The 72,089-nt window shown below is 37.7% G+C and overlaps 1 protein-coding gene and 1 long non-coding RNA gene across 3 annotated transcripts; one reads left to right on the top strand and one right to left on the bottom strand.

The window, feature by feature from the left end:
- Nucleotides 1–25,865: 25,865 nt before the first annotated feature.
- On the bottom strand, nt 25,866–49,220 carry LOC138433810 (uncharacterized). Its single transcript, XR_011254470.1, has 2 exons — nt 48,907–49,220; nt 25,866–29,844 (listed from the first exon to the last, which is right to left on the bottom strand). It is a non-coding gene; the product is annotated as an uncharacterized lncRNA (long non-coding RNA).
- On the top strand, nt 48,730–56,844 carry LOC138433803 (nucleosome assembly protein 1-like 1). Of its 2 annotated transcripts, none has more exons than XM_069577058.1 (2): nt 48,730–49,071; nt 54,660–56,844. In XM_069577058.1, exons 1-2 carry the CDS (start codon nt 49,011–49,013, stop codon nt 54,872–54,874), a joined length of 276 nt encoding a protein of 91 aa, XP_069433159.1. In that variant the 5' UTR covers nt 48,730–49,010; the 3' UTR covers nt 54,875–56,844. The 2 variants fall into 2 exon arrangements, with proteins under 2 accessions (XP_069433159.1, XP_069433158.1); XM_069577057.1 differs by having other exon boundaries at nt 48,905–49,071; nt 53,165–56,844.
- Nucleotides 56,845–72,089: the final 15,245 nt, after the last annotated feature.

Raw genomic sequence — 72,089 nt, forward strand, 5'->3', positions numbered from 1 at the left:
AAAAGGCAAAACTGCAGAGAAAGAGAACAGATCAGATATTACCACTGATGGGGGGGCGGGGTGGGGACTGACTACAAAGGGCAATAGAAAACTTTTGGGGTCATAGAAATGTTCTGTATCTCAATTGTGGTGGTTGTTACAGTTATTTACACTTGCCAGAACTTACCAAACTGTAAAACTAAATGTGAGTTTTGTGCTATGTAAATTACATTTCAGTAGATTAGACTTTTTGAACAAAGAAACAAACAATGGTAGCTTAAACCAGGGTCATAAGAGAGAAAATGGGAAGGTGAAGAAGTGTAGGTGGAAGCCTGACCGAAATGGTGACACAGGAGACTCCTGAGCATCCCTCCTTCTCACGGACATAACAAGTGTATAGCTATACACAGAGCAGTTACCTCTGAGAAAAATCTAGACAGTAGCTGAACAACTCCTACACATCATATAAATGAAAAAAATACCTACAATGAAATGGAAAGTCTGAGACTCTTGCCGTAAAGCCCAACACACTACCATACAGTCAGTAGCAAACTCCTAACTGCCAGCTTCTCCCTGAGGACCTAAGAGTTTGGACCCCCCGCTTAGTGGTCCCAGCTATTACGATTTCCATCCTAGGGGTGGGTTCCCCAAACACCTAGCTCTGAAAGTCAGTGAGGCTTTCATCAAGAGACCCACAGGAATATAGCAAACAAATGAGCAACTGTTAACATGTCCATAAGCCCTCACTATGGCTCTTCTTCCTCTGCCAGCACAGAGGGAGCAGAGAAAATCACTCATCCCCCAGGCTTTCCCTAAAAGGAACCCATCTGCATACTCTGGAAGCTGCTACCTGGAGGTCAGGCTGCTAATTTAGCACACATCTAGGGACTTGCTGTGGTCATCACTGAAAACCAGGGGAGCCTGCAGACACTTCCCTTTTCTTCTAGCTGAAGCTGGTTCTAACTCACCAGTATTTCCCTGGAAGGAGTTTGTACACATGTCTGCATCACAGCTTTTGTGGCTGCTGCCCAATAGACAAGTCCCCAAACTTCCTGGTTCTGATGGCTAATAAGGCTACCACGTACAAGTCTCACACATGAGGGAATAAGCTGCTCAACACTGGTCTAATGATTTTGGGGATATGATGCCAAAAGAAAAAGCAACAAAAGCAAAAACAAGCGGGATATATCAAACTAAAAAGCTTTTGATCATCAAGGGAAACCATGAACCAAAAGAAAACGTAGTGTGGAGTAGGAGAAAATATTTGTAAACCACACATCTAATAAGGGGTTAATATCCAAAACAAGGAACTGATAGAACTCAAGAGCAAAAAACCAAATAGTCCCCCCAAAATGGGCCAAGGATTTGAATAGACATTTTTCCAAAGCAGACAGGCAGATGGCCGCCAGACACGTGAAAAGGTGCCCAACATTATTAATCTTCAGGAAAATGCAAATCAACTCACACCTGTTTGGATGGCTATTATCAAAAACATAACAGACAGCAAATGTTACTAAGGATGTGGTGAAAAGGGAAAGGCTACACAGTGTTGGTGGAAATCTAAGTTGGTACAGTCATTAGAGGACACAGTATTAAGGTTCTCAAGAAATTACAAACAAACCACCCTATGATCCAGTAATCTACTTCCAGGTATGTATCCAAAGGAACAAAATCATTATCACAAAGAGATATCTTTACTCTCAGACTCACTACATTATTTACAATAGCCAAGGTATGGAAATAACCTATGTACCCATCCGTAGATGAATGGACAAATAAAGTGTGGCGTATGTATACAATGGAGTATTATTCAGTCTTTAAAAAAAGGCAATTGTTCCATTTGTGACAACACAGATGAACCTGGAGAGCATCACACTAGCAATGCTGTTACACTAGTAAGTGATTACACTAAGCATTACTCTAGCAAGTGAAATAAGCTAAGAAAAATACTACATGGTATCACTTATATGTGGAATCTTATTTAAAAACTGAATGGAGAGAAAGAGTAAAAGAGTGGTTGCCAGGACCCAGGAGTTGGGGAAATAGGGGGAGGCTGGTCAAAAGACACAAACTCAACTATACAATAAATAAACTTTGAGGATCTAATGTGTAGTTCAATGTTCTCAGCAAAAGAGGAGAGTAAATATATGAGGTGATAGATGTGTTAATTAACTAAGTAGGAGGAATCTTTTTCATAACGTGCACATATATCAAATCATCATGATATATTGTTTAAATATCTTACAATTTTGTCAATTATACCCCCAATAAAACTGGGGAAAGAGGATTGGATGACATGTTTTTCACCTGCGTAACTGAAATTAAATAGTATTTGTAAAGAATGTAACACAGTACCTTACAGATTGTGAAGACTTAATGAATGTTAGCAGTCAACATTTTTAGCTTGCCTAAGTTAAAGATTGTGAGCAAACAAAGTCAAGTATGAGTAATACCACAGGACTATCTACAAATAGTGTTAGGGAAGCTTAGCTTTATCTCTAGATATTAGCAGAGTTTTTGCTTTCTTTTTAAGAAAGCTCTGTAGAAGAACATATGTCTATTATTAACTACCTCCTCCAAAAGATATTCACTAGTGCCAGACAACATGCTACATGTTGGGATAGAATCTAATGGTAAATAAGATATCATTTCGACTCTCAATAATGAACTTGTGAGACTTACAGGTAAACATGCAATAACAATAGAAGGGGCACCTACTCTAATAAACCCTCCACCAAAGACTTAAGGACAGAAGTCAAGAAAACATTTATTATAGAAAGTCTAAGTAAACCGAGGACTTGGGAGGAAATTAAGACCATAGTGGGAAGGGCAGTGTGGGAAGACGGGAGGGAAGAACATTTTGTGCAAAAGGCAGAATTTGCTTGAAAGCCCAAACATGAATGGTGCCACAGTGAGTCCCCAGCATTACTGCAGCGGAGGAAGGAAGAGGGCTGGAGCACACGGAAATGCAGGTGAGGCCAGAGAGGCAAATAGGTTCCGGGTTAGACTGGGCTTGGGAAAGCAATCTACGGATTTTAAACTTTATCCTTAAGATCATGAAAGTGAAAGTGAAGGTTGCTGTTGTGTCCGACTCTTTGTGGCCTCATGGACTATACAGTCGATGGAATTCTCCAGGCCAGAACATTGGAGTGGGTAGCCTTTCCCTTCTCCAGGGGATCTTCCCAACCCAGGGACTGAACCCAGGTCTCCTGCATTGCAGGTAGATTCTTCACCAGATGAGCCACAAGGGAAGCCTGACAGAGTGGTAATAAAGAATGATGCTCACATTTCTGACTTAGGCAATGATGCCAGTTATCAGAGATGGGAAATACTGGAGAGCAGCATGATGGAAGGGAAGATGATGAACATATATATTTAGTCATAATGTAAAAATGTTAAGTCATATGATATAGCTAGCTCTTTTTATAAACATTTGTTATATCTTGAACTGTAATTCTTATAATGTTAAAAACCTTTAAATTTTTCACTTTATGGATTATTTTCTTCCTAAGTCTATCGGCACATTTTTATTATTAGAAATAGATATAAAGAACAATGGAAAGTAAAACTGCTTTTTGCTAAATGACTAGTTAGTGACTCATTATTTTCCTTTTTGTGCTCAGGAAAGAAATCAACCACATTTCTGAGCTTTAGGAGAAATTAAGTTTTACCTTCTTGTAAATTGCCCTTTTTCTTCCTTACCCAACTTTACCCAGGACTTTGTTTCCTTTCTGCATAGCTGTGTACTTATCTGTTTATATTATCTAATACCATGTCCTTCTATCTTGAGGACAGAGACTATGCTTAGTTATTTCAAAGTACCCAAGTATCTTGGAAAATTTTGGGAATTATTTGAGTATTTAATTGATGAATTTGCTGAATGACTAGAGAGTACGAATCCATTAGTCCGAGTGACTAAAGAATCCTAACTCACTTATCTAATAATCTGACTTCAGAAGTCATTTCATTTTCTCTATACTTTTTGTTAAATCCTTTAGCACCTATTTCTATTATTAGAACAGATGATGAAGTCTTATTCTCAAAATCAATCTTTATTTAACCTGTTTGACCTTATTCCTTTTATTTTCTTTCCAATTGCTTAACCTTAGTCCTTTTAAAACTTTATGAGAAAAGATGATTTATCCTTCAAAATACTTACTCACTCAGCCGTTGGAACACTTAGGCTAGAGTTTGTCCAGAGTGCAAATAAATGGGTATATTTTTTGAGTGATGAGACCACAATATATTTTAGCAGTTGTAAAAGCACCACCAAACACATAAACCATAAAAACCAAAGCATTTGACGTTCCTCAACCGTCACATATCCGTCATAAACAGTTAATATGTTCAGATGCAGCCACAGTCTGGTGTTACCAGAACTGTGCAAGAATGTTGTAATCGGAACTTGAATTCTGTGTTGGTATTGGCAATGAATCTGACTTGTGGTGTAGTTCAAACTGGTTAATTTTAGATTCACTGCACCTGTATACTTTTCTGGTACCTAAAAGATTCTTGTTTCTTTTCTTTTTTTAAAATAAAATTTTGCTATCTGATTAAGAAAGTTGTGCTTTGTGGTTTGGGTTCTAGTAAAGGATTTATCCTCTTAATATACATGCTATCTGAGAAAAATCCATATTCTCTCTCCTTAATGAAAGATATAAAAAGCAAAAGAAGGACACTGAAACCGAGGGTTCACCTTGAGTGCCATGTGATACAGCACAGAAAAAGGCTGCAGAAGCAGCAAGAACATCAGTGGTATCTGACCAGGTCTTACCTGGCAGCATGCAGAGCTCTCTACTCATGGAGGACTTCATTATGTGTTTGGGGGAAAAAAATGAAATACATTCTTGAACGTCTTCCTATCAGTATTTGTTTTAGAAGCATAAGGTAGTCTAGGAATTAAGACCCTATGGGTAAAATTTGTTATAAAATGCCAATGAACATCTTCTTGTCTGGAAGCATCTCTTTTCAATATCATATAATTTTCTCTTATAACTTATTTGTCTCTGAATAGAAACACATCAAGCATCACTTGACACTATAATAGCAGTTATGAATATGGTCAATTGGTATATGTGCTTTCTTCTCTAAAGTATGTACATGCATAGAGAGGATCCCTGAGAAGTCTAATTCGTGCCTTGAATCTCAAATTATTAAAAATTTGGTCCTATATCAAGGCCTATAAATATTCTTTTGTAAAAACTGAATGTCCTCCAAACACTTCATATACTGGACGTTTTATACAATGAGATGTGTACACTAATAAATTTTTTCATATTTTATAAATTACATATTTTAAATACGTGATTTAAAAGAACTGGTCTCCATCTGCAGATGAATGGATAAGAAAGTTGTGGTACATATACACAATGGAATATTACTCAGCTATTAAAAAGAATGCATTTGAGTCAGTTCTAATGAGGAAGATGAAACTGGAGCTTATTATACAGAGTGAAGTAAGTCAGAAAGAAAAACACCAATGTAGTATATTAACATATATATATGGAATTTAGAAAGATGGTAACCATGACTATGTGTGAGACAGCAAAAGAGACACAGATGTAAAGAACAGACTTTCGGACTCTATGGGAGAAACCAAGGGTGAGATGATTTGAGAGAATAGCATTGAAACATGTATGTTACCATACCTTAAATAGATGACCAGTCCAAGTTCGATGCATGAAACAGGGCACTCACAGCTGCTGCACTGGGATGACCCAGAGGGATGTGATGCGGAGGCAGGTGGGGAGGAGGTTTGGGATGGGGGGACACACGTACATCCGTGGCTGATCCATGTAAATGTATGGCAAAAACCACCACAATATTATAAAGTAATTAGCCTCCAATTAAAATGAACTAATAATTTTAAAAAGCACTGGTCAACAACTGACTCAGGAATAAATTCCTTCAGATTTAACAGATGCAGGAAGCCTCTGAAGTGGGCCAAGGAGGGACAAAGATCTGGGTGGGAACTGTGTTCTCCTCAATGGCAACACTCCCAACAAGAATAAGAGGGGCATAGGAGACATGCTCCGTTGTGAAATAAATTAGGTATTTATCTACCTCTCACTTGGTTCTCTATGAAACAGAGAACCTATGTCTATTATTTTCCTGTATCATCAATTATCCTCTGGTAAAAAACTCAGGTTTCTGAAAATATGAAGTTTTGAAATGGTTCCGTGCCTGGGAAAATGAAATCTTTAGTATTAAAGTGAGCAAGGAATAGACAGAAATACTTTCCTGATGATTATATGGAATGTGGGCTAATTGACAGGGTACATTGTAGAATAAAAGAATTATTTGATTGTGATATCTAAATATGCTGGACAGGTAATGCAAAAAGAATGAACTTCTGGACTAGTTGGTGCAAGTGTAAACAAGATGAGCAAGAACAAAAACAAGGAGAAAATAAAAACCACAAATTATAGCAGTTGTGCAGTCTGAGGGACTCAGCCACTATTGCATCAATACCAAGTCAACACCTTTTTAAGGTACAAAGAATCTCCACTGTGAGTGTGATTATGTGCTGACACAGAAGTCTATCCCATAGCCTCTATATATGTAAGTGATAGCAAAGACAAAACAATTAAGACAAATGTTTCAGCACATCAAGGGTAATAAAGCACGAGGTCTCATAAAGCTCAGCTACTTATTCTCAAGAGCTCTCAAGACAGTCTACATTTAACTGTATTTTGACTTCAATTGGGCTTCCCTAGAAGCTCAGTTGTTAAAGAATCTGCCTGCAGTGCAGGAGACCCCAGTTCAATTCCTGAGTCAGGAAGATTCCCTGGAGAATGGACAGGCTACCCACTCCAGTCTTTTGGGGTTTCCCTAGTGGCTCAGCTGGTAAAGATTCCGCCTGCAATGTGGGAGATGTGGGTTCAATCCCTGGTTTGGGAAGAGCCCCTGGAGAAGGGAACAACTACCCATTCCAGTATTCTAGCCTGGAGAACTCCATGGACTATCCATGGTGTCACAGAGTCGGACATGACTGAGCTCACTTCACTTACTTTAACTGGATTCAAACATTTTATATATTTGAAATTTTGTTCAATTAAAATCATACACTGTGGGGGGCGCTTCGCAGAGAGAGGCAGTGGAACTTCCCTCAGCAGAGCCGAGGAGTCCCGAGGAGAGGTGAGCCTGCTGTCCACCAACCCAGCCCCTCGGCGAGTGAGAGACAATCAGACCTGACGGTTCCGTCGAAGCAGTTCCGCTTTATTGCCACAAACTCTTGGTTTATATAGGCAAGCAAGGGGGTTTTGCGAGGGACTTTTCATAGTTGCACCAATCACGTTAAAGTTCAAGTCGTCATGCGCTTCATTGTAACAGGAGTCTATGGTGATCACTCGCTGTCCTCATGCACGGAAATCAAGAGAGCCAATCAAAAGTTTTAACAAACAACTTAGGCCATGCCCTCATCTCGTCCACCAGGCGCCATCTTAGCTCTAAACCGCAAAGCTAGCCCTTCTTTTTTAGGGCCCCACAATACGCAAAATATAACAACTAAAACTAGTAGGGAAATGAGAGGTACAATTGGTGGCCTGAGGTTCCATCTACTAACAACCTGCCTTCCTTGGGTGCTAGGTACCCAGGAAAGTTCTGTGGAATCTCTACGGTTCTGAGGCGTCATGTGACTGAAACATTTAAAAAGGCATTTCAATCATATAGACTGGAAATATTTTCTGTGCAAATTAGACCTACTGTTTGTTGACTCCCAGATCCCTGACAAAAAGACAAGACTTGACAAATGTCAACACCTAGTTAACACGGCAGCCTCAACAAATCTGTTATCCCAACTCTACTCCTTCACACTGCTAAAGTGATGGTCAATCACCAACATCATCACTATCCAAAAAGACCAAAAAAAGAAAACTCCGCAGCATAACACTAATGTCAACACATTTTAAAGAAGAAAGTTGAAATCTGCAGGCTCCAGGAAAATGAGTTGATTTGTGCCACAAAACCCCAGAAAGGCTAGGGAACTGGAGACACCATGTTCTGAAGATAGGAGTCAAAAGAGGGGCTATAAACAAGAAGATCTGAGTTAAGCAACTATTAACTTTCAATTATCTTTTTTTTAAAATTAACTTTCACTTACCCCTCAATTATCTTTCCAGGAAATAGGTTTAATCTCTAGTAAGGCCTCAGATTCAAAGGCAAATTTTGTAAGGAAAACTAACAGAAAGTCATATTTGGGGGCTGGGAGATAAAGTGGGAGATTAGGATTGACATATGTACAGTACCAATACTAGAGGTGGGAGGGGGGTTCAGGATGGGGAACACGTGTACAGCCATGGCAGATTCATGATGATGTATGCCAAAACCAATACAATATTGTAAAGTAATTAGCCTCCAATTAAAATAACTGGTGCACTGGGATGACCCAGAGAGATGATATGGGGAGAGAGGTGGAGAGGGGTTCAGGATTGGGAACTCATGTACACCCATGGCGGATTCATGTCAATGTATGGCAAAGCCAATACAGTACTGCAAAGTAAAATTTAAAAAATTAATCAATCAATCAATTAATTAAAAAATAAATTTATATTTAAAAAATTTAAAAAATAGATAACTAATGAGAACCAACTGTACAGGACAGGGAACATTACTCAATGCTCTGCAGTGACCTAAATGAGAAGGAAATCCAAAAAAGAGGGGATATATGTATACACATAGCTGATTCACTTTGCTGGACAGTAGAAGCTAACACAACACTGTAAAGAAACTATATTCCAATGAAAGTCAGTTTAATATAAAAGAAAGCTTTCTTTTAGCCCTCTTTCTCTATTTAGTTTTCAGAACTCTGGAAATGGGTGACTCCTCAGAGGTCAGAGGCAACAGGAAATGCTAAGATGAGGGCTCAGCACCACTCCTGGAGGGTAGGCAGTCTAGAACGCAAGAGAGAGCAGAGGGCTACCGGAAAGGTTTCTCCAGGAAGCATGCTTCTCCTTGTTAGCTTTACAGTACTTAAAAGAATTGTGTATTGGTGTTAGCATGACAATAACAAATGAATAAAGAATAAATAAATAATAAAGAAAGAATACTCAGTGCTTGATTACAATTCAAATGGAGAGCAACAAACACAACTTTTGAAAAATAGATTTCTAAAAATAATTTCTTCTTGCTCTTTGAAAAAATAGTTACCTTCTCAATTGTATCTTGTTTAAATTAACAAAAAAAATCATCCTCTGTTTTTAATGATTACTTTGGGAAGAGAAAAGTGATAGGAAATCTTACAAGGAAAGTCAGGACTAGCAATAGACATTGCTGCTGTTATGGATACTTTGTGCATACATACTCGGTGGCTTACTTGTGTCCCACTCTTTGCGAATGCAGGGACTGTAGCCTGCAAGACTCCTTTGTCCATGGGATTCTGCAGGCAAGAATACTGGAGTGGATTGCCATGTCCTCCTCCAGGGGATCTTCCTGACCTAGGGACTGAACCCATGTCTCCTCCATCACAGGTGGATTCTTTACTACTCTTCCACCAGGGAAGACCCTAGAGATAATCCAGGTCATCTTCACTATTCAAATATAATTCCTTTGATCATATATGGCCCAAATTGAAATTTTAGAGTATACTGTTTTTAAAAAAGGAAAAAAAGAAAGTCAAATCATTTTTCTTCATAAACAAAATCTGCCCTCTTTAAAGTCTAGAATCATTACGAACTTTCTGGCAAAACCTTCTGTAAAAATTTCCAACTGGAAATGTATTTTGTGTGATAACAGGTTGAAGTCATGAATCACTTGGTAACTCATTAGAGTGATGAGCATCAAAGCATCCCTCAGGAATTCAGGGGAAAGGTAGTTAAGCAATTAATGAAGTTATTTAAAATCCTGATATGGTTGAGGCTGCTTTGAAGACTGCTAGGGATTAATATTTATTTAATAGATTGTCAGTTTCCATGCCAAAGAAAGAGATGTGACAGAAGTCACCCTGGTCTAAATGCAAAAAAGGTACCCCATTTGAAGCATATTTTATGGCTGTGGTTGACACCATTATTTCACCATACAAAAGTCATCATTCTCAAGCTGAAATTAGCATTGCTATTGTTTTCGATTAGAAAAATTGGCTCTAAATCCAGCAATTCTCTGCAGTGATTTATATTTTAGAAGCTGCTGTTTTGCACCAGGAGGGAACATGTCAGAGTATAACTGCTCTCTGATGAGATATAAGGTATTAAAATTGATATGAGATGACAAAATGGGAGAATACCAATGTAGGGTAAAGTTTTCACTTGAGAATGGTCTCTGTTATGGCTTCATTCGTGAGACTCTCTGCTAATCTTTATGGTCGATTCAGAACCTAGTTTTTCCCATGAAAATGTATAGGATGTGAGCCTGATGTTATGTAATTAGCTCTTATCTCTTGCATAAAGTACTGAAAATACAATTGGTGCTAGAAAGGTCTCATTTGTAAAAATATATGATGACTGAGTTTATTGACAGAATAAAAAGCTCCCAAAGACATTTTAGGATTTTCTTAATTGTATCAAGATTTATTTTCATATGTGATAACCTCACTTACTTTTATCACTAACTTGTTTTAAAGAGTAGTTACAGATTTAAGCCTGAAGTCCAGAACTATGGTTTCTAAAAAAATCATTATTTTGACCATATTATTTAATTTTTAAACTACCTTTGTCCCTGAAAACAGAGGCCTCTAAAATCTCTATTTTGGTTTTCTTTTGCTCACTCATGAAGCACTCTGAAATAGGGCTACTGTTAGGAGATAAAATTATATGAGTTTAAATTTTGGAGGGCAAGAACTGCTTGCTCTTCATTATCATACCCTTTATACAATACTAGATACCTGAATTCATGCATAAAGTTCTATAAGTAATAAAATTTAAGGTAATATTACTATTATTATTGGGGCTTTCCTAGCAGCTCACACTGCAAAGAACCTGCCTGCACTGCAGGAGACCTGAGTTCAATCCCTGGGACAGGAAGGTCCCCTGGAGAAGGGCATGGCAACCCACTCCAGTATTTTTGCCTGGAGAATCCCCATGGACAGAGGAGCCTGGTGGGCTACAGTCCATGGGGTTGCAAAGAGTTGGACATGACTGTACAACTAACACTTTATTATACACAATTATTAAAAAGCAACAATTAAAGCTCTTAGATTTGATTTCTATATCTAGGTCTTAAAATGTCTTACAGGGCTGGGATGCTCTGTATACCCTACTTACAGGATGCCTTTTTAGTCAAAGTGCTCATGCTTGCTCTCAAAGACTGGATTTCTCTTTTCCAGTCTCTGACAGAATGAAGTTGCAACCAAAGGATTTTTACCTTTGTCATCCTACCTCCGGCTTGGACATCTGTTTGTTCCAAGCAAAACAAATAAAAAATAAAAATGAAACCATCACCTTCTAACTTTGTAACAATGGCATGGTGGTAGCCATGGTACAGTAGAATGGTAAGGTTGGGAAGAATAGAATGCTTTTTTCATCAAAGACATTAGTTGAGTGATTGAGAAGGGAGTGAGACACAGAAGCAAAGCATCTAGAAACAGAAGCTAAGCATTAGTAAACCAGCTTGAACGCCTACATAAGGTCAGGATCTTGAAGTGCATGGTTAACGCCCTGGGAAATGTCATGTATAATAACTTAAGCCAGACAAATATAGCATGCGAGCAAAGGGTCTTAGTTAAAACTTAATCAAAAGAAAGCATTTCAGTCCATAGCATCAATTTATAGCTTGACATCTAGGAATAACCCAATGCTCAAATGCCAAAATAATGCCATTGGTTAATAAGTTAGCAACCTATTAGGTTTATCCCACAGCAATCACTTTTCTCACATGGAACATCAAAAACAATGAAGACATGGGTAAGCCTGTGTATACCATTCCCTTTCCCCTACTTCACAGCTCCTCCTTCCCAATCTGCTATTTAACAACAGATTAACCAAGAGCCTCATGCTATTGGCCTTGGACGGTTGTTTTGTGCTAGAGCAAAAGTAGCTATGTAAAAAAATAATAGTATTACTGTATTCAAGAGAGAGGTTCTGAGTAGGATCTTCACCGTGCAACAATTCAGAGACCCTCTTCACCTGCCTAGAAGCTTGGTACTTCTCATCAGTGACTCTACAAGAAACATTTGAACCTTTCTCCCAGATATTTGAATGTCCAGGTCTTTTGGAGGTCTATTTTCCTCTTGTTTATGGTTATTCCTCCCCTGATCATATCAGCAGTGATCTGCTATATAACTTAGTCTGCTTTGAAGACCACCTGACATGCTTTCCCCACTCTCATTAGCCATACCTAGCCTCCTCATACAAAGCCAGTGTTTCTACACAGCTTGTGTTTCAGCTTGGAATTTTATGTCTGTGACTTCTTTCCGACATTAGACATAATGACTCTGACATTAGAAATGTCGGACATTTTAAATCATGGTTTCTAAACTATTCTCAAGCTTACATGATCTCTTTCCTTCTGTGATTCTAATACTCTTCTGAAGAGCATCTTGGATTCTAGTCTTTCTTCTGCTCCCAACCATCTCTATGAACTCTCAGTACAATCTTTTCAAATTAATCTCTTGGTTACTTTACTCTTTGCACACCATAGCAGATACAATACGTGATGCTGTTTTGTCAAACCAGTCACAGGGAAGGACCACAAGTCCCCAGTCACTAGATTAGAGCTACATGGCTGTATTCCAGCACATGGGAATATGAACTGACACAACCATCACATCTGGTGAAGGTACAAGACAGCCACTATGCCTCAGTCATCTCTCTTTCCCTTCCGTGGTGATTTGGGGAGCTGTGTCATCAGACAGCAACACCATCGGATTAAGGGAGTCTGGATATCCAGCTGACTGCAGAAAAAAAGACATAATTACTTTACAGCAGGTTTTTATGAGCAAGAAATAAATGCTCTTATACTTAGTCATTGACTTTTCAGGATCTGCCTGTTGCAGAACTTGGGTTACATTCTTAATATTCTCTGAAACCTTTTAAATTTAATTTCCAGAAGTCAACTTTTTACTTAGACAATTAAGGTTCTTCTTGATCTGCTTCTAACCAAGCCAAGCGTGGATCAGTTGCCAGACCTTGAGTTTAGTCTTATACTTTACATGCAACCTCTCATTCACATTTATAACAACCTAATGAGGGAAACTGAGCTTCTGAGAGGTTAAATAATTTAAGCCAACTCACAGAACTAACCCCAAAGCCTACACTCTTTGAACTACATCTAATTTTTCTCTCTCTTTGCAAGCTTCTCTCCTGGAGATGTTTGAAACACATGTCACCCAATACACTGGAGACTGCTGCACCACCATCCATGCTGTCTTTAGCTGTGGGTCTAGTTAGGAATAAGGCCTGGGTTGCCTGGGAGTGATTGTAAGCACTGAAGAAGTTCTTCCCCATTGTAAGGGTAGCTATTTTGCCACACTAACTAAGGAACTGTACTGCACCATGGAAAGGGAGGCAGGAGAATGCACCCATGCTAGTCTGGGCAGGAGGCTTTCTGAGACAGTTCCTGGGGCTACAGCACGTCTGTAAGCAGCAAACTCTACTGCCCTGTGAAATGCCATGGAGAGTCAAAGCATGTGAAGGATCCTTGACAAGTTAGGTAGCCCTATGGCTTCCCAGGTGTCTCAGCAGTAAAGAATCTACCTGCAGCATGAGAGCCAGAGGAGATGTGGGTTCAACCCCTGAGTCAGGAAATCCTCTGCTGCTGCTGCTGCTGCTGCTGCTGCTGCTGCTGCTGCTGCTGCTGCTGCTGCTGCTGCTGCTGCTGATGCTAAATCACTTCAGTCGTGTCTGACTCTGTGCGACCCCATAGACGGCAGCCCACCAGGCTCGCCCGTCCCTAGGGTACTCCAGGCAAGAACACTGGAGTGGGTTGCCATTTCCTTCTCCAATGCATGAAGGTGAAAAGTGAAAGGGAAGTCGCTCAGTCATATCCAACTCTGTGCGACCCCACGGACTGCAGCCCACCAGGCTCTTCCGTCCATGGGATTTTCCAGGCAAGAGTACTGGAGTGGGGTGCCATCACCTTCTCCGAGGAAATCCCCTACTAGGAGGAAATGGTAACCCACTCCAGTACTCTTGCCTGGGAAATTCAATGGATAGAGGAGCCTGGTGGGATACAGTCCATGGGATCACAGAGAGTCAGAGACAATTCAGCACGCATGCAAACATGCGATCAAGCTGTATGCTTACTTTCTCCCCAAGTCTGGGAGTGACATCAACTGGCCACTGAGGCAACAAGCATTAGGAGGCTTCCATCATGACTTTCAAACTCATCTCATAGTATTCTATTAATAGCTGGCAGAGCTTGGCTGAGAGCTGAAATAATCCCAGGGGGCCGTGTGAGCCGTTCTGAAGAACAAGTGTTAGTTCAGAAACAAAGCAGAAGGGAAAGCTCATCAACAGTCCTGGGCAGACCAAGCTTCTAGGGCAGCAATGAGCTTTGTGTTCAAAGACTTACATCAGGTTAAAATATTCTATTTTACTTTAACAGAAAATCTCTGTTGGTAGCCACACAACTTTGACCAGACGAAGATTTTCTGTGTGTTACTCGGCATAAGGACATACAAAAGTTTCCTATTACGATAGTCTTATAACTTGGAAAAATTAGTAACTCCCACCATGCAACCCTTGAAGGATCATGTGCTAATGAAGAAGATGCTCTAATAATTAGGCCTAGAGCCCACTGAATGTAACACCTTCCAATTAGCACTCCCCAGCATGAATACTGCCATTATCATTAAACAACAAAGACAAAAATGGGTATCAATCCACATAATAGAAAATAATTGATGAAGTTGGAGGGCGTGATTATTTGTGATTACTTTACAGTCATGCACAGAAAGTAGGAAAACCGCAGCTAGTGGTTAATCTCTGGCTACCTCTTTGAAGATAATGAAATTGGCTTCCTACTGATGATTATTCATTAACAATTAATTCTTTCTCAGTGATCTGCCTCATTTTCAGCTTCTCACTACAAACATGCAATGGAATAATTACAAGTGGAAATGAAAAAGCAATTAGTGGCAGATAATGCCAACATCTGATTAAAAACAGTAGAGCAGATTAGCAGCTCCGCAACTGCAAGGCTGCTGGCTCCAGTGGGGAGGTGTAAGTCACCCAGTTATACTGTACTTCAAGCTGCGCTTTCTCTTTTATTGCTTCCCCTCCATCATGGTCTGCCACATTAAATGTTCCCTTTTATTCTAGGGGGCATTCGCTCGTTGTAAATACTTTCTACAGATTAAGTAGCTTTGGGGATGATTTGTGATCCTAGATGTTGAAATTCTAAAAGGCACTGTCTCATAATACGATGCTAAAGTCCATATCTGTATTCCATTCTTTGGGGGTCACAGAAAATTCCATATATTTCTTTACTTTTGTTTCAGCTTAACTCTGTTAAATGTTTCCGGAAGAGCATCACTAAATCAAAAACAAGCACCTTCTTTAAGCACACATGGATGCCTTGGTCTTACAGGTTGGTTTCTCTCCTTGCAGTAATTTATTAAGGAGTAAGATAGTTCTGGCTGCTGTAGAAATAATCCCTCAATAAAAGGCTTATAATTTCACTGTTTTCAGTGATCCAACTGGTGTGTCAGCATTTCATATGATGTAGAACTACATAGGGAGTGTCAAACCCAACAATTCATAAGGCAAACAAAATGCAATTCTCTTTTAAATAACTTGGCAGATGCTTTATATGAAGATCTAATAAGATCCCGTCACTGAATTTGACACAGTAGGAGCGTAGACGTTAGCTGTTTTAGGAAAACAGATTTTGGTGGTGTGGGGGCGGGGGGGAAGCTATGTACTTAGCTATAGAATTATTGGCTGTATATTATTTTACCAGATCCATAAAAATCAAAATAATAAAGAAGAAGGTGTGAAATGGAAATAAAGCAAAATTTGATGAGCTGATATTTAGCTGATATGCACCAGTATTTTAACTTAAATATCTGTTAAGATTGGTCATTTCTCATTCAGTACGGCTGCTGAAGATTCTGGATATCATCCTTGCATATAATAAACTGCTACTAAGCATCTTCTATTACATTGAACAGTGTAGGGACATTGATATTAATTAGACACACCACCTCAAAATCTAGTGTGAGAGAAGGACATGTTAAGAAACAAGTGGAGTAAAAGGTGATGATTGTTATGTTAGGGGTATGAAAGGGAGTTTGACAGGGTACAAGGAGGAGCAATAGTGATTGGAAAGACTTCCTAAGCAGATGATATTTGAATTAAATCTTGGAAGGTGTTGTTCTTGCAGGGTCCAACAGAGCAAAGAGCATTACATATGAATCAAGGTACAGAGGTAGGAGACAGTCTGGCATATTAAGAGAATGCTGCTGATTAAGTACAAAGCCAGACAGCAGGGTGTGAGGATGAGCCCTGCAAAGAGAGAAGCTGGAAAGATAGGTAGCCTGCTCATGGAAGGTGTATATGCTGTGCTAATGAATTCAACCTTATGAAGCGAAAAACCCTTCAGTTCCTCAGGCAGGTATTTATCAAGATAAAATTTTTATGTCTCTATAGAATTCAAAATTCAAAAGTCTCTACAAAGTTGCCTAAGTGTCTTGACTTGAACCATGGCTGTGAATTTCTTAGAGTAACATAAATTAATTCATAAAGACAACAACAATACCTTGCTACTATCTCTTTGGTATCTTTATCCAGAAAACTAAAACTCTGTCACCTCAACAGAAAAATCTCTGCAAAGCAGGGATAGAACTATTATGCTTTTTATAAATTAATTGCACACTTTGATTTTGTAGCATGCAAAGTCTAACAAGGTCTCACTCACTGGCTATGTGATCTTAATGAAAGTTGTTTACCACCTAATGCCTCGGTTTTCTTACAAGTGGGATGTATCTATTAAGGAGTTTAACTAGAAAACAGGATTAATAAACCACAACCCTCATCTGCTTCTGAAGTCTCTTCAAAATTAATGTGTCACAGACCTCCCTTTAGGAATTATATGTAAATATAGCAAAGACAGAAACAAACAGAATAAAACATCAATGCTCTTAACAGAATGATGGATTGTGGGTGAAAATAAAGAAATACATTTTCATAAACTCTACTAAGTACTCACAGACATGCCTTGATTTGGAGGGGTGAGAGGTGAGGTGAGGGCAGGCCAAGGGTGAGATAGGGGCCAACAACACTGAAGAATCTTGCTCTCTTGTGGATCAACAGCATTCTTAAACACCCCATCAGAGCTGGAAGGAGAGAAATGCATACCCTTATCAAACTCCAAGTCAGGGGTATCATGTACTGGGAAGGGTCCGGTTGACACTAGGAAGCTCTTTATGAATCATAAAGTAGCCTCTAATCTGGAGTACTAAAGACTATTAAGAAAGACAGGCTCTGAAAGAAATGATAACCAAACTCTACTTAAAGATGAGTTTTCTGTCACAATACCAATATCAATCATAGCTGGCTGCCACACACACACACACACACACACACACACACACACACATCCCTTCCCACCCTCACACACACACATATACAAGAGGTCCACTTTTCTTTCTTTCTTTTACCAATTTTCTTTGCTCAGAGCTTGCACTTATCTTTAATTTACACTGGTCCCTCAAGAGGTTTTAAAGCTCATATCTATGCTGATGAAGTTAAAATTTGTATCTGCAGTTCTGACCTCTACCTTGAACTTGATTTGTGAATCCCCTTGCCAACTCAAGTAGCTTCATCTGATGTCTAATAAGCATCTCATAGCATCATGTTTTAAACTCAACTCCTGATTACAGTTGCTCTGCACCTCTGCCCTTCTCCAAGTTTTCATCAGAAAATGACAACAAAAACACAGAACTTGTGCTGGATTCTTCTCTTTATCTTATTTTCTAAATCTAATCCATCAACACGTGCACGCATGCTTCAGTCACATCCAGCCCTTTGTGAGCCTATGGACTGTAGCCTGCCAGACTCTTCTGTCTGTGGGATTTCCCAGGCAAGAATCCTGGAGCCCATTGTCATGCCCTCCTTCAAGAGATCTTCCTGACCCAGAGATCAAACCTGCTTCTCTTGGGTCTTCTGCATCAGCAGGTGCGTCCTTTACCACTAGCACCACCTGGGAAGCCAAATCCATCAACATATTGTGTAGTTTACCTTGAAAGAGTATCAGAAATCTGACCACATTTGGTCTCTTTCACTGCTCCCTCCTCTTACAGGCCTCTGCCTATCATCCAAACCTCTGCAACAGGCTTCTACCTGGTCTTCCTGTTCCGCTCTTGCCAACCCCCTCCATTGACAGAGGAATCCTTAAAAATACATATCTTAACACTTAATACTTTAATATTTAAAACTCTCAGATGGCTTTGCATCTCAAAGTAAAATCCAAACACTGTGACCTCCAAGACTACTGGTGATTGGGGCCCAGAGACAATCTCATTTCTTCCACTCTTTCTTGGATCTTTCATGGCTCTCTTTGTTGAGGGGATGACAGCTTAAGTTGGTTCAGGGAGAATAGTCAAGAGTTCAGTTGTAGAGATACTGATTTTAATGTACTTGGGACATGTCCTAGAGACATGAAGAAGGCAGTTTCAACATGGATCTGGAGTCCGAGCAGGGATGTCTAGAACTAGAGATATATATTTGCAAGTCATCTGCGCATGTGTCATTTGGAACGCTTGGCGTGGATGTCCTAGAAAGAGGAGATAAGGAACCTAGAACCACAGCATATCAAGGTCTGATAGAGGGATATAACTATAAAAAAAGACAGATAAGCAGTCCCCAAGAGGAAAGAGGAAAATTGGGAGAGTGATGTGGTAGAAGCCCAGGAGGTGAGAAATTGGGAGAGTTGGTATCACCAATTATCTCTTTTTTTAAAATTTTTATTTTTACTATATTTTACTTTACAATACTGTATTGGTTTTGCCATACATTGACATGAATCCGCCATGGGTGCACATTCTGAACCCCCCTCCCACCTCCCTCCCCACACCATCTCTCTGGATCATCCCCATGCACCAGCCCCAAGCATCCCGTATCCTGTATCGAACATAGACTGGCAATTCGTTTCTTACATGATAGTATACATGTTTCAATGCCATTCTCCCAAATCATCCCACCCTCTCCCTCTCTCAAGAAGTTTGATAGTGAGGAAAGGAGAGGACGCAGTTGCAGGGAGAGATGTGCAGTCGTGGAAAAAAAGATTCTTTTTTATCGGTGAGATATGAACATGCTTAAAAGCAGATAAGAATTAAACATTTGAGGGGAGAACGATAATAAGTAAAACTTTTTAAAGGGGGAAGGAAATAAAAGCATCACAAGTCTGAGAAGGTGGGATGCCATGATATCAGAAACACAGCTGATTAAATTTTGAAGCCAATAACCTAGAAAATAAACATTTACAGAGTTTTTCAAGAAGTATTTAACAGATGTCTAAATGCAAATCTTATACATTAAAATTACGAGAGAAATGAAAGAAATCATAGATAATGCAGCTAAAGGAAAATAAACAAAAAACACTGAGAAGTAAAAAAATTAAAAGATGAAACTAAAGTACAAGAAAAAGAAGGAGTGGGAAGGAGAGTCAGCCTAAAAAATGACAAGATGAAGAGGATTAAATATATTACTGAAATAAAGAGATTTCCAATATTTGGTCAAAAAAATGAAAATCTAGATGCTACATACAAAATATCTATAAGTGATACACATAATGAAACTCAGTGAATAAAAGGAAAATGTTGGATAATATTACTATTTATTTATTTATTCATTTAGCAGTTCAACTTGCTTTAAAGAAGGACAGAAATGGTATGGACCTAACAGAAGCAGAAGATATTAAGAAGAGGTGGCAAGAATACACAGAAGAAGTGTACAAAAAAGATCTTCATGACCCAGATAATCACAATGGTGTGATCACTCACCTAGAGCCAGACATCCTGGAATGTGAAGTCAAGTGGGCCTTAGAACGTATCACTACGAACAAAGCTAGTGGAGGTGATGATGTTCCAGTTGAGCTGTTTCAAATTCTGAAAGATGATACTGTGAAAGTGCTGCACACAATATGCCAGCAAATTTGGAAAACTCAGTAGTGGCCACAGGACTGGAAAAGGTCAGTTTTCACTCCAATTCCAAAGAAAGGCAATGCCAAAGAATGCTGAAACTACCGCACAATTGCACTCATCTCACATGCTAGTAAAGTAATGCTCAAAATTCTCCAAGCCAGGCTTCAGCAATACGTGAACCATGAACTTCCTGATGTTCAAGCTGGTTTTAGAAAAGGCAGAGGAACTAGAGATCAAATTGCCAACATCTGCTGGATCATGGAAAAAGCAAGAGAGTTCCAGAAAAACATCTATTTCTGCTTTATGCCAAAGCCTTTGACTGTGTGGATCACAATAAACTGTGGAAAATTCTGAGAGATGGGAATACCAGACCACCTGACCTGCCTCCTGAGAAATCTGTATGCAGGTCAAGAAGCAACAGTTAGAACTGCACATGGAACAACAGACTGGTTTCAAATAGGAAAAGGAGTACGTCAAGGCTGTATACTGTCAACCTGCTTATTTAACTTACATGAAGAGTACATCATGAGAAATGCTGGACTGAAAGAAACACAAGCTGGAATCAAGATTGCCAGGAGAAATATCAATAACCTCAGATATGCAGATAACACCACCCTTATGGCAGAAAGTGAAGAGGAGCTAAAAAGCCTCTTGATGAAAGTGAAAGAGGAGAGTGAAAAAGTTGGCTTAAAGCTCAACATTCAGAAAACGAAGATCATGGCATCTGGTCACATCACTTCATGGGAAATAGATGGGGAAACAGTGGAAACAGTGCCAGACTTTATTTTTGGGGGCTCCAAAATCAGTGCAGATGGTGACTGCAGCCATGAAATTAAAAGACACTTACTCCTTGGAAGAAAAGTTATGACCAACCTAGATAGTATATTCAAAAGCAGAGATATTACTTTGCCTACTAAGGTCCATCTAGCCAAGGCTATGGTTTTTCCAGTAGTCATGTATGGATGTGAGAGTTGGACTGTGAAGAAGGCTGAGAGCCGAAGAATTGATGCTTTTGCACTGTGGTGTTGGAGAAGACTCTTGAGAGTCCCTTGGACTGCCAGGAGATCCAACCAGTCCATTCTGAAGGAGATCAGGCCTGGGATTTCTTTGGAAGGAATGATGCTAAAGCTGAAGCTCCAGTACTTTGGCCACCTCATGCGAAGAGTTGACTCATTGGAAAAGACTCTGATGCTGGGAGGGATTGGGAGCAGGAGGAGAAGGGGATGACCGAGGATGAGATGGCTGGATGGCATCACTGACTCGATGGACATGAATCTGAGTGAACTCCGGGAGTTGGTGATGGACAGGGAGGCCTGGCGTGCTGCGATTCACGGGGTCGCAAAGAGTCGGACATGACTGAGCGACTGAACTGAAAGCCTAATATGATAGTATAATTGCGGTCATCATAAAATGCTGAATAATTTAGTATTAAAGTATTTATGAAGTAAAACTAAAGAAAAAAAAAACAGAAAAGTAATGGGAAACTTTAGCTCACAGGTTTTTTTTTAAAGAACATCAGATAAAAATGATTAAGGTTATAGAGGACATGAATGATATCATTCCTAAAGTTTATTTAACAGTTATATCATGAGTTCTATACCTTATAAGGAAGGAGTCTTCATTTTTCAACTGTCTTTGAAAAAATTACCAAAAAATGATCATATGTAATAACCTCAAGACAACCAATACAAGTATAACAGACCAATATAAGCCATTTTCATAGATCATAGTGCAGTAAAATTTCATAAGTAACTTTAGGTCAGCACACTTTGAGAAAGAACCATTTGCAGAATGTATTTTAACAGAATATGTCATGGTTGTAAAAACTGTGGATTTGCTTACTTACCAGTCGTTTGACATGGACAAGTGTTTATGGAGATATTTATCAAGAGACTATATCATAATTTTCAGAATATTTTCAGTGACTTCTTTTAATGAATGTTTACAAGGTTATTCAGATTAATATAATAATTTAGCTTACTCCAACTAGTAGTTATGTACAGATGTGAGAGGTAGACCAGAAAGAAGGCTGAGTACCAAAGAACTGACGCTTTTGAACTGTGGTGCTGGAGAAGACTCTTAAGAGTACCGCAAGAAGATCAAAGTAGTCCATCCTAAAGGAAATCAACCCTGAATATTTGTTGGAAGGACTGATGCTGAAGCTGAAGCTCCAATATCTTGGCCACCTGATGCGAACAGCCCGCACATTGGAAAAAACCCTAATTCTGAGAAAGACTGAAGGCAAAGGGAGAAAGGGCAGCAGAAGATGAAATGGTTGGATGGCATCACTGACTCAACAGATAGGAATTTGAGCAAATTCTGGGACAACGTGAAAGACAAAGGATCCTGGTGTGCTGCAGTCCACCGGGTCACAAAGAGGTGGGCACGACTTTGCAACTGAACAACAAGGACAACTCCAACCAAAGTACGTGTCCCACAGATCCAAACCTGCAACTGTCTCATTCAGTACTGATTTCATGTGGAATGATAATCAATTTTGTTTACCTTGAAAGAATAAATTTAATCTATTCAAAGGAGAGAAAATATATCACTGGCGTGCTGATCTGCAAAGTCAGTCTAAATTATGCATATGCTCCTACTCACTGTTTAGATCTTATCATGAAAGACATGAAGTTTTTCTCCAAATTATCACAGAAAACAGTAATTGTTTGTAATCATTGCTAATACTTTCTGAGAAAGTATTAGCTGAGAAAAAAGAGAGCATTCAATTTGTCTGTCCTTAGTATAACTGACAATTATTTATATGAAATGGCACCCCACTCCAGTGCTCTTGCCTGGAGAATCCCAGGGACAGGGGAGCCTCGTGGGCTTCCGTCTATGGGGTCGCACAGAGTCGGACATGACTGAAGCGACTTAGCAGCATAGCTTCATTTGGTTCTTTCCCTTAAATTTTAAAACCATCTCTGGTAGGGAGAGCTTCTGGGATGCATGACATAGCTAGTAGATCTTATTTGCAGAACAGCACCTTAAACCTATGGAACAAGTCATTCTCATTAGGTACCACTGCCTTAGCACCATCTATGCATAACCCAGCACATCACTTGCATGCTACAGTTCACCCTGAAGTTATCAATAATTTTAAAATTTCTTTCCCAGTTCTAAGAGTTAATAAAGAATGGCCAAACAATATTTCTTCTTGGACTGCTTTATCCAAATCACGTCTCACAAACACCAAAAGATCAGCTGAGTGGCTAATATCAGAGAATTCATCTTAGAGACTCCGGGGAGTATTATGGACTCTTTTGTAATCAACACAACAAATGGAGCCCCATATTGGGACTACCTGTCATTGTTTGATAAATTATTACATTTGACAGAGTTGCTCCACCGGATTTTTTTTCCTTTGCTTTGTCCCAGAGAGCATTATTTGCACTGTTTGGCAGCCAAACAGTAATGGGTATCTCATCAATAACTTGAATAACTCCAACTTTGAAGTTGAACACGCTGTAAACAAGACTTCCGCAACTTCTGCAGTTTCATCTGCCATCCTGCATTGATGTTTCTGTCTATCCAGTGCCTTCCTGCTTTGTTTTAAAAAGCTCAACATTTCCCATAGCAGTCCTTGTACATTTCAAAATTGATGTTTCAGATAGAATGCTTCCTTGCCACAACTGTGAATGTCCCCAAACATGCTTATTCTAATGGAAGAATTTACATTCATTTTCAATCCACTAAAATCCAAATATAAAATAATTTTCACTATATGTCCATATTTTTTGTTTACAGCTGCTGTTTTTACAGCAGTAACAGGTGGTATCAGATGGTTCAGCAATTTGACCTTCCTACTATTCTGAAAGTATATGACTGATTTTATTATTAACACCATTGCACCCATACTTCCATCAGCATCTTCAGGTATAATGCTTTAAAAAACTTATATATAAAGCCCAGAACTGTGTGTGATAGGTCAAGGAAAAAAAGGAAATCAAAGAATGCATCCCAAATACAGTTAATATTTACTATTTAAAATGATAGGTAGGTGCCATCAATGAAAGAATGCCAAAAGAACACAAAAATTCAGTATATGAGAATCCATTTTAGTGATCAAATAAGCTATTTCATACTAACATCCTAGTAGTTTCACTTCAAAGTGTCCTAATAGGTATGCCTGAACACATCACAAGATACACGCGGCCTAGGTACACAGGTCGCCCCTTGTGCTAACTACTGTAGCCACATTCCATGTGAAAATATTTTGAGAACGCTGATTTAAGTCAAAATCTTAAAATACATATTTAAATAACTACATAAATCATGCAACATATGTTATACAGTTAGAAATACTATATGTTTATACTATAATGTAATATATGATTTTCTGTGGTTAACTTTCAGTTCTAATTAGTATTTCATACTGGTAAACTTCAGGCCTTGGGGCAAGTTTATATAACTTCTCTAGTCTTCAGATCTTTGACCCATAAAAAGAAAAATAATAGTATACTTCTATCATTGAGCTATTGTAAAGATTAAATGAAATTACCCATATGGAGTATCTAGAAGAGAGTAAATTTTTATAAATCTTGACTACTATGATGATATAAACACTAGATTAATACAGACTTTTTTTGTTGTTAACTAAGAATATTAGGATTTGCATTTGTATATCAGCCCATTAACTCTATGCCCTCGGTTATTAAGCAGCAATCACTTCAGAGAACAAAAAACAAGTCAGCCCTGCTGTACTAATGTGATTTTTTAGCTGAAGAAATTAATGACTAAAGCTGGACTTTCTACTATTGTGATGGGTAGTGCACAGTTCTACTTGCACAAATAGTTATATAACTTCATATGGTCATGTAACCAATAATATTGATAGTGAATATTATATTAAATTGAATATTGGCTATACAAGTTCAGTTCAGTTGCTCAGTCATGTCAAACTCTTTGTGATACCATGGACTGACTACAGCTTGCCAGGCCTCCCTGTCCATCATCAACTCCCAGAGTTTACTCAAACTCATCTCTACTGAGTCGGTGATGCCATCAAACCATCTCATCCTCTGTTGCCCCCTTCTCTTCCTGCCTCCAATCTTTCCCAGCATCAGGGTCTTTTCTAAAGTGTCAGCTCTTTGCATCAGGTGGCCAAAGTATTGGACTTTCAGCTTCAGCATCAGTCCTTTCAATGAATATTCAGGAATGATTTCCTTTAGGATGGACTGGTTGGATCTCCTTGCTGTCCAAAGGACTCTCAAGAGTCTTCTCCAACACCACAGTTCAAAAGCATCAGTTCTTCGGTGCTCAGCTATCTTCACAGTCCAACTCTCACATCCATACATGACCACTGGAAAAACCATAGCTTGGACTAGACAGACCTTTGTTGGCAAAGTACTGTCTCTGCTTTTTAAAATGCTGTCTAGGTTGGTCATAATTTTCCTTCCAAGGAGTAAGCGTCTTTTAATTTCATGGCTGCAGTCACCATCTGCACTGATTTTGGAGCCCCAGAGAATAAAGTCAGCCACTGTTTCCACTGTTCCTCCATCTATTCACCCTGAAGTCGCCATGAAGTGATGGGACTGGATGCCATGATCTTTGTTTTCTGAATGTTGAGCTTCAAGCCAACTTTTTCACTCTCCTCTGTCACTTTCATCACGGTTATATAGGAACTGCTTTATAGCTGTTACCTAAGTTATTTCTTACCACATCCCTACAACACTGTGTATCATTACTTTTCCTTTTTTAATAAGGAGGGATCTGAGGTGCAGAGAAGTTATGTAACCATATAGCCATATAACTAGTAACTATTAGGTTGATGAAAAAGTAACTGTGGTTTCAGATCATAAATTTTAAATCATTATAACTAGGCTCAAAGATATCTTTGTTAATCAAAATAGGAACCATTACAATCAACACATTTTTACCAATGAGAAACAAGTTTATTCCTGTAGCATAAAAATCCATGCTTTGGGATTCCATGAACTCTCGAAAAGCATTTTCTGTCTTCTGCTGTTTGTGGAAGTGTTTTCCATGCAAAAAGTTGCCGAGATGCTTGAAGTAGTGGTAGTCAGTTGGCTATAGGTCAGGTTAATATAGTGGATGAGGCAAAAGTTCTCAGCCCAATGTGTTCAACTACTGAAATGTTGGCTGTGTGAGGTGTGCTTGGGTGTTGTCATGATGAAGACTTGGGCCCTTTCTGTTGACCAATGCCGGCTGCACACATTGTAGTTTTTGGTGCATGTCATCAATTTGCTGAGCATACTTCTCAGCTGTAATGGTTTTGCTGGGATCAGAAAGCTCTAGTGGATAAGATGGGCAGCACACCACCAAACAGTGACCATGACCTTTTATGGTGCAAGGTTGGCTTTGGAAAGTGCTTTGGAGCTTCTCCTCGGTCCAACCACTGAGCTGGTCATTGCTGGTTATTGTACAAAATCCACTTTTCATTGCATGTCACAATCTGATGGAGAAATGGTTCATTGTTGTTGTGTACAGTAAGAGAAGATGACATGTCAGAATGACTAGCGTCTTGATTTTCAGTCAGCTCATGAGACACTCACTTATCAAGATTTTTCACCTTTCCAATTTGCTTCAAATGCCAACGGACCATAGAATGTTCGACATTGAGTTCTTCTGTAACTTCTCACATAGTTGTAAGAGGATTAGCTTCGATGATTGCTCTCAATTGATTGTTGTCAACTTCTGATGGCCGGCCACTGAGCTCCTCATTTTCAAGGCTCTTGTCTCCTTTGCAAAACTTCTTGAGCTGCCACTGCACCGTATGTTCGTCAGCAATTCCTGGGCCAAACGTGTTGCTGATGATGCAATCTGTCTGCTGCTTTACAACTCAGTTTGAACTCAAATTAAAAAATCATATGAATATACTTTTTGCCTACCATCATTTCTATATAAACATAAAATAAACATCAAGGAATAAGTTATTACCAAAAAGCATAAAGTGAGAAGTACACATTAAAATGATATATAGCATAATTACATTTAAGAATGTATTCTAATATCAAACAGCATAGTTCAACAATGCAAAACGGCTATTACTTTTGCACCAGCCTAACAGAACAATCATGATTCAAAGAGAGTTCATTTAGAATCCTGGCAAATTAGCTTATGCCTTTATATTTTGTTGCCATTTAACAGGATGCTGCATAACACAATCCTATTACGCAGAACTTGTCTGTATAGCAATATTTCCTAGGGATAATCTAGTAGAATCATATTTCCAGAATATTTGGGGCTCTTGAAAAATTAAATATCCCACAATTGATAGAGATTAATTTTAGATTGTTTTAAAGTTAATACATGTATGAATTTTTCTTTGCTGGTAGTTTTATTCACTTTTAAGCACATCTTTAAAATATATTAATGACACATGAGAGAGAGGCCTGAAAAATTCTCAGAATCATTAGGATCATTTTGCTAAGGGTTTTGTACTTCTGATAGGAGTTCTCTCTACAACATTTAACAAGTTTTCAGATATGGTGAAGGTGCAAAATTCAGTGATTAAATTACAACTTTACTCCATCCTTGAAAATTTTTATCATAATGGGGTTATATTGTACCTTGAAATACTCCATCACAAATTCTTTGTTTTCCGTTTATTTAAAAATGCATGTGATAGTTATTCTTACCGGACACTGGGGAGATGCACTGAACAAGGTAGATAGATAGGTGTCTGACATCAAGGCATTTATATTCTAGCTTGTCAATATAGGCAATTCAAAAAAGAATTTCAGTAATTTGGGAAAAAAAATAATCATACTGACAACTTCTCCAGTGGCTCAGTGCGTGCGCACTCAGTTGTGCCTGACTCTTTGCAACCCCATGGACTGTAGCCTGCCAGACTCCTCTGTCCACGGGACTGTCGAGGCAAGAATACTGGAATGGGTAGCCATTCCCTTCTCCAGGGGATCTTCCCAACCAGGGATCGAATCCAGGTCTCCCGCACTGAAGGCAGATTCTTTACTGTGTGAGCCACCAGGGAAGCCCTCCAGAGCATATACCTGGAGAAAAACATAGTCTGAAAGGACACATATATGCCAATGTTCATTGCAGCACTATTTAGAATAGCAAGAGATGGAAGCAACCTAAATGTCTATTGGCAAAGAAATGGATAAACAGGCTTGGTACATATGTACACCAAAATATTACTCATTCATTAAAAAGATATTGTGGGGAGGGAGGTGGGAGGGGGGGTCATGTTTGGGAACGCATGTAAGAATTAAAGATTTTAAAATTTAAAAAAAAAAATTCAATAATGTCATTTGCAGCAACACGGATAGACCTAGAGATTGTCAAACTGATTGAAGTAAGTCAGACACAGAGAGACAAATATTATAGGATATCACTTATATGTGTAATCTAAAAATTAATATTAATGAACTTATTTACAGAAAAAAACAGACTCACAAACTTATGGTTAACAGAGGGGAAGGTTGGGGGAAGGGACAGTTAAGGAGTTTGGTATTGACATGTACACATTGCTATATTAAAAATGGATAACCAACAAGGATCTATTGTATAGCACAGAGAACTCTGCTCAATATTGTGTAACAACATAAATGGGAAAATAAACACATGTGTTTATCCTTTCAGCCTCAGCATCAGTCCTTCCAATGAACACCCAGGACTGGTCTCCTTTAGGATGGACTGGTTGGATCTCCTTGCTGTCCAAGGGACTCTCAAGAGTCTTCTCCAACACCACAGTTCAAAAGCATCAATTCTTTGGGGCTCAGCTTTCTTCACAGTCCAACTCTCATATCCATACATGACCACTGGAAAAATCATAGCCTACTAGATGGACCTTTGCTGGCAAAGTAATGTCTCTGCTTTTTAATATGCTGTCTAGTTTGGTCATAACTTTCCTTCCAAAGAGTAAGCATCTTTTAATTTCATGGCTGCAGTCACCATCTGCAGTGATTTTGGAGCCCCAAAAAATAAAGTCTGACACTGTTTCTACTGTTTCCCCATCTATTTCCCATGAAGTGATGGGACCGGATGCCATGATCTTCGTTTTCTGAATGTTGAGCTTTAAGCCAACTTTTTCACTCTCCTCTTCCACTTTCATCAAGAGGCTTTTTAGCTCCTCTCCACTTTCTGCCATAAGGGTGGTGTCATCTGCATATCTAAGGTTATTGATATTTCTCCCGGCAATCCTGATTCCACCTTGTGCTTCTTCCAGTCCAGTGTTTCTCATGATGTACTCGGCATAGTAGTTAAATAAGCAGGGTGACACTATACAGCCTTGACGTACTCCTTTTCCTATTTGGAACCAGTCTGTTGTTCCATGTCTAGTTCTAATTGTTGCTTCCTGACCTGCATACGGATTTCTCAAGAGGCAGGTCAGGTGGTCTGGTATTCCCATCTCTTTCAGAATTTTCCACAGTTTATTGTGGTCCACACAGTCAAAGGCTTTGGCATAGTCAGTAAAGGCAGAGGTAGATGTTTTTCTGGAACTCTCTTGCTTTTTCCATGATCCAGCGGATGTTGGGAGTTTGATCTCTGGTTCCTCTGCCTTTTCTAAAACCAGCTTGAACTTCTGGAAGTTCACAGTTCACATATTGCTGAAGCCTGGCTTGGAGAATTTTGAGCATTACTTTACTAGCATGTGAGATGAGTGCAGTCGTGCAGTAGTTTGAGCATTCTTTCCATTGCCTTTCTTTGGGATTGGAAGGAAAACTGACCTTTTCCAGTCCTGCGGCCACTGCTGAGTTTTCCAAATTTGCTGGCATTATTGAGTGCAGCACTTTTACCGCATCATCTTTCAGGATTTGAAATAGCTCAACTGGAATGCCATCACCTCCAAGAGCTTTGTTTGTAGTGATGCTTTCTAAGGTCCACTTGACTTCACATTCCAGGATGTCTGGCTCTAGGTGAATGACCTACAGTAACAAATTCATCTAATGGTTATATTATAAAAAGTTTTTAAAAGGTAAACTTTATTTTAAGAATATATTTTATTTAACCTAGTTTAATTAAAATATTACTTTATCACATAATCAATAAAATTATTAATAAGATATTTTATATTTTTGGTACTAAATCTTCAAAATCTGATGAATATTTCATATTTATAGCATATTTCAATTTGGAATAGCCATGTATCAAATATTCGAGAGCTACATGTTGCTAGAGCTGTGTATTACAAACTGCAGAACATACACTGCAATGTATGATGTATAAAACCTTTACCTTCATTGAAAAATATTTATTTTCTAATATATAACAGATTATGTGCATTGACAAATAATATATTATAAAAAAGTATTTGTAAAGAATCATATTCTTTAGATAAATTAAGGCTGTGGGTTCTTTCCTTTCCCTTCTTCCTTTCCTTTCTAAATACGTATTTCTCTTACAAATGGGGGCACACTCTATATACTTTTATAATTGTTTAATAGTATACTGCTGCTGCCGCTGCTAAGTCACTTCAGTCGTGTCCAATTCTGTGTGACCCCATAGATGGCAGCCCACCAGGCTCCGCCATCCCTGGGATTCTCCAGGCAAGAACACTGGAGTGGGTTGCCATTTCCTTCTCCAATGCATGAAAGTGAAAAGTGAAAGGGAAGTTGCTTAGTTGTGTCTGACTCTTCGCGACCCCATGGACTTCAGCCTATCAGGCTCCTCTGTCCATGGGATTTTCCAGGCAAGAGTACTGGAGTGGGCTGGATTTGTATAGTAGTCACATTACATTCTATCTTGGTCATTAAAGGAAACTTTTCCACATTCCAGTGTTTTTTAAATCTGTAAATAACAGTATAAACATCATAGGGATATTATAAGGATTAAATGAATTCATACAAATTACCTGGTCAACAAATGATAAGCATTATTAGGACTTTAATGGCTTCATTTTATTTCATGTATTATTTTAGTACTTCTTTGTCATTCCACACAATGAATGTAGTAAAACGTTTTTACCAGTTTTCTATTAAAGACATGGCTTGTTTCTAATCATCATTATTGTACAAATGCTCCAATGCATATCGTGGTAGAAGTGTTAGTCACTCAGTCGTGTCCGACTTTTGTGAACCCATGGACTGTAGCCCTCTGGGCTCCTCTGTCCATAGGATTCTCCAGGCAAGAATCTTGGAGTGGGTTGTCATTCCCTTCTCCAGGGGATCTTCCCCACCCAGAGACTGAACCGGGTCTTCTGCACTGCAGGCAGATTCTTTGTCATTCTTTGAGTCACCAGCAAAGCTGTATCATGGTACATGCAGCATTTTGCACATGAATCTGTATGTACAGAGGATAAATATCTAGAAATAGAACTTATAGATCAAATATTACACACTTAAAAAATTTTAATGTATGTTGCCAAATTGCTCCTCACAGAAACACTACCAATTTACTACCTAATAATAATATACAACAATGTCCATTTTTCCTTTTATAGGATGTTAAGAATTTAAGGTATTTTTAAAAATGACACCTCAAACGCAACCTAAGATATATATTTTGTGCTTTCTTAAAGCATATCTAATTAATTTGAATGAAAAATCAAAGTTTATTTCAGAAATTTTAAACGTATATATTAGAACTCTTAGAGAATTCAGAAGAGATGTAATATAGGAGAAAAATAAGAAGAGATATCATCACTTAATTTCTCCCATATTTTTCTATCTGATTGGAGAGTACTAATATTTCAATGTCTCACAATAATTAACAAGTTAATTTCACTAATTTATCACTTTTAAAAGTTTAATTATTTCTATATATCATTTTGGATCACTTTACATTCAATTAGGAAATAAAAGTAGTGAACTGTGTTATTACAATTTAATTTATACAACATTATTGCTTTGTAACTAACTCATATTATTAAAATGACATCTCAAGATTGGACTTTTTGATTGCTGATCTGTAAATTCCTACAGACTATGATTATAAAGTACTAATGATGAAGGTCCTGGGAAGCACTTCTGTCCTTATTCTGGTTAGGCCCCTCACCCCTGAGTCAGGGCATGAGCTGTATCAAAGCAGTGTCCCCTCTAGGGCTCCCGTCTCATTAGCAAGAACAGGAAAAATTAGGATGTCCCAGAAATTTTCTGGCAAGGCTATAGCATGCAGTCACAAGTTAAGCAAATTGAATAAATCTGACAATATTATACTTAGGAAGGCAAATTGCAATATATATATATGCTTTAGATAGATTGAGGATAAACATATTTTTTAAAATGTCCCTACTTGTGATCACTGAAGCTTTTTGAAAATTGGCTTTCTCTCCTGGCTTTGTTACTCTCAGTGAAGAAAGAGGTTCTGGCTGAAACTGAGTGAGAGGTTAATGCCCAGAAACAATGCAGCAAACACAACATTGCAAAAGGAGAATCTGCGACCACATGGGTGAACCTCGAGGGTATTATGCTAAACGAAATAAGTCAGACAAAACAAACGCTGTATGAGCTCACGTCTACGTGGAATTAAAAAAGCGGTGACAAAAACAGATCCTCATAGGAAGACAGTTCAGCCCTGTGGTTTCTAGAGGCAGAGGGTGGGGAAAGGAGGAACTGGAGAAAGGTGGTCAAATGGTGCAAACTCCCAGCTACAACATAAGGAAGGACTGTGGATGTCATATACAACAGGTTGATTGTAGTTAACACTGCTGTAAGTTATTAAGAAACTAAATAAATCCTAAGAGCTCTCATCGCAAGAATATCTTTCGAGTTCTTTTTATTTTATCTAGATGGGAAGATGGATGTTAGCTGAACCTATTGTGGTAATTATTTTACAATATATGTAAATCAAACTGCCATGCTGTATGCCTGAAACTTATGCAGTAATTATTTCAATTATTTCTCAAAAAAAAAAAAAACTGGGGAGAGAGGGGAGAAGATGAACTATAAAATAGCTTCACTTTAGGAAGCAACAGTTCAGAAGAGATTTCATTCTGTAAGTTTTCTAAATATTGTCTTTAATGGAAAAATAAAGAGGCAGAGATTCAACAATGTGACTGAAAGCCTTCTTTCAGAACCCTCTTTATGATGATTAATATTAGCCTTATCATCTTATGAGTCCTTCCTGAATAAGATAGATAAATAAGAATAGATAGGTGGGATATATATTTTAAAATACATATAAATATGGAAATATAAATACGTGTGAATGAGAGGGGAGAGGGTGCCAACAATAAAAGACAAGGGGTTCCCTGGTGGTCCAGTGTCTTGGACTTCATGTTCCCGACGCAGGGGCCCAGGTTTGATCCCTAGTCAGGGAACTAGATCATCCCACATGCCACAGTTAAAACAAAGATCCTGCATGCTACAACTAAGACAGGCACAACCAAACAAATAAGTTTATAAATAAATAAAAATAAAAGAGAAGCTCTGGCAACAAGACATGAAGAGAAAGACAGGCAAATCTTCTGTGTGTTCATCTGCAGAGTGATACCACTGACAGATATTCTATTTTCTGGGGAAAATGTTAATAGACCATCAAAGAAAGGGATACACATGACAGAGAATATGTGCCATGACAAACTCCATTCAAAAGAAATAACACCTATTAGACTCTCAGTCGTGTCTGACTCTTTATGACCCCAAGGACTGTAGCCTGCCAGACTCCTTTCTTCATGGGGAGAATACTGGTGTGGGTTGCCACGCCCATATACAGGTATCTTCCCAACCCAGGGACTGAACCCAGGTCTCCCACATTGCAGGTGGATTCTCTACTGTCTGAGCCACCAGGGAAGACATAGAATACTCGAGTGGGTAGCCTATCCCTTCTCCAGAGGAACTTCTCAACCCAGGAATCAAACTGGGGTCTCCTGCATTTCAGGCAAATTCTTCACCAGTTGAGCTACCTGGGAAGCCAGATATTTTTATATTTTACATTTTAGTCTTAATATGAGTATCCATATTCTCTAAGCCTATATTCATTTCTATAAGAATAGGAAAACACACTCTTGTTATGTTCTAAAATTGGATAAAATATGTTATGTATTATTTTCTTCATCATATATGTTGTTATTGTTCAGTTGATCAGTCATATCCGACTCTTTGTGACCCCATGAACGGCAGCTTTCCTGTCCTTCACGATCTCCTGGAGTTTGTTCAAACTCATGTGCATTGAGTCGATAATGCCATCAAATCATTTCATCCTGTGTCACTCCCTTTTCCTCCTTCCCTCAATTTTCCCCAGCATCAGGGTCTTTTCTAAGGAGTCAGCTCTTTGCATCAGGTGGCCAAAGTATTGGAGCTTCAGCATCACTCCTTTCAATGAGTATTCAGGGTTGATTTCCTTGAGGATTGATTGATTTGATCTCCTTGCAGTCCAAGGGACTGTCAAGAGTCTTCTCCAGCACCACAGTTCAAAAGCATCGATTATTCGGTGCTCAGCTTTCTTTATGGTCCAACTCTCACATCCATACATGACTACTGGAAAAACCATAACCTCGACTAGACAGACCTTTGTCGGCAAAGAGATGTCTTTGCTTTTGAATGCAGTCTAGCTTTGTCATAGCTTTTCTTCCAAAGAACAGGTGTCTTAATTTCATGACTGCAGCCACCATCTGCAGTAATTTTGGAGCCTAGAAAATAAAGTCTGTCACTGTTTCCATTCTTTTCCCCATCATGAAGCAATAGGACTGGATGCCATGATCTTAGTTTTTTGATTGCTGAGTTTTAAGCCAGCTTTTTCACTCTCCTCTTTCACTTTCATCAAGAGGCTTTTTAGTTCCTCTTCATTTTTTGCCATTAGGGTGGTATCAACTGCATATATGAGGTTACTGATATTTCTTCCAGCAGTCTTGATTATAGCCTGTGATTTATTCAGCCCCTCATTTCACACAATATACTCTGCATATAAGTTAAACAAGCAGGGTGACAATATACAGCCTTGACATACTCCTTTCCCAATTATGAACCAGTCCATTGTTCCATTTGTGGTTCTATCTATGCTGTTTGTCCTGCATACAGGTTTCTCAGGACACAGGTAAGGTGGTCTGGTACTCCCATCTCTTTAGGAACTGTCCACAGTTTGTTGGGATCCACACAGTCAAAGGCTTTTTCAATGGAGCAGAAGTAGATGTTTTTTCTGGAATTCTTTTGCTTTTTCTATCAACTAATAGATGTTGGCAATTTGATCTCTGGTTCCTCTGCCTTTTCTAAGTCCAGCTTGTATATCTGGAAGTTCTCAGTTCATGTACTGTTGAAGCCTAGCTTGAAGGATTTTGAGCATTACCTTGCTAGCATGTGAAATGAACACAATTGTGCAGTAGTTTGAATATTCTTTGGCATTGCCCTTATTTGGGATTGGAATAAAATTGTAGTTAAGGTAAAAAATTCTATATGAGAAAATCAACTAACACAAAAAAGTTTTGTATGTGTTTACCTATGTGAAACTAAATACCTAAATTAGGAAACATGGAAAATGTGTTTGATAGTTGCTGTAAACCAAAAGCATAGTCAATGCTGAAAAATACAAATTCCCTCACTCTGCTACTTTCAGGAATTTTCCTATAAGCAAATACCTGATCTGTGCATTGATACTGCATGACACACTGTGCTGTCAAATACCAGTTCTCATAACTGGCATCGCTGAAGTGTTCTTTGTTCTCATGTGTAATTTCACTGGTCTTTTATCACAGTTAGACATTTCACTGCCCTGTCTTATAGTCACCAAAAGATAAGACAGTGAAGCCAGAGTTATTTATTTTTTTTAAGTGAAAATTGTGCCTTTAAATTCAGAAGACGCCAAAGCACATTAGAAGGGAGAAAAGTGCAAAAGAATTTGACCACTGATAGCAAAGAACTTGCCCTCCTACTAGATAAAATAATGTTGAGGCAGTTATTTCATATTTTTGTTTGGTTATTTTGTTTATACATATATATTTATTTAATTATATTGTGATGGGTTCTGCCATACATCAACAGGAATCAGCATTAGGTATACATGTTTCCTTTTGTATTTTGTACTTAATGTGACTGTAACCAAAGGCTCAAATAGAGAAGGTTAATGGAGGAGGGCATGGCAATGCACTCCAGTATTCTTGCCTGGAGAATCCCGTGGACAGAGGAGCCTGGTGGGCTGCAGTCCATAGGGTCAAAAAGAGTCAGATGTGACTGAAGCGACTTTAGCACACCACAACTGCTCTGGTAATACTTTTAATAAAGTAAAGAGAAAAACAAACATTGAAAATCAGTGTGAGAAAGAACTTAAAACATGCAGGCACATGTTTGCATCTCTGAATTTTCAGCAGTGAGTACTGACTGCAAAGGTAGTGGCGCCGAGCGTGGAGCAGGTGTGATGCTGAGGACATCTGCCATCTCCTCTTTTAGAGTCTGCAGCTGGTATCACTTTTGCTTTCCCATAACCCATATTCCATTTCCAGATTTATAAAGAGAAGGTATTTGATTGGGTATTTCCTAGAATCTTCTCCAGCTCTCACCCTCTTAACTCTACACAGCAACATTTTGGAGGTAGTGTCAGTGTGTGGGAGGAGAGTTGAGTAGAGGAAAATATACCTCTGCTGACCATTTACTTAGATCAGTTCATTCCATACCCCAAACCACATTTTCACAATACAATCCTTCTTCTCTTTTTGCCAGATAAAGAATTGGTACTGAGAAGCTGAATAGATGTCATCACACAGCTAAAGGGAATAGGAAAGCTGAAAGTCAAATGAGTGATCTGTGACCTTAAGCCCCAGCTCTTTCCTCACCAGCATGCTACTTAACACTTTATTTTACCTTGCCCCAAATTGTCTGTGAAGATCTGATTTGAACAATCTTTAGGTTAACAGAACCTCCTTTGCAAAATTCTAATCTTCTCCTTCTGTTGCTGTTAAGCCCTCCATCTGATGTTTGGCTCTTCTGAGACCAGTGTTTATGTAAACCGTTGATTGCATATGTTTCCTCAAAGACAAATTTCTCTATGAGCAGAGCTGAAAATATTACTTTAAGGAAGCTGTAGTTTCCTTAAAGCAGGTGAATAAATATACTGACATCTGCCTTTGTTTTTCATTCACTATCACATAAAAACAAGACTCTGAGTTTCCTGAAAATTAAAGTGAATCTTTCAAGCCTGTATGTTTAAGGATAAGCTAGTTTCTGATCAGCAAAGAGAAAAAACCCTCAAGAGGCACCTATTACAGCTGAAGATCTCCTCCCTGACTGTGTACCATGATGGAGCTGAACATCAGGGTGCAGCCAGATCTCCTGTCAAGTATTTGTCACGGAATTAATATGGATTGGAAAAATAAAATCCAGTCAGCCCTCAGGAACCATGTTAGACACTAGTGTGAACTAAACAGATGTGAATCTGTCCTCAGAGAGCTTAGAATATAAATTGTGATCATTCAGTAGAGTTTCCACTAACCTCATGTAGCCATTCAAATATAAATTAAAATTAAATAGAATTTTAAAGTAAGTCGGTTGCATTAGCCATATTTCAAGGGTTCAATAGCCAACTTATTGGACAGTCCAGATTTTACACCATTTCTATTAACACAGAAAGATACACAGTCCTGGTGTAGAGTGAAATCAACATCTAGAAGTATGGAGTCCAAAGTACATCTGCCAGGATGGCAACCCCATGCAGTGCCAGAGCCGATTTTCAGGTTGGGCAGAAGACTTGGAAATAGATATAAATATATAGATATGCACATAAACACTGAAATTCTATTTGTACCTGGGACTATTTTTGCTTCATCCAGTCATTCCACTGGTCCATCTCTCTTTGGTGCACCAGTACCACAGTTTTCAATTACAGACAACTTATGGTAGGTTTTAACATCTGTTAGAGATAGTTCCTGTTTAATGTTTCCCTTTTGCCTGTGTCTTTGTTTTTCTGCTTATTTTTTTAATTGAAATTTAATTCACAGAAAATGTTGTATTAGTTTTAGGTGTATGGCATAATAATTTCACATATGTATATATTATAAAACTATTACTTCAACAAGTGTAGTTAACATCCATCACCACATGCAGTTACATTTTTTTCTTGTGATGAAGACTTTAAAAATCTACTCTCTTGGCAATTTTCAAAGATGCAGTACAATATTAATTAGTATAGTTAACAACTATAGTTACTATGTTGTTCACTACATTGCCAGATTTACTTACCTTACCTTCTACTCACCAATCTGTTCTCTGTATCTATGAGTTCCGGTGTTTTTTTTTTTTCCTTCAGATTTCATATACAAATGAAGTCATATGGTATTTGTCACTGTCTGATTTATTTCATGCAACATAATGCTGTCAAGGTCTACCCATACTTTATGTATGTAACATGTATGTAAACATACAAACATATACTTTACCTATTCATCTGTCTATTACACTTGGGTTATTTTCATGTTCTGGCTACTGTAAATCATGTTGCATTATTATAATATTGTTGCTGTTGTTCAGTTGCTAAGTCATGTCTGACTCTTTGCAATCCCATGGATTGCAGCACACCAGGCCTCCCTGTTGCTCACCATCTCCTGGAGTTTGCCCAAGTTTGTGTCCATTGAAGCGGTGATGTCATCCAACCATCTCATCCTCTGTCACCCCTTTCTTCTGCCTTCAATCTTTCCCAGCATCAGGGTCTTCTCCAGGCTCTTCACATCAGGTGGCCAAAGTATTAGAGCTTCAGCATCAGTCCTTCCAATGAGTATTCAGGGTTTATTTCCTTTAGGATTGACTGATTTAACCTCCTTCTGTCCAAGGGGCTCTTGAGAGTCTTCTCCAGCACCACAGTTCAAAAGCATCAATTCTTCAGCGCTCTGCCTTCTTGATGGTCCAACTCTCACATCCATACATGGCTACTGGAAAGATCATAGTCCTGACTATATGGACCTTTGTTGGCAAAGTGTTATGTCTTTGCTTTTTAATACATTGTCTAGGTTTGTCATAGCTTTCCTGCCAAGAAGCAGTCATCTCCTAATTTCATGGCTGCAGTCACCATCTGCAGTGATTTTAGAGCCCAAGAAAAGGAAATCTGTTGCTGCTTCCACCTTTTCCCCTTCTATTTGCCATGAAGTGGTGGGACCAGATGCCATGACATTAGTTTTTTTAATATTGGGTTTTAAGCTGGCTTTTTCACGCTCCTCTTTCACCTTCATCTGGAGAAGAGTATGGGAACCCTCTCCAGTATTCTTGCTTGGAGAATCCCATGGACAGAGGAGCCTGGCAGGCTGCAGTCCATAGGGTCGCAAAGAGTTGGGCACAACTGAAGGGACTTAGCATCCGCCCTCATCAAGAAGCTCTTTAGTTACTCTTTGCTTTCTGTCATTAGAGTGATATATCATCCACATATCTGAGGTTGTTGATATTTCTTCCAGCAACTTGATTCCAGCTTGTAACTCATGCAGCCCAGCATTTTGCATCATGTGCTCATGTATAAGTTAAATAAACAGGATGACAATAAATAGCCTTGTTATACTCCTTTCTAAATCCTGAACCAGTCAGTTGTTCCATAAAGGGTTCTGACTGCTGCTTCTTGACGAGCATACAGGTTTCTCAGGAGACAGGTAAGGTGGTCTGTTATCCCCATCTCTTTAAAGAGTTTTCCACAGTTTGTTCCGATCTACAGTCAAAGGGTTTAGCATAGTCAATGAAACAGAGGTATATGTTTTTCTAGAATTCCTTTGATTTCTCTGTGATTCAGGGAATCTTGGCAATTTGATCTCTGGTTCTGCCTTTTCTAAACCTATCTTGAACATCTGGAGGTTCTCGATTCATGAACTGTTGAAGCCGAGCTTGAAGAATTTTCAGCATAACCTTATTAGCGTGGGAGATGAGTGCAATTGTGCAGTAGCTTGAACTGTCTTTAGTACTGCCCTTCTTGGGAACTGGGATGAAGATTGACCTTTTTCAGTCCTGTGGCCACTGTTGGGTTTCCAAATTTGCTGACATATGGAGTGCAGCACTTTGAGAGCATCATCTTTTAGGATGTTAAATAGCTCTCCTGGAATTCCATCCCATCCACTAGCTTTACTGGCAGCAGTGCTTCTAAAGGTCCACTTAACTTCATGCTGCAGAATGTCTGGCTCTGGGTGAGGGACCACACCATCATGGTTATCTGGGTCATTAAAATCTTTTTTGTACAGTTCTGTGTATTCTTACTATCTCTTCTTGATCTCTTCTGCTTCTTTTAGGTCTTTATCATTTCTGTCCTTTATTGTGCCCATCTTTGGCTGACATGTTTCTTTGATATTTTCAGTTTTCTTGAAGAGATCGCTAATCTTTCACCGTCTGTTGTTTTCCACTATTTCTTTGCATCATTCATTGAAGAAGGCCGTCTTGTCCCTCTTTGCTATTATCTGGAACTCTGCATTCGGTTGGACATACCTTTCCCTTTCTTCCTTGTTTTTGCTTCTCTTATTTCTTTCGCTATGCTGAAAGACTCCTCAGACAACCCCTAATGTGATTTTGTTTCTCTGGGATAAATGCTCACAATGGGAAAGCTGGATCATATGGTAGTTCTATTTTAATTTTTTTGAGGAACTTCCATACTATTTCCTGTAGTAGCTGCATCAGTTTATAGCAACTATGGGAACCCAAAAGGATGCAGGTTCCTTTTTCTCCACGTCCTCATCATCAGTTTTTATTTTATTTTTGATAACAGCCATTCTGACAGGTATGTGGTGATATTTCACTATGGCTTTAATTTGCATTTCACCTAATGACTAGCGATGTTGAGCACCTTTCTGTGTACCTGTTGGGCCATTTGTATGTCTTCTTTGGGAAAATGTCTACAGAGGTCTGCCAATTTGTAGATCAGACTGTTTTTGCTATTGAGTTAATCAGTTCTTTATACATTTGGGATATTATCCCTTATCAGAATCATGATTTTAAAATATTTTCTCCCATTCAGTAGGTTGCCTTTTCATTTTGTTGATGGTTTCCTTTGGTATGCAGAAACTTTTTAGTTTGATGTAACCCCACTTGTTTATTTTCACTTTTGTTGCCTCTCGGGGTCAAATTAAAAACAATCATTGCCAAGACTAATGGTCAAGGAGCTTACCCACTATGTTTTCTTCTAGGAGTTTTACAATTTCAGGCCTTATGTTCAAGTTTTAAATCCATGAGCTGATTTTTCTATGTGGTGTAAGATAGCAGTCTATTTTATTCTTTTGCATATGGCTGTCCACATAGCCTTCTTTTTAGTGTTCTCTTTGCTATTCCTGTACATTTATTTTTATGCATGATTTGGTGACTCAGATAGTAAAGCATCTGCCTACAATGCGGGAGACCCAGGTTCGATCCCTGGGCTGGGAAGATCCCCTAGAGAAGGAAATGGCAACCCACTCCAGTACTCTTGCCTGAAAAATTCCATGGACAGAGGAGCCTTGTAGGCTACAGTCCATGGGGTCACAAAGAGTCAGATACAGCTGAGCGACTTTCACTTTCACCTAGCTTTATCATACCTTTCATATTTATGTATTTTTAAAACATTTTACATATTTTAACCTGAATTCTTTTTCAGAATATCTTTAACTTTAACAGAGATCATGGTTTCTTTAAAAAGTACAATTTTTATAATAAATAATAAATTAATGAAACCTACTTATACCTTTATGAAACAGTTATTTCATCTTCAGAATTATGTAAACAGCCTGTATTAAGCCTATTGTGTGTTAAGAATATTACATGCATTCTTACTTGATAAGATTCTTCTTTTTTTTTCCTCTGACCCTTAAAGTACAGACCCTTGTCTTCATCCAATAACATTAAGTATATATTTATCTTGTGAAAGGACAATGTACCTTCTAAGAAGTTTCAGATTCCTTCATCTTTAAGTATATATATATATATATATATATATATATAAATTTATTTATTTTAATTGGAGCTTAATTACTTTACAATATTGTATTGGTTTTTCCATACATCAACATGAATCCACCACGGGTATATACGTGTTCTCCATCCTGAACCCCCCTCCCACCTTCCTCCCCGTACCATCCCTCTGGGTCATCCCAGTGCCCAAGCCCCAAGCATCTGGTATCATGCATTGAAGCTGGACTGGCGATTCGTTTCATATATGATATTATACATGTTTCAATGCCATTCTCCCAAATCATCCACCCCTTGCCCTCTCCCACAGTCCAAAAGACTATTCTATACATCTATGTCTCTTTTGCTGTCTCGCATACAGGGTTAGCGTTACCATCTTTCTATATTCCATATATATGTGTTAGTATACTGTATTGGTGTTCTTCTTTCTGGCTTACTTCACTCTGTATAATAGGCTCCAGTTTCATCCACCTCATTAGAACTGATTCAAATGTATTGTTTTTAATGGCTGAGTAACACTCCATTGTGTATATGTACCATACTTATCCATTCATCTGCTGATGGACATAAGATTCTTACACATATAAAGTACAAATTATTATCTAGTTTACAAATAAGAAGTCTGAGGCATATAGAGATTATGAAAATTCTTCTAGGATTTTAAGCTGGGTCTACCTAAAATCAAAGCCTGCTGAAAATCATACTGAAAATATGAAACATTGCTTCATTTAAAAACTAACATTAGTCAGAGTCCAAGTAATACGTAATTCAAAACAGTGAAGACACTTGCTTTCATTTGTGTTATATCAGGCTGACTAGAGTTTGTGATTTTAAAAGGTCAGTAACCACTGGAATGAATATGATAGTATAAAATGAGATATCACCACAGAAACTCAAGAAGTTGTGTTGTAGCCTGGTCATTGTGATTGCTTACTGAGGCACATTTTCTTGAGAAGCCCCTCTTTGAAACTCGCCTTCTTCTATGTACAGTGGGATACCATATCCATCTCTCAGTCTGTATGGCAACAAAGTAAGCAAGCATGAATAATAATACTTGGAGATAACAGGAATATTTAGGCCAATGATATCCAGAAGACATTTCAAAAGTCCATGCACAAAACTAACACAACAGCTTCAGATTAAAAAGAGAATTTAAATACAGGTCAGCTCTTCTCTAGATCACTCTGCCTCATTTAATACATTTTGTTCTTTTTAAACCAAAATGATGACCATTCAATATGTTTCTAGGCAATCATATTTCTTTAATTTAGAAATAAAGGTATTAATATGTACCTCCACATAGATATTATTCATCAGAAGGTCTAACAATTTCAATTACTTTATGTAGAAAAAAATCTACTGAAAGAATATGGAAGGTCAAACTCTTACAAAACGTATGTGGCTTTCATTTTCAATACTTCCTATTTTCATTTAGCGTTTTCTCACGGGACTTAAATACTTCTGCTTCTAATGTGAACATTTGAAACAGTAAGTAAACTTTCAAAAGGCTTATTTCTTATTTTGCCCAACCTGCTGTGCACAGCTCTAGTTTCATTTCTGAGTTGGTATAACCAATTTTGAGGGGGAATTTATAGTGAGCAGCTATGAGGAGGGAATTTAGTCTGTTCCATAAAACAGAGATTTTCTGATCCACCATATATTTTATTTGGAGAGTTTTTGAATGAAAAATTTCTCTAGCTATGAAGCCTTACAAACTCAAGAAGTATGTGACTTATTTTTGTTCCCTTTTGGCCCCTTCCATTTTCCTGCCTGGACATGACACACCATTTTTCCAGTAACTTTATTTACTTAATTCGGTTCTTCCTTTCACTACATCCTTTCCATCTTCATGGTCCTTATTAGAGAGTAACATTCATTTTATAGATGAGAAATATAAGGCATACAGGGTGTATGAAACCTGCACAGGGGATTTAAGCTGGGTCTGAAGTCAAAGTCCTTGCATATGGGAAAGTCACATATCTGTCACTTCTATCTCATCCATCCCAATGGAAGATGCTATGCCCTTAAAACTAAGCTAGTCTAGCCTCAGTGTAACTCCTGTCTGCATCACTGCACATCTTTTCACAGTCCTACACACAAATGCCCCCACACTACCATCTCTCTCCACACCAGGCCTGCCCAAATGATATTTTCTGTGTTTTTGATCATTTATACCAGTGAATTCCACCTTGACTGAATATTAGAATCATCTCAGTAGCTTTTTTTTTTGAAAAATATTTGCTAATTGTATATTGATATAAGATGCCTTCATATCAGATGCCTCCATAGCTTTTAAACCATATAAATGTCTGGGTTTCACATAAATCAAATAAGATTTTCTTGGGGTGGCTATGGATATTCACTATTTCAGTGTGCAACTAAGGTTAAAAAAGTGAAAAATGAAAGTGTTAGTCACTCAGTTGTGTCCAACTCTTTGTGACTCCATGGACTGTAGCCGACTAGGCTTCTCTGTCCTTGGGATTCTCCAAGCAAGAATACTAGAGTATATACCTCCAGGAGATCCTCCCATTGAACCTAGATCCCCTGCATTGCAGGCAGATTTTTTACCATCTGAGGCCACCAGGGAAGCCCCAGGCTTGAAAATGACAAGCTTAAAATACACTTTCTTTAAATACCTGCCTGAGTCCTACTTTCAGAACTACATCAACTCATTTGGGTCTTATGATTGCCAGACTACCTACGTTATAATTCCTTCCATTTCTGTTATCATTTAGAATTATTTCATATTTTCCCATTCATTCATTGATTGAGTTCTTGAGTACTTACTGAGTGCCTACTACTTGCAAAGGCTTATCTTAGGTCTGTCATACATACGTGTAATCTCTCTGCAACCAGCTGAAACAACCTTGAAGATATAAGTTATATCATATTTTCCCACTTACTAAAGCAGACCCAATATAATTATAAGTGTGTATGAGATCTCAATAAATACTTCTGATGAGTACCTGTGGTTTCATATTTTATTGTCTTAACCACTCATCTTTTCAGTACATATTTATTAAACTGCTAACTATGTGGAAGATACTTAGATAGATTTTTTTAAAGACTAATAGTCACCTTGAGTGACTGTCAAACATATTTATTTCTTTTGTGGCTTTCTGTTTTAATATGTTGAAGTAGCTTTTTTTTCTTTTCTATTGAACAACGCATCCTGATACCTTAAATTTATTAGATACTTCTTATATGTCAGACATTCTTCTGAATTATTTGCACTTAATTATCCAATAGCTCAGCCCCATGAGACAGCACCTGTACCTTCTGAGAGGAGAAATGACTGTTCCAAGTTACCCAGACAGTAAGAGGCCAAGCTGGGTCTCTAGCCCAGACAGCCTGGGCTCAGAGCCTACCACTATGTCTTCAGCAAAGAGACAGTTTTCTAAAGAGAGTTTTTAAGATGATGTCTCTTAAATTCAAGGAACATAGCTACAGTTTCCTAAGAGCTATTGGGTTATGTGTGTTTACTGACTTAATAGAAAAATTCTAAAATAATTGTATAGTAAAAACGGCCATTTGTTGTTGTTGTTCAGTTGCTATGTCATGTCCCATGGACTGTAGCACGCCAGGCTCCTCTGTCCTCCACTGTGTCCTGGAGTTTGCTCAAATTTTTGTCCACTGAGTTGATGCAAAACTGCCATTACTGGCACTTAAATTGATTCTCAGGCAATGCCACTGACATCACTGTAATATTTTGCAGAAAAAAAGTTCTAAGAAGTTCAAAAACCAATAGAAATAGCCTGATCATTTTAACAGTTTATCACTTTTATTATTAAACAATATTTTAATATAAATTTTATATCAAAATTTTAAAACAAATTTTACAACTGCCCACAGATGAGGTTACTAAGTGATTGGGAACAAACTTCTCCCTCTAACATCACATGATTTTTTTTTTTAAGAGAAAAAAAGCAAAGGTTTCAGTTACTAAGTAAACAATCTATAAATGTACATCCTGTGTAAAGAAGCAGAGACTATGAAACCAGAGGATCCTCAAGACTGAAGAGCAGAGGACTCACAGCTATTTTATAAATACCTGTGTTCTTCTAGACATTTTCTTTCACCATCTGTGTATCATTTTTCTCCCTCCCATTTCCCCACCTTTCCCATTTTTCAATACCTTTTCTATGTTTCATTTCTGAATCTCTTTTGCAGCTGTGAACAACATTCTCTTAAATATTATCTTAAGTTAAAGACATTACAGAAAGTTTTCAAAATGTCGATGTTCTTTTCCTTTCCTCGTTTATCTGCCTTGATCAGTCACTGTCTGCCCATCGACTCTCTTTTGTCCATCTTTGTGCCTTGGTAAATTCTCCACATCTCAGTCTCCAAGTATGTGAGATCACAAAGCAACTTTTTGCAATAAAAAACAACTCTGTATTAGAAACACCCAATTTAGGAGTTAGGAATTAGGTGTCCCTTCCTTGGTTAGTTGTAAATACTTTTCAAAACTCAGTATTTACTGAATAATTTCAGTATCAAGCTTCGCACCATATTTAAGCACAAATTAAGAACAGTTTTTGAAGTCTGATATTTAGGCAGAACTGATAATTAAATCAACAGTGAAAGGGAAAAGGACAAATAATATGAAAACTCTCAGATCTGTTTACAAACTATGTATTAAACAAGCAGAAACATTTTGACTGAATTTTCTGTAAGGGACTAGATATAATCTTCCAGGTCTAATTAATCCTGCTCAGAAAATACTAAAATTTTGACACTGGCAAAGAAAATTCAGGTTAGCTTCTTCTTTTTTTAAATATAAATTTATTTATTTTAATAATGAAGTGGATGAAACTGGAGCCTACTATACAGAGTGAAGTAAGCCAGAAAGAAAAACACCAACACAGGGTAGCTTCTTCTTGGACTCTATGAACTCGGCATTTAGGACAACACTTTCAAAAGGTGGCTTGCTTATGGAAACAAACTATCCAGAAGCCCCACTGATGGTTTGTTCATCAGGCTCAACAGTGAACACCCATGGTAAACAAGACTTTTCCTACTTTTGTGGTCAAAGGCAGAAGATGTTGATTTCTAAGTCACAGGAAAAACAAGTATTCTTACCTTCCCAAATATGCAAGAAGTTCCTGGTTAGTGCTTGTGTGTGTGTGTGTATGTGTAACTGGTATAACAAACAGTATGGTCACTTTGTCTGAAGTACTCAAGATCCTTGAAAGACAAACCTAAAACTATCAGAGATAAATATGTCCACTTCACACAGAGAAATGGAGATACAACTGAGAAATGAGAACTCTCAGCAAGAATTATATTTATGTATACTTACTTTTGGGGGGGGGGCCTTAATATATGATTTGCAACACATCGTTCGGATCTAAAATCATGTTATCTTGAGTTTCCCTATTCAATACTATGAATTGTTACATTAATAAGATTAGCAAGTTTTTGCAACATTAGCTTAATAATCTCTTTTAAGGGTGAAATTATATTTGTATTTTATTTGTCCAGGGAAGTAATAAACTTGCTATACTGTAATGGTACTTTAGAATAGCCTTGCTCACAGCTGTCAAGAGATAGAAAAAAAACAGAAATAGTCTTATCCATAATTGATCATCTTTTAACTGATAGCTTTACATCTCCAACGGGCACTAATGCTCTCCTTTATCTACACTCACACTACCAACTGAACACTTAACTATGAAGTGAGCTAATATCAAGACTTGATCTTTCCTTACAGACCCCATTTTGTCAACATACATCAACTGTTTTAACACATGCTCCTCAAGATAAGAAAGCACACCGCACTGCAGACGTATATATATATATATACACACACTAAATTGGTGAAACAGCTTCAAACTGTCACCATGCTCTCCAAACCACAAACAGTGCCTTCACTCTGCAGGGAGAGCAACGGACATGTTTTAAGCAATTCTCTTGTACAACAGCTTCTCTTCTATTGACAGTTACTCTGAGCCTCTGCCCTGGACTGACGGTAAAGGACACTGTTCGCAGTCACCTTTTATGCTTCTTACCTGCTGATTCCCCTGTAATCCCTCTGAGCAATCGGTAAGAGGATTCAGGAGCACACAACTATACTTCGTGCATTGGGTCCACAAGGAACCTTTTGTTTCCAAAAAGGTATTTAACTAAGTCCACTAGCACCTGTCAGTTTAAATCAGGGAATTTACCAAGGCAAATCATACTTCATATTCAGCATGATTTCTGCCTCCAATGATAGCGGTAAATAGCTCACACTTTTTCTAGAAATGCACTCCTTCTTTAAGGTGGACTGTTAATACTGATGATAATTTAAAGGTGAAAATTCCAATATTTTTAAAATTCCAATATTTTTAAAATTCCCAAATTCAAAGTAAATTGTAATGAGCAAATAACAATTTCTGAGGTCATGATGACTCCAGTTTGTATTCCATGGAAGACCCACTGTGGCCTTAGACTACTCATCTAATATCTCTGAGATTCATTTTTTCAATAAAAATGGGGAGAAAGATACCCACTTCATACCTTTGGTGTGGGGTTTAAGTGAGGTCAAGCGTCTGCCGTACTGTGAACACACAGTAAATGTTAGCCCTTTTCCCTCATGTGGAAAAACAATACTAAGTTTACAAGCTGTATTTACCTTTGAACAACTTTATTATTATTATTATTATTATTATTATTGAGGAAAACTACCAAGTTTAAATTATAATATAAGGAAATAAAATTCCTGAGGCAATTTTTAGGGCTTTTTACTTTCTGAAATAACACATATGATGATTTTACTGTGTTTGAACTATAATTTAAGACATAGGAATAATTTAAATCCAAACAACTACTTAAGGTTTATTATTCAAGGTTCAGTGGTAAAATGGGAAAAAGTTGCATATTAAGTATAGTTGTCACTTAAAACCTTATTTTCTTTTCTAGTATAATGAACCTGCATTTATGGTCAGAAAAATCTAACGTCCTCCCCAAGCTCATGAAAAAGAATCTAAAACTCATCATCACTACCCAAACAGAAAAGAGACTTTTTAAACTTTTAATTAAATTCTAGAAGGCAGTGAAAAACATCCTGTAGTAATAAAGAGCAGTCCTCAATATCTTGTCAAAGGAGCAAGCTTAAGCTGTAATTTGTAAAGATCTATAGCTAGATAAACTCATAAATTTATATCACCAACAAGGGAAATGATATAGAGACTCAAATCTCTAGTTCTAGCAAAGGCTTCAAAGAATTACAAAAGTCAAACTTACCACAAAACCCAGTTCGTAACCATGGCTAACCGAATACTAGAGCAGCTGTGGAGCCAGTAAAAGATAACAAGAGGTCATTTTTGTGTCACCTAAAGAGAAGGGCTATGACAGATGCCAGCTTTCCCTTTACTGCCTGCTGCCAGGGTACTCTGCAGAGGAAGGCAGGTAAGATGTGGCTCTAACTCTTGGATAACATACAGGGTGGCAACAGCAAGCTGAGACTCCAGGTATCTGGATGTCTTGCCACCAAGCTACCAAGGGTTGGGTAGTATTGTCTGTGCCCTTGGTGTCAAATCAATATCTGAGCACATAATGCTTAGATACAACTGTCATCCTTTTCAAACTGACAGGTGGACTCTGGAGTAATTTTGTTGTTGTTGTTTTAATTTTTACTATAGTACAGTTGATTTATAATGTTGTGTTAGTTTCAGGTATACTTCCACTACTTTTTAAAGATTCTTTTCCCATATAGGCCATTACAGAGTAGTGAACAGAACGTAATAGGTTCTTATTAGTTATCTATTTCATAAATAGTAGTGTCTATATATTAGTCCCAACCTCACAATTTACCCCTCCCCCTTTTATTCCCTGGTAACCATAAGTTTATTTTCTACATCTGTGACTCTCTTCTGTTTTATGACTAAGTTCATTTGTACCCTTCTTTTTTTTTTTTTTTTTTTTTTGGATTCCACATATAAGCAAAATCACAAGGACTCTGAAGTAATTTTAAATTCTGATTCTGCCAATTAGCTGTCTGGCCTATAGTAAGTTACTTAACTTTCTTATCTACAAACTGGGCACTATAGTAGTTTCTGCTGCTGTTCCCAGCATTGTCAGGAGGGTTAACTGAATTAGTATCTGCAGAGCAGCTGGAACGCTGGTGGGTTCAGGAGGCTCTTTGATAGAGTTTCTTAAATAAAAATAGTCTACCCCCCTCATGGATAGCACCAAGATATTCAGAAAAACAATATAAGATTTAGATCAAAATCTCAAGTCCAACGAGGTAAGAAGTCAGAAAGTTTTTAATGATTGAAATAGTATGTCACTATATTAATAAAGCATTAAGTAAATATTTACATGTATATAAATAGTATATATTTTAATATTTAAATATATAAATCACATTCAATACACTGTTTATTTTACTTAATATGTTGATGTACAGGGTTCTGCTTTTAAATGTGATCAATTCCAAGATCAGATTAAAGAAGTATTTACTGTGAATATATGTGTACACTATATAAACAATGCTTTTGTATAGTTCATAACATTTTTATCCTATAATGTATCAGTTAAGATTATAATTGGCTCTTATCAACATGCCATCTATACTGCATTATCGTTAAGTAGTAAAAAAAATCAGATCTCAGAAAACTGGCTGTGCAAATTACAGTCATTGACTATTCAACTTCTATATACAGAAACAAAATTTTGATCCAGTTATAACTTGAAAGAATGATGTTTGTCATCTTCATTTTTTTTTTATATTTTGTTTTTATGACAAAGCTCAGTGGTAAAGAATCCGCTTGCCAATGCATAAAACATGGATTCAATCCCTTGGTTGGGAGGATCCACTAGAGAAGGAAATGGCAACCCACTCCAGTATTCTTGCCTGAGAAATCCCATCAACAGAGGACCCTCACTGACTGTAATCCTCAGGGTCACAAAAGAGTCAGACGTGATTCACCAACTAGACAGAAACAATAATAGCTCTCTTATTCATTAAGAGTATCATAAGAGTATGATTTATAATTAAACACAGGACATAGGCACTCTCATAATTTATACTAGAATTTGTAGCATGTCTCGCACATGTAAATTTCAAAATTCTTCACTCCTGTTTGTGATTAGGAGTAGTGAAGAGCTGACAAGTGGATCCACTATTTCTCCTCTGTGAATGAGCATTATGTTTCTGTTGATGGACCTATGCTGCTGGATAGTGGAATATATATATATACATATGTAAACCATCATGGGTAATATTTCATGTGTTTTTTAATATTATATTTGCATTTAGACTATGCCAAGAAAGAGAAAAATATATAGCCACAATCTAACAGCCAATTGAACAAAAAGAATATAAAGTCAATGATTATTTTACTCAAAACTATTACCAACTAACCAGCTTAAATGATAGTTCATGATTTATTCACTGAATTTATTACGAATATAAAGTCAATGATTATTTTACTTAAAACTATTATCAACTAACCAGCTTAAATGATTACTCATGCTTTATTCACTGAACTTATTACACAGTTGATCAAACAGACCAAACCAACATAAGATGTTTATAATTTATAAAGCTATATGCTTCAAAAGCAATAGTTTTTCCTATCTATGGCTTATGGTAATATTTACAGAAGTGAAAAGCACTGAAGAACTGTGTTCTCATGTTGGTACTGAATGAAATCAACCAACCCAGAGGTCTGATTTCCTTTGCATAAGGGGGCACATACTGCTAACTTATTCTTATTTGAAATCAATTTTTAGTTTCCTCCAGAGTAGGAGCCATGTTTGGTTCATCTTCGATCTCCCCAGAGGGTTTATCATATATTACATGTAAGAAAAGTAACTCAGATGGGATGAGCTGAGAGGCCACACATGCCGCTCACAACAGGAGGTACTGGACAACACGGACGTGCTTAAGTTCTGATCCCATTATTTGAGATACAGGTGCATGATACTGAACATTTCTTTTTAACTATTGGAAATTAACAATTACATTAAGAAAATGTTTTCTAATGCAGGGATTTTACTCTACTCTAAAAAATTATAGTGTTATTTTCCTATCTTCTCCAATAAGAAGTAGTTTTTGAAAATTATTATGACCCTCAGCTTGAATAGACCCATTATTCCTTAAAACATGCTCACACGATGTGTTTCCTACCTATTTCCCGCTTGGTCTGGTATTCCTAGCATAAGCTGAAATAATTCTCCAGCTATCAAAGCAATCTAGTATTGGGTGAGAACTGAAGTTAAAATCAAATCTCTCAAATGGCATATCTTGGGAACCATCAATAAGCTGACCTCACAGTTCAGAAGAGGGAATCACTGAAGGGTAATAAGTACAAATTACACATACACAGGTTTAGTCATATGCAGGGATAAGATCTTTATGCCCAAATTAGTCATTCACACTAAAGCCCAATGCCAAACTTTTGTTAATAACCAGCGTATAGGATGGGCTTCCCTGGTGGCTAAGTGGTAAAGAATTTGCCTGCCAAAGCAGGAGATGCAGGTTCGATCCCTGGGTCAGAAGATGCCCTGGAGAAGGAATGGCAACCCACTCCAGTATTCTAGCCTGAAAAATCCCATGGATAGAGGAGCCTGGGGGCCTACTGTCCATGAGATTACAAAGGCATCAGACATGCTGCTGCTGCTGCTAAGTCACTTCAGTTGTGCCCAACTCTGTGAGACCCCATAGATGGCAGACTGCCAGGCTCTGCCATCCCTGGGATTCTCCAGGCAAGAACACTCGAGTGGGTTGCCATTTCCATGACTTAGCAACTAAACAACAACAAAGACATAGGATACAATCTGCTCAAGTATAATAAATATTATAATAATACCTGCTTCATTATAAGGACATCCTGAAAAAATTGTGCATAAGTGGTATTTTCAATAATTAGAAAGCTGTTGCAATAATCTAGAAGAAATTGAATGAGGGCCCGAACTACTATAATAGTACTGAGATTGGAGAAAAGTGGATAGTCTTTAGATATAAGTCGTAGAATTGACAGGCCTTGGTGGTTCATTAGATGTAGGAAAAAGATAGGAATCAGGATAATGATGAAGTTTCATGTGTGACAGCATTTGTACTTAGTGGTACTATTTACTGAGATCAGAGCACAGAAGGAGAAACAGATTTGTAGCTTGAAAGGAAGGAGAAGACCTAGAAGCTAAGTGTACTTTGAGATGTGTTTGAGGTTTGCATGGGCCATCCAACTGAGGATATTCAGTAAGAAGGATGTCATGGATATGATAAAGGAACAAGACCAGGGCAATCACTGAAGCCCTGATTGTATAAGATCAATCCAGGAGATAAGGTAGCGTAAGAAGAGGGAAGAGCAGAGGAACATGGATCTCCAGAACCATTAAACTGGTCACTGAGAGATGTTGCCTTATTGAAAAACTGAAATATTGAAAACGCATGCTTTGATAGCATGAAGTGATGTTGTTTAACAACAACGTAATAGTGGCAAGGATGTAAATTAATTTTGCTTTCTAACCTTTTCAACATCCTTTTGTTTCACAGTGTGGTTTCCTCTCTGGGCCAGTCAGTTTCACTTTATGCCAAGAAAACATATGAGATATGAGGTTAAATCCTAACCACACATTTTGTTATTTACTTGTGATTTGGAAAAACAGATCTGCAGAACCAAGTTATTCAACTGAAATTATAAAAATCTAATTTTTTACATGTAAAATTACCTGTCAAGATGACTATGATTATTCATTTCACAATGGCCCATTTTTCAAGTTCCTCACCAGCCAATAATAAAAGAAATAACTAACTTGAGCTTTTGGTTTGTTTCTAACATTTGGCGAGACCTTTAAGGGCAATCAATACCTCAATAATTGCAGTATGTCTGATCTTTGTATGGCTGTATCAGTTACAAAGGACATTCTGCAGTCTTTAAACTCTGAATTGAACCTTACCAAAAAAGCAAGATTCCACGCATGTTTTGTCAATTAAATGTTAAACTAGCTCCTGCTCCTCCCGCCGCCCTGAGTCACTGCCTGCGCAGCTCGGGCCGCTCGGCTCCCCGCGCTCACCACCGGAGAGCTGAGCTGGAAAACGAAATTTGCCATTTTTCAAAATACTTGGCATTTGTACAACATGGCAGACATCGACAACAAAGAACAGTCTGAACTTGTTCAAGATTTGGATGATGTTGAAGAAGTAGAAGAAGAAACTGGTGAAGAAACAAAAATCAAAGCACATCAGGTGACTGTTCAGATGATGCAAAATCCTCAGATTCTTGCAGCCCTTCAAGAAAGACTTGATGGTCTGGTAGAAACACCAACAGGATACATTGAAAGCTTGCCTAGGGTAGTTAAAAGCCGAGTGAATGCTCTCAAAAACCTTCAAGTTAAATGTGCACAGATAGAAGCCAAATTCTATGAGGAAGGTCATGATCTTGAAAGAAAGTATGCTGTTCTTTATCAGCCTCTGTTTGATAAGTGATTTGAGATCATTAATGCCATTTATGAACCTACAGAAGAAGAATGTGAATGGAAACCAGATGAGGAAGATGAAATTTCAGAGGAGCTAAAAGAAAAGGCCAAGATTGAAGATGAGAGAAAGGATGAAGAAAAAGATCCCAAGGGAATATCTGAGTTTTGGCTGACCGTTTTTAAGAATGTTGACTTGCTCAGTGATATGGTTCAGGAACATGATGAGCCTATTCTGAAGCACTTGAAAGATACTAAAGTGAAGTTCTCAGATGCTGGTCAACCTATGAGTTTTGTCTTAGAATTTCACTTTGAACCCAATGAATATTTCACAAATGAAGTGTTGACAAAGCCATATAGGATGAGGTCAGAACCAGATGATTCTGATCCCTTTTCTTTTGATGGACCAGAAATTATGGGTTGTACAGGGTGCCAGATAGATTGGAAAAAAGGGAAGAATGTCACTTTGAAAATGATTAAGAAGAAGCAGAAACACAAGGGCCATGGGACAGTTCATACTGTGATCAAAACAGTTTCCAATGACTCTTTCTTTAATTTTTTTGCCCCTCCTGAAGTTCCTGAGAGTGGAGATCTGGATGATGATTCTGAAGCTATCCTCGCTGCAGACTTTGAAATTGGTCACTTTTTACGTGAGCGTATGATCCCAGGATCGGTGTTATACTTTACTGGAGAAGCTATTGAAGACGATGATGATAATTATGATGAAGAAGGTGAAGAAGCGGATGAGGAAGGGGAAGAAGAAGGAGATGAGGAAAATGATCCAGACTAGGACCCAAAGAAGGATCAAAACCCAGCAGAGTGCAAGCAGCAGTGAAGCAGGATCTATGAGGCCCTGAGGATAACCTGCACTGATCTACCTTCTGCTTCCGTGGAAAGGATGAATTTACATCATTTGACAAGCCTATTTCAAGTTTTTTGTTTGTTTGTTTGCTCATTTTTGTTTTTGCATCCTAAAATAAAAATGTCATATAATTTTAGTTCTCAAAAAAAAATGTTAAACTAAAATAATATGCCACAAAGAAAATAATCCCAAGACATATATTTTATTATACACAATTCTTCTTATTTTCTGAAACATGAGCACTGTCACAGTTGCTATATAACATTACGAAATTAGCCTACTTAATTGTGGTAAAATTTTCTAATAGTTCAAGAAATATGAGTTGCGTATTCTTGTCTAATTTATCAACCATTCCTATCCCTTTCCATTGAAGCCAGGATTCCAAGTTCAGTTTTTAAATTAACTTTTAAACCTGGTGTCCTTATGAAAATATCTAATCCCCATCAGCCTCGCACACACAGAATTAATCTCCATTTATGTTGGAATACCATTGAATCCAAAACTTCCTCAGACAAAACATCATTTACTTCTATGATGTAAAATACGTCTATTATAAAGTCAGATTGTTTCTGCAGAAAGTCTATGAGGGCATAATACTCATTATGACACGATGGCCATAACTCACTTCTGTGATCTTTGATGTCTTAAGGTATTTTTTACTTTTCCTGATGTAAAAAGGAACCAAAATGACATGCCCTTTCTGAATACTCAAGGCGGGAACAGATTCTGAAAGTCTTAGGTTACTCTAGAGTTAAGAAATCACATAAAGTTGGATCATTTGAAATTTACTCCTGGCCGTATTTCCAATAAAGCGTAAAGCTAGTGGGAAATTTTCAGGAATTGTTTTTTGTTTTTAATATAGTAATATTCAGTCTCAGAAAAATGATAGTGAAATTAATACCTTTGTTTATCTCGTTTAAAAAAAAGTTAAATTGATCCTACAAGAGAAATATTTTGCCTTGAATAAAAATAAGAGAAAAGCATATTACCTATGTCCCATGCCCCCCAGTCGGTTTGACTTGTCTTCATTAGTCACTTTTCTGTACTGAATGAGATGTGACCAGATAAACGATGATGAGTATGATCAAGTCTGATGCTCCAATATTTCCTATCAGGTCTGGTCTTAGTAGTTTCTTATATTCTATTCAGTTCAAATTAAAGAAAACATTTTCTCCATTCTATGTGTAAAATAATAAAAAGTACTTTGATATCTTTACATTTTATTTACTTTAACCTTAAACACTGATGGGCTGATGTGTCATAAATATTCACCCTCTAGGTTACTGTAGGACTGTTTGTACTGCACTGGCTATACTGTAATTTAATAGTTTACTTGTCTACTTTCCTTTGAACTAGGAGTTCCTCAAGGATTAGAATGTATGCAGAGACTATGTCTTATTCATCTGTATAAACTCAACATCTAGAAAAGTACCTCACTCATAAAAAGCAATAACAGTAAGTGCTTCCAGATAAATGCACTGGACAGTCAAACTAAATGGATAATGATATGATACTAATTTAGAAAGAGAATAGAGCAGTATGTAGAGTTATTAGAATATTCTTTCCAGCACAATCAACTACAGGTTTAGCTTTCAAATTTGTTACCTACTAGCTGTATTAATTGGACAAATTATCTGGCTTTCCTAAATTCAGTTTCCCTTCTTTAAGAGGGAAACGGTCATGCTTGCTTTTGAAGATTAGTGAAAGTGAAGTCGCTCAGTCGTGTCCAACTCTTTGCGACCCCATGGACTGTAGCCTACCAGGCTCCTCCATCCATGGGATTTTCCAGGCAATAGTACTGGAGTGGGTTGCCATGAGAATGTATATAAACCATCTATCAATGAGTGGAGTTCACAGTAAAGGTTTCAATAAATGACAACAAAAACTAAAGAAACAAATATGTCTGAAAGAACTATTTCTTTTCTCCTACTCCCTGTTGTTAAAAAGAAACCAGAGGTGGCAAGATGGCAGAGGAGGAGGTGGATGTGGAGTACATCTCTCTCCACGGATACATCAGGAAGATACCCTCAGACACAGAAGTGCATGCAGAACACCAGCTGAAAGTGGACAGGAGTACCTGACCAGTGGAAAAGACTGTACAGAACCAAGCAAAGCTCAGTAGGACAAAGGAACTAGGGGGAAAAACAGGAGTCTTAGTAGGGCTGGTCCTGCCCTTGGCATTGGGGAACTGAAGCAAGGGCCCGATCCCCACATCAGGGCAATTTTGTCTGAGTCAGAGGAGAAATATTTAAGGTTGAGAGTAAAACAGCTGATCTGTGGCAGTCTAAATGGGATGAGAATCAGACAGTCCTTGCCACAGCCATACATAACCCAGAAAGGAACGCCGATCTCCTGGAAGGCACAGCAGCTGGGAGCTGGAGTTTAGGGATTGTGGAGCAATCCCAGGGTGAGAGCTGCTGTTGACTGTGGAGAGACAAGGGAGGAGATCGTGGTGGGAAATGCCAGTGGAGGATAGCCAGGCAGCCATGGTAGCAAGGCAATGCTGCTGAGTCACACGCATAATGGGTGGAGCCATCACCACAGCCTCTCTCCCCCTACATGCCAGCATCGGCAGCTGAACGATAGAAAGGCTGACCCATCAAGCACCTGACACACTGAGCCGGGGGGCCCCTCTATGTGCCTGACATGCCGAACAACAGACAAGGACCCCAGGCAAGACAGCCCTCTAAGTGCCTGAACGAGCGGAGCTACAGAGAAAGACAGGCCAAAAAGACCTTCTGATTGCCAGCTATTAAGGGGCTTGAAAAAAGACTCCGATAGGGCTGTAACTCCTGTGGCATAGACAGTCCGTGTCCCTGCACACCTGGTACCACCAGGGTCCCTGCAAGCCAAGCAGCTGTGCCATCTTCATGCTCAACTCACATTGGGGCAGAGCTGCCACAGGCAAAAGAAGCCTTGCATCTATGGGCGCAGTCACTTTGCTGTGTCCAGCTCTTCCTGACCCTGTAGACTGTGGCCTGCCAGGCTTCTCTGTCCTCCAGGCGAGAATCCTGGAGCATATTGGCCAATACTGGTTGCCGTACCCTCTAAAGCACTATATTTCCTGCTGCTCTAGCCGCCAACTCCCCTGAGTACCTGGTGCTGTGACCCAAGCAGCTGCACCACCTCCACACCTGACCCTCACAGGGACAAACCCAAGTCCTCCAGGGCAGCCTCAGGAGCAAACCCAAGTGGATAACCCACAAGTAGAGGTGGAAGTAAAACCACAATTGAAACCCAGGGGCCATGTGGCTAAGGAATAAGACCCAAAACCTTCCCACCAGCTGTAGATTAAACTGTAGATTAAATCCACATGATCAATGAGGCACTCTGTGTCTATAGAATATATAAAATGTCATTGCGAGCTCCCACAAAAGAAAACGCACTAATTCTGATAGCTGTGGACACTGGAGGCAAGAACACATAGGAGTAGGACCAGATTAGACTCTGAGCTTCCCCCACAGCAGGTCCAGAGGTCAGCACAGCGCTGGAGGGCATCCTAGGGAGGTGAGGTGGGGTATGACTCCCAGCAAGGGAAAGGACGCTGACAGCAATGACTCAAGAAAAACATTTATTATTCTTATTTTTTGACTTGTTCTGTAGATTCTTTTGGATTTTTTTTTTTTAATCCCTCTCTGTTGTAGTTGTTGACTTTATTGGCACTGTGAAATCTAATTAAGCTTTGGAGCTTTTTTTTTCCTCTCTCACTCACATTTTTTTTTTTTAATTGTTGTTATAAACCTCTGCCTCTATGCTGGGTTTTTGCAGTTCTGTGGAGTTTTCCTCCGCCCACCCCCTTTCTAATTTTAATTTTTAAACCTATTTATTTTTTTCTACATTTATTCCTTTGTTTGCTTTTCCTACGCTTCTTTTCCCATTGAAGCTAATCTTTGACATATATAAATCTTCTTCATCTACCTTTATCTAAGTTTGCATATCTATTTGCTCTTTCTTTTCTTTCTCCCCTCTCCTCTCAAAGTATTTGTTAGTTCTATTTTCATTGCTTTATTCCCCAGTTGGCACCTTGCTTTAGTTTTGTTTTCCAGTTTGTGTTTTAGTTAGTTTTGTTCTGGTAGATATAATTTTTGGTTTCCTTTGTTTGCTGGGTAAATCTATTGTACTTTATTTTTGTTGGACTGTTTCGATTTTGCTTATAGGTATATATGTATATATCCAGTCACATTTTTTATTGTTGTTATAAACCTCTGCCTCTACATTGGGCTTTTGCAGTTCTGTGGAGCTCTCCTATTGTTTTCCTTTTTTGCTTTCTTCTTGTTTTTTTTTTTTTTTCCTCTCTTTTTTATAATTTTAATTTTTAATTTTTTTAAACCTACTATATTTTTTCTATATTTATTCCTTTGTTTGCCTTTCCTACTAGTTTTTCCCCTTGTAGTTAATATTTAAGGTATAAAAATCTTCACCTACCTCTATTTAAATTTGCATATCTCTTCTTCCTTTCTTTCCTTTCCTCTCAACATTTGTGTTAGTTTTGTTTCCATTGCTTTATTCTCCACTTGGCACCCTGCTTTGGTTTTGTCTTCCAGTTTGTGTTTTACTTAGTTTTGTTCTTAACTGGTAAATATAAGTTTTTATTTCCTTTGTTCATCAGGTCAATCTACTTATTTTTGTTGCACTGTTTTGACTTTGCTCATGGGTGTATATGTATATGTGTATATTCCATTATTTTAATTATTATTTGCCTGATGTTATAACTGTCATTTGTCTGGGTTCACCTTCCGTTTCTCATTTTTGGACATTTGCTTTAATCTCTCTTAATGCCATAGCAAACCACTTGTGAAATCTTCATTCCTGACTAGAGATCAAACTCTGAGCCTTTGGAGTGGGAGCACTGACTCCAACACCCTAGACCACCAGAGAACTGACCCTAGGGAGTATCAAATAGTGAGAACTCACACAAAGGAAACCACTTTAATACAAGACCCAGCACCACCCAACCACCAATAGAAGCTTGTACAAGACACCTCATCTAAACAACAAACAAAACAAAAATACAAACCCAGTCATCAGCAGACAGGATTACCACCTCACTCAGCCTTGCCCATCAGAGGAAAAACATACAAAAAAATAAACAAAAACTCAGCACAAATCTCACCCTATACAAAGCTTACACAAACCACTGGACCAACCTTAGGAAGGCAGAAACCAAAAAGAAGAAAGAATTTAACCTTCTTCAAGGAAAGCCTAGGAAGAGGAGACCTCAAAAACAATACATTAAAAAAATAATGAAAAGGCAGAGGAATGCTACACAAATGAGGGAACAAACTAGAAACACAGAAGTCCAAATAAATGAAGAGGAAATACGCAAACTACCTGAAAAATAATTCAGAATAATGATAGTAAAGATGATCAAAACCTTGAAAACAAAATGGAGAAAATGCAAGAATCAATTAACAAAGACCTAGAAGAATTAAAGAATAAACATACAGAGACAATATAATTACTGAAATTAAAAATACTCTAGAAGGAATCAATAGCACAATATCTGAAGCAGAAGAATGAATCAGTGAGCTGGAAGATAAAATGGTGGAAATGACTTCTGAAGAGCAGAATAAAGCAAAAAGAATGAAAAGAACTGAGGATAGTCTCAGAGACCTCTGGGACCATATCAAATGCACTAACATTCGAATTATAGGAGTCCCAGAAGAAGAAAAATAAAGGGTATGAGAAAATTTCTGAAGAGATTATAGTTGAATATTTCCCCAACATGGAAAAGGAAACAGTCAAGTCCAAGAGTTCCATACAGGATAAACCCAAGGAGAAACATGCCAAGTCACATACTAATCAAACTAACAAAGACTAAACACAAAGAAAGAATATTAAAAGCAGCAAGGGAGAAGCAATAAGTAACATACAAGGGAAACCCCATATGCTTAACAGCTGATCTTTCAGCAGAAACTGTGCAGGCCAGAAGACAATGGCAGGATATACTTAAAGTACTGAAAGAGAAAAATATACAACCAAGATTACTGTACCCTGGAAGGATCTCATTCAAAACTGAGAAATAAAAAGCTTTTCAGACAAGCAAAATTTAAGGAATTCAGTACAGTACCACCAAACCAGCTTTACAATAAATGTTAAAGGGACATACATAGTCAAGGAATATAAGAAAAGAAAAAAGATCTACAAAATCAACCCCAGACAATTAAGAAAATGGCAATAGGAACATTTATATCAATAATTATTTTAAATGTAAATGTATTAAATGCTTCAACCAAAAGACACATACTGGCTGAATGGATACAAAAACAAGACCCTTGTATACGCTGTCTACAAGAAACCCATTTCAGACCTAAAGACACATATAGACTGAAAGTGAGAGGATGGAAGAATATATTCCTTGCAAATGGGAAGCAAAAGAAAGCTGGAGTAGCAATTCTCAAATCAGACAAAATAGACCTTAAAAGAAAGAAGGTTACAAGAGATAAGGAAGGACACTACATAATGATCAAGGGATCAATCCAAGAGGAAGACACAACAAATATAAATATCTATGTACCCAACTGAGGAGCACCTCAATACATAAGACTAACACTAACAGACATAAAAGGAGAAATTGACAATAACACAATATTAGTAGGAGACTTTAACACCCCACTCACACCAATGGACAGATCATCAAAACAAAATTAATAAGGGAACACAAGTCTTAAATGATACATTAGATGAGGTGGATCTCATGGATATCTTCAGGACATTTCCTCCAAATGCAGAAGAATATACCTTCTTCTCAAATATACATGGAACATTCTCCAGGAGAGACCATATCTTGGGTCACAAATCAAACTTCCTTAAACTTAAGAAAACTGAAATCATATCAAGCATCTTCTCCAACCACAATGCTATGGGACTAGATACCAATTACAAGAAACAAACTGTAAGAAACACAAACACACAGAGATTAAGCAAGATGTTTCTAAATAATCAACAGGTTACTGAAGAAATCAAAAGGGAAATCAAAACATTTCTAGAAACAAATGACAAAACGCAACAACTCAAAACTTACGGGATGTAGCAAAAACAGTTCTAAGAGGGAAGTATATAACAAGACAATCCTACCTCAAGAAAAAAGAGAAACATTGAATAGACAACCTAACTTTACACCTAAGACAACTGGAAAAAGAAGAACCAAAAAAATCCCAAAATTAGTAAAAGAAATCATAAAGATCTGAGCAGAAATAAATGAAGAGGAAATGAAAGAAACAATATTAAGGATTAATAAAACTAAAAGCTGGTTCTTTGAGAAGATAAACAAAATTGACAAACCTTTAGCCAGACTCATCAAGAAAAAAGAGACGAGAATCAAATCAAAATTAGAAATGAAAAAGGAAAGGTTCCAACAGACAATGTAGAAATACAAAGGATTATGAGACCATTATGAACAACTATATGGCAATAAAATGGATAACCTGGAAGAAATGGACAGATTCTTAGAAAAGTTCAATCTTCCAAGTCTGAAACAGGAAGAAATAGAAATTATGAACAACCCAATTACAAGCACTGAAATTGAAGCTGTGATCAAAATCTCCCCAAACACAAAAGCCCAGGGCCAGAGGGCCTCACAGGAGAATTCTATCAAACATTTAGAGAAGAGCTAATGCCTATCCTTTTAAAACTCTTTCAAAAAATTGCAGAGGAAGGAACACTTCCAAACTCATTCTATGAGGCCGCCATCACCCTGATACCAAAACCAGACAAAGACAACACACCAAAAAGAAAACTACAGGCCAATAGCACTGATGAACACAGATGCAAAAATCCTCAACAAAATTTTAGCAAACAGAATTCAGCAACACATCAAAAAACTCATACACCATGATCTAGTTGGGTTTAATCCAGGGATGCAAGGATTCTTCAATATACAGAAATCAACCAATGTGATACACCATATTAACAAATTGAAAGATAAAAACCATATGATAATCTCAATAGATGCAGAAAAAGCCTTTGACAAAATTAGCACCCATTTATGATTAAAACTCTTTAAAAAATGGACATAGAAGGAACCTAACTCAACACAGTAAAGGCCATATATGATAAGCCTACAGCAAACGTTATTCTCAATGGTGAAAAACTGAAAGCATTCCCCCTAAGATCGGGAGCAAGACAAGGGTGTCCACTTTTACCACTACTATTCAACATAGTAAGTCCTAGCTACAGCAATCAGAGAAGGAAAAAAAAAAAAAAGAATGAATCTAGATTGGAAAAGAAGTAGTAAAGCTCTCACTGTTTGCAGATGACACGATAATATACATAGAAAGCCCTAAAGATAGTATCAGAAAATTACTAGAGCTAATCAGTGAATTTAGCAAAGTTGGAGGGTGCAAAATCAATACACAGAAATCACTTGCATTTCTATATACTAACAATGAAAAATCAGAAAGACAAATTAAGGACTCAATCCCATTCACCATTGCAACAAAAAGAATTAAATATCTAGGAATAACCTTGCCTAAGGAGACAAAAGAACTGTATACAGAAAATTATAACACACTAATGAAAGAAATCAAAGACAACATAAACCGATAGAGATATTCCATTTTCCTGGATAGGAAGAATCAATATTGTGAAAATGACTATACTACCAAATGCAATCTGCAGATTCAATGTAATCTCTATCAAATTACCAATGGGATTTTTCACAGAACTAGAACAAAAAATTTCACAATTCATATGTAAACACAAAAGACCCCAAATAGCCAAAGCAGTCTTGAGAAAGAAGAATGGAGCTAGAGGAATCAACCTTCCTGACTTCAGACTGTACTAAAAAGTTACAGTCATCAAGACAGTATGGTATTGGCACAAAAACAGAAATATAGACCAATGGAACAAGATAAAAAGCCCAGAAATAAAACCATGTACCTATGGGTACCTTATTTTTGACAAAGGAGACAAGAATATACAATGGGGCAAAGACAGCCTCTTCAATAAATGGTGCTGGGAAAACTGGACAGCTACATGTAAAAGATTTAAATTAGAACATCTCCTAACATCATATACACAAAAATAAACTCAAAATGGATTAAAGATCTAAATGAAAGACCAGAAATTTTAAAACTCTTAGAGGAAAACATAGGTAGAACACTCGATGACATAAATCAAAGCAAGATCCTCTATGACTCACCTCTTAGAGTAATGAAATAAAAACAAAAGTAAATAAGTGGGACCTGATTAAACTTAAAAGCTTTTGCACAGCAAAGGAAACTATAAGCAAGGTGAAAAGACAACCCTCAGAATGGGAGAAAATAAAAGCAAATGAAACAACTGACAAAGCATTAATTTCCAAAATATACAAGCAGCTTATCCAACTCAATACCAGAAAAACAAACAACCCAATCAAAAATGGGTAAAGACCTAAACAGATATTTCTCCAAAGAAGACATACAGATGGCTAACAAACACATGAAAAGATGCTCAACATCGCTCATTATTCAATTCAGTTCAGTTCAGTCGCTCAGTCGTGTCCGACTCTTTGCGACCCCATGAATTGCAGCATGCCAGGCCTCCCTGTCCATCACCGACTCCTGGAGTTCACTCAAACTCACGTCCATCGAGTCAGTGATGCCATCCAGCCATCTCATCCTCTGTCGTCCCCTTCTCCTCCTGCCCCCAATCCCTCCCAGCCTCAGAGTCTTTTCCAATGAGTCAACTCTTCCCATGAGGTGCCCAAAGTACTGGAGATTCAGCTTTAGCATCATTCCTTCTAAAGAAATCCCAGGGCTGATCTCCTTCAGAATGGACTGGTTGGATCTCCTTGCAGTCCAAGGGACTCTCAAGAGTCTTCTCCAACACCACAGTGCAAAAGCATCAATTCTCTGGCGCTCAGCCTTCTTCACAGTCCAACTCTCACATCTATACATGACTACTGGAAAAACCATAGCCTTGACTAGACGGACCTTAGTTGGCAAAGTATTACAGAAATGCAAATCAAAACTAGAATGAGATATCACCTCATACAGGTCAGAATGGCCATCATCAAAAAGTCTACAAATAATAAATGCTGGAGAGGGTGTGGAGAAAAGGGAATGCTCTTGCACTGTTGGTGGGAATGTAAATTGATACAGCCACTATGGAAGATGGTATGGAAGTTCCTTAAAAGACTAGGAATAAAACCACCATATGACCCAGCAATCCCACTCCTAGCCAATATACCCTGAGGAAACCAAAATTGAAAAAGACATATGTATCCCATTATTCATTGCAGCACTATTTTCAATAGCTAGAACATGGAAGCAAACTAGATGTCCATCAACAGATGAATGGATAAAGAAGCTGTAGTATAAATACACAATGAAATATTAGTTAGTCATAAAGAGAATACATTTGAGTCAATTCTAATGAGGTAGATGAACCTAGAACCTATTATACAGAGTGAAGTGAGTCAGAAAGAGAAAGATTAATGTTGTATTCTAGTGCATATATACAGAGTCTAGAAAAATGCTACTGAAGAATTTATTTCCAGGGCAACAATGGAGAAACAGAAATAGTGAATAGAGTTATGGACATGGGGAGAGGGGAGGAGAGGGTGAGATGTATGGAAAGAGTAACATGGAAACTTACATTACTATATGTAAAATATATAGCCAATGGGAATTTTCTGTATGGCTCAGGAAACTCAAAAAAGGGCTCTGGATCAGCCTAGAAGGGTGGAAGGGGAAGGGAATGGGAGGGAGGTTCAAAAGGGAGGGGATATATGTATACCTATGGCTGATTCATGTTGAGGTTTGACAGAAAACAACAAAATTTTAAAAAAAGAAAGAAAAGAAACTAGAAAACAGCCAACTGAACAGCTATGTTTAGCTTATTTCTCTCCCATGATCCCATTTCAATGACAGTGAAGACGGACAGAAAGAAAAAACAAAAAAAAATCTATGGCAATGCTAAAAACAAACTCTCACGAGAACGAGAAAAGTCATAGACTGGGATAAATATAATTGTGAAGGACACATCTGGTAAAGAACTGTTACCCAAAATAGACAAAGAACTCTTAAAAGTTCAATAAGAATGAAATGAAGAATCTGATTTAAAAATGGGTATAAACTGAACAGACACCTTATCAACGAATATGCTATATAGTTGTCAACTAACCACATGAAGAGATGTTCAACAGCACAAGGAACTAGAGAATTTCAAATTAAAACAAGAGTGAGATATACTACATACATAGCATGGAATGTCAAACTCCATAACCATAACACAAAATGCTGGCAAGGATGTGGAGGAATACAAACTCTTTTTTTTTTTTCCCCTGGTGAGAATGCAAAATGATACAGCTTTGGCTGTTTCTTACAAAATGGGACATGTTATTACTATATGATCTAGCAATTGTGTACATTGGTATATATCCAAGTGAACTGAAAAATCATGTCCACACAAAAACCTATACAAGGATATTTATAGCAGCTTTATTCATAATCGCCAAACCTGGAAGCAACCAAGATGTCTTTCAGTAAGTAAGTGGGTAAATAAACTGGGATATCCAGGGAATTAAATATTATTCATTGCTAAAACAAACCAAAAATTAAAAAGTAATTGAGCCATGAAAAGATACAGAGGAATGTAAACGCATATTATTAACTGAAAGAATTCAATCTGAAAAAGCTCATGCTGTATGATTCTGGCTCAGATGATAGAGTCTGCCCATGATGCAGGAGACCCAGGGTTTGATCCCTGGGTTGGGAAGATCCCCTGGATCAGGAAATGGATATCCACTCTAGTATTCTTACCTGGAAAATCCCATGGATGGGGGAGCCTGGCAGGCTACAGTCCATGGAGTTGCAAAAAGCTGGACACTACTGAGTGACTAACACACAGACACAAATATATGACAATCTGGAAAAGGTAAAAGTCTCGAGACAGTAGAATATGGGTAGGATGGAGGATGGAGGGATGAACAGGCAGAGAACAGAGGATTTTTAGGGCAATGAAACATCTCTACATGATATTGCAATGGTAAATACGTGTCACTATGCATGTGTCAAAACCCATAGAATGTATAACACCGAGAGTGAAGCCTAATGCAAACTTTGGACTTCAGATGATAATGATGCGCTAATGTAGGTTCATCAATTTTAACAAATGCAACCACCACAAAGAGGGAATGCTATGTATGTATAGAGAGGAAATATATGTCAACTCTCTGTACTTTCCACTCAATTTTTTCTGTGAAGCTAAAACTGTCTTAGAAAATAAATTTTACTAATTAAAAAAGAAAAAAATATTTTCCTATAGTTAATTAAAACAGAAATGCCTCTGACTGCAAACATGTTATTTTCTTTAAGAATGAAACAAAAAATCCTGTTTATTCTCAAATAACCTTATTTGCTACTCTAACTTTGTTATGGCTTTCCTGGTGGCTCAGATGGTAAACCATCTGCCTGCAATGAGGGAGACCCAGGTTCGATCCTCAGGTAGGGAAGATCCCCTGGAGAAGGAAACTTTGTTAAATAATCAACCTGCTGTCACACGATATTATCAAGGGCATTACTTCCAAATGCCCAATATTCAATAATTGTGGTTTGTTAAGAAATATCTTCATTAATTTCTAAATATTTCACAACATCTACTTTTCTCTGAAGGCAAAGTATCTCTGGATTCTCTTTTGTGTTTTGAAGCAATATACCATCAGTCTATGATGAGACTATCTACAATGTCATATAGTCCAATTAACTCAATGTTGGAATGAAACTGTCTGAAAATATATAGTAGGTATTCTCCAGTTTTTTAAGAATTTGACTTTGTCTATTTAGCATCTTTTCTTTTAGGACTCTACCCCAGCCAATCCACAGTATTCTGCTAACCTGCATAGCCTCCCCTTTCCTGGCCTGATATGCAGTTCCTCACTGATAGCCTCATTGTGGCTCCCTTGGACATGATGATTTGTTCAGAAGCAAGGGATGTGACCAGAGCCAATTCTTTCCAAGAATTCTGGCAAGAATATCTGCAAAGATATTGTTTGGTTTTAGAAGTATTCCAAGACCATGCAAAGAATCTGTAAGTTTGGTGGAATTAAATAAAAGAAAAGGCACACCATATTTCTGTTATTGACAGAAAGGCTCAAATTGATAAAATATTGTAAATTAATCCATGTATATTATTCATTTTGGCCAAAATAAATTTAAAAATGCATAAAACCAGAATGTTCAATTTTTCTGAATGGATAAATACATGCTAATAGTTTTGATGAAACAGATAGACTAGATTTCAGTGTAAAAAATGTAAAAGTGATAGGAAAACTATAACAGCAAGTATTATCTAAATCTATAAGTGGAAAGCATTTCTTATTTGACATCAAAAACCATAAAGCATAAAAATAAAGAGTTGACTACATATTTGTATGGAAAGATATATAAAGTCAAAGGACAAATGAATCACTGAAGAAAAACATTTGCAACCTATGTGAGAAATACAGAGATAATATTCATAATATGCAAAGAAATAGCATACTCCAGAAATAAACAAGTAACCCCATAGGAAGAAATGTTTGCATAACATGAAAAACCAATCCCCAAGAAAAATACTGACTAGTAGTAATGGAAAATAACCAACAAAATGCCAAATGATGGGATATTATCTGTCATCTCTCGGAGTGGCAAGGGTATAAAAATATTAGTAAATGTTAATAAGTTTTCTCATATATTTCTGGTGATAGTGTAGAGATCAAAGAGGATCATGAGCCAATGAACATGTACAGCTTCCAGAAGCTGTAAAAGGACTATAACCCTTAGTTACAACACTAGTCTTCAGGAAAAAATTATTTGTGTTACCAGATCTCTATCTGGTGTGTTGTCCAGAAATGCATTCTAGACATAAACAAGGACTGTCTGTACTATTTCAGGAAGTAGGAATAATAAAAATCAGCATTCAGTGAAGATTGAAATGCACCCTGTAATCAACCAGTGGATCAGGGTACAAGATAAATAATGATTCTAATAGAACTTGGGGAATAGTAATAAATAGAATTTAATGTATTATTTTCAAATGTATCTTTGTTTATGACTCTACAACTAATTCTTTTTCTCAATTCTGTGATAAAAAGAACTAGACAGGACAGGATAATCAAGGAGAATCTGGCTCTCAATGAATTCTAAATAAGTGATTTTTGAACTGCACAAAATAAAATCAACAAAATTGACATACCTTTAGTTAGAATCAACTAGAAAAAAAGAGAGGACTTAAACACAATCAGAAATGAAAGAGGAAATATTAAATCTTATGCTACAGAAATACAGAAAAATAAGAGACTACTACAAATAACTATACACCAACATACTGGACCTAGAATGAATAAATTTATAGAAATATATACTTTTCCAAGACAGATCATGAAGAAACAGAAAATCTGAAAAGACTCATTCCTAGTAAGGAGATTGGATCAGTAGTCAACAACCTCCCAATAAACAAAAGTCCAGGACCAGAAGGCTTCACTGGTGAATTCCACCAAATATTCAAAGGAGAATTAATATCAATCTTTATCAAACTCTCCTAAAAAATAGAAGAGGATACTTCTAAGTTCACTTTATGAAGTCAGAATAACCCTTATATAAAACCAGACTAGCACACCACAGAAAAAGAAAATTTACAGGCCAATATTCCTGATGAGCATACTTGCAAAAATTCTTAACAAGATATCAGCAAACCAAATTCAACATGATTTAAAAGGATCATGCATTATGACCAACTTAAATTTATTCCAGGTATGCAAGGATGGTTCAGCATCTGCAAATCAATGTAATACAACATGTTTATCAAATGAAGGATAAAAAGCATATCATCAATTTAATCAATGCAAAAACAGCACTTGACAAAATTTAACATCCACCTATGACAACAATTCTCAATAAAGTGGTATAGAGGGAACATAATCCAATATAATAAAAGCCAGATATGACAAACCCACAGCTAACATCAAACTCAATGGTGAAAGCCTAAAAGCTTTTTCTCTAAGATTAGAAAGAAGATAAGGATGCCCAATTTCACCATCTTCATCAACATAATATTCAAAGTACTAGTCACAGCAATTAAGCATAATAAAAAAATAAAAGACATCCAAACTGGAAAGAAAAATTAAAGCCATCACGAATTGCAGATTATATAATATTATACATGGGAAAACCTAAAGACTACACTAAAAAAACTGTTGGAAATAATAAATTTAGTAAAGCTACAGGATATAAAATCAATATACAGAAATATGTTGCATGTCTATATACTAATAAATTACCAGAGAAATTAAAAATATAATTTGATTTACAATTATATCAAAAAGAAAAAAATACCTAGGAACAGGTATTTTTCTTATTTATTGAAATACAGCAAAGATAATTAAGACATTGATGAAACTGAAGATGCTAAAGCATAGAAAAATATATTAATGGATTGGACAAATAATGTCAAAATGTCCAGACTACTAAAAGTAGTCTACACGTTCAATGCAATTCCTATCAAAAATCCATATTCGTAATGGAATACTCAGCTCAGTTCAGTCACTCAGTCATGTCCGACTCTTTGCGACCCCATGAATTGCAGCACACCAGGCCTCCCTGTCCACCACCAAGTCCTAGAATTCACTCAAACTCACGTCCATTGAGTCAGTGATGCCATCCAACCATCTCATCCTCTGTCATCCCCTTCTGCTCCTGCCCCCAATCCCTCCCAGCATCAGAGTCTTTTCCAATGAGTCAACTCTTCGCATGAGGTGGCCAAAGTACTGGAGTTTCAGCTTTAGCATCATTCTTTCCAAAGAACACCCAGGACTGATCTCCTTTAGAATGGACTGGTTGGACCTCCTTGGGACTCTCAAGAGTCTTCTCCAGCACCACAGTTCAAAAGCATCAATTCTTTGGCACTCAGCTTTCTTCACAGTCCAACTCTCACATCCATACATGACCACTGGAAAAATCAAAGCCTTGACTAGATGGACCTTTGTTAGCAAAGTAATGTCTTTGCTTTGAATATGCTATCTAGGTTGGTCATAACTTTTCTTCCAAGGAGCAAGTGTCTTTTAATTTCAGGGCTTCAATCGTCATCTGCAGTGATTTTGGAGCCCAAAAAAATAAAGTCTGCCACTGTTTCCACTGTTTCCCCATCTATATGCCATGAAGTGATGGGAGCAGATGCCATGATTTTCGTTTTCTGAATGTTGAGCCTTAAGCCAACTTTTTCACTCTCCTCTTTTACTTTCATCAAGAGGCTTTTTAGTTCCTCTTCACTTTGTGCCATTCAGCCATAAAAAAAGAGGAAAATTGCTATGTGCAACAACATGGACAGACCTTGAGGGCATTATGCTAAGTGACATAGGCTAGACTGAGAAAGACAAATACTAAAGGGTGTCACTTATATGTGGAATCTAGAAAACAAAACAAAGAACAAAATAAGCTCATAAGTAGAGAAAAGATGAATGGTTGATAGAGGTTGAATGTGGGGGTGGGATAAATGAGTGAAGAAGGTCAAATGGTACAAACTTACAGTTATAAGTGAGCTGTGGGGAGGTAATTACAGCATGGCAACTATAGTTAACAGTACCATATTGCATATATGAAAGTTGTTAAAAGAGTGGATCTTAAAATTTACCATCACAAGGAAAAAAATTCTGTAACTATGTATGGTGACAGATGTTAACTAGACTTACTATGGTAATTGTGTTATAATATATGGACTATAAAGAAACCTGAGCACTGGAGAATTGATGCTTTTGAACTGTGGTGTTGGAGAAGACTCTTGAGAGTCCCTTGGACTGCAAGGAGATCCAACCAGTTCATCCTAAAGGAAATCAGTCCTGAATATTCACTGGAAAGACTGATGCTGAAGTTGAAACTCCAATACTCTGGCCACCTGATAAGAACTGACTCATTTGAAAAGACCCTAATGATGGGAACGATTGAAGGTGTGACGAGAAGGGGACAACAGAAGATGAGATGGTTGGATGGCATCACCGACTCTATGGACATGAGTTTGAGCAAACTTTGGGAGTTGGACAGGGAGGTCTGGTGTGTTTCAGTCCATGGGGTTACAAAGAGTTGGACACAACTGAGTGACTGAACTGAACTGATATATAAAAATCAAATCATTGTACACATGAATTAATACAATGTCAGTTATCCCTCAGTAAAAAAAGGGACTTGAT

Source organism: Ovis canadensis, chromosome 2 (assembly GCF_042477335.2).
Source record: "Ovis canadensis isolate MfBH-ARS-UI-01 breed Bighorn chromosome 2, ARS-UI_OviCan_v2, whole genome shotgun sequence".
Lineage (NCBI taxonomy): Eukaryota > Metazoa > Chordata > Mammalia > Artiodactyla > Bovidae > Ovis > Ovis canadensis.

Excerpts from the sequence above, each read along its gene's own strand:
- LOC138433803 (XM_069577057.1), top strand. The coding sequence starts at position 54,293 with ATGGTTCAGGAACATGATGAGCCTATTCTGAAGCACTTGAAAGATACT.